Source organism: Miscanthus floridulus, chromosome 14 (genome assembly GCF_019320115.1).
Source record: "Miscanthus floridulus cultivar M001 chromosome 14, ASM1932011v1, whole genome shotgun sequence".
NCBI lineage: Eukaryota > Viridiplantae > Streptophyta > Magnoliopsida > Poales > Poaceae > Miscanthus > Miscanthus floridulus.
In genome coordinates this window covers 86,085,134-86,157,222 of record NC_089593.1, presented here as the reverse complement: position 1 = coordinate 86,157,222, position 72,089 = coordinate 86,085,134, and the positions used below count along the sequence as shown (strand labels likewise).

The 72,089-nt window shown below is 43.5% G+C and overlaps 5 protein-coding genes across 7 annotated transcripts in view; 4 read left to right on the top strand and 1 right to left on the bottom strand.

Annotated features, from left to right (window-relative positions):
* Positions 1–14,543: 14,543 nt before the first annotated feature.
* Positions 14,544–45,252, top strand: LOC136505911 (pentatricopeptide repeat-containing protein At3g29230-like). 2 transcript variants are annotated; one of them, XM_066501039.1, is made up of 3 exons: positions 14,544–16,504; positions 44,440–44,530; positions 44,611–45,252. In XM_066501039.1, the coding sequence occupies exon 1, from the start codon at positions 14,612–14,614 to the stop codon at positions 16,214–16,216; it is 1,605 nt and encodes a 534-aa protein (XP_066357136.1). In that variant the 5' UTR covers positions 14,544–14,611; the 3' UTR covers positions 16,217–16,504; positions 44,440–44,530; positions 44,611–45,252. The 2 variants fall into 2 exon arrangements, with proteins under 2 accessions (XP_066357136.1, XP_066357135.1); XM_066501038.1 differs by lacking the exon at positions 44,440–44,530.
* LOC136503914 (uncharacterized) lies at positions 35,309–38,035 on the bottom strand. The gene is made up of 7 exons (XM_066498835.1): positions 37,805–38,035; positions 37,095–37,624; positions 36,896–36,990; positions 36,237–36,460; positions 35,858–36,050; positions 35,648–35,737; positions 35,309–35,388 (listed from the first exon to the last, which is right to left on the bottom strand). The coding sequence occupies exons 1-7, from the start codon at positions 38,033–38,035 to the stop codon at positions 35,309–35,311; spliced, it is 1,443 nt and encodes a 480-aa protein (XP_066354932.1).
* A 339-nt stretch (positions 45,253–45,591) lies between the features above and the next one.
* On the top strand, positions 45,592–48,090 carry LOC136504544 (small ribosomal subunit protein uS4y-like). Its single transcript, XM_066499482.1, has 3 exons — positions 45,592–45,722; positions 46,620–47,001; positions 47,663–48,090. Exons 1-3 carry the CDS (start codon positions 45,695–45,697, stop codon positions 47,838–47,840), a joined length of 588 nt encoding a protein of 195 aa, XP_066355579.1. The 5' UTR covers positions 45,592–45,694; the 3' UTR covers positions 47,841–48,090.
* Positions 48,091–59,181: 11,091 nt separating this feature from the next.
* LOC136504681 (cell division cycle 5-like protein) lies at positions 59,182–69,243 on the top strand. The gene is given in 5 exon segments (XM_066499650.1): positions 59,182–59,688; positions 62,859–63,977; positions 63,979–64,584; positions 65,479–65,760; positions 68,118–69,243. Coding segments are annotated over 5 exon segments (2,952 nt in total). The 5' UTR covers positions 59,182–59,511; the 3' UTR covers positions 68,886–69,243.
* A 671-nt stretch (positions 69,244–69,914) lies between these two features.
* LOC136505018 (putative pumilio homolog 8, chloroplastic) overlaps positions 69,915–72,089 on the top strand; it is a 3,021-nt gene continuing 846 nt past the window's right edge. The window contains exons 1-4 of one of the 2 annotated variants that reach the window (XM_066500082.1): positions 69,915–70,206; positions 70,426–71,272; positions 71,391–71,553; positions 71,876–72,039. In XM_066500082.1, coding sequence (XP_066356179.1) covers positions 70,179–70,206; positions 70,426–71,272; positions 71,391–71,553; positions 71,876–72,039 — 1,202 coding nt within the window. In that variant the 5' untranslated portion in view covers positions 69,915–70,178. The remainder of the gene's footprint in view (positions 70,207–70,425; positions 71,273–71,390; positions 71,554–71,875; positions 72,040–72,089) is intronic. The other variant, XM_066500083.1, reaches the window with a different exon arrangement.

The window sequence follows — 72,089 nt, the reverse complement described above, 5'->3', positions numbered from 1 at the left end:
GGACCAGGTCAAGGTTCCGCACATGAGGATAGACCAGGCGTACATTGAGTTCACGAACGAGCTAGACACGCTGACGGTGTCTAGTGTAAGTAAATTTTATTTTCCATGCTACTTTTAAAAGGATTAGTATACCATCTAACTTCTTATCTGTACATGTTGCAAGTGGAGTGGGAGCCGTATGGTGGAGAGGACGCACTTCCTTTTCAGCTGAGCAACGTTTGTGGGGTCGACGATGACTTCTATAGGATGAGGTGCCCTCTAATCTGCTTCTATGCTGTCGAGTATCACCTGCCAGATAGGGTTGCACGCCAATTTGGAGTGAGACAGCTTTGGCCTATGGCTCAGTTCTCGACTGGCGTTGACTTACACAAGTAAGTGTTTTGATATTTCAAATGTCTCATGATGATGGTCCATTTCTATTAATATGGTGACATGTACATGCATTCAAGTAACGATGACATATGTGCAGGTTGGATCGTCAGAGGAACAAGAAGATTTTTGACTGGGAGAGGCACCACGAGTCCTTCATTCAGGAATGGGAGGAGATGCATGACAACGTGGACGACAACAACAAGCCGCACACGAACCGTGAGTTCAAACGGTACCAAGCTTGGTAGCAGTGTGCAACACGTTGCAGGCTGAGGGTACGGTGGACCAAAGCTAACTACACCGACATCGAGTCCTCCGATGATGAAGACACGGCGTACGACCAGTCGACTCGTGCAGGCAGACAGGTGGAGGCAGGACTGATCTTGGACAGAGTGATAAGCCAATTGCCTTATTTATGTACGTTAAGTTGCATAACAATACATTAGGCGTTCTTCGACCGACATTAGGAGTTATCTATTTTAGTTAGTGCCACATTCGAGCCGTATCACCCTTATAATTATTACTGAGAACTTTGTTGCAGGGCAATACACTCAAATGCTCAGTTGAAGAGATTGAGCGCATTTGGCCGAGAGTCAGTGACGACTTCATAGTTGGCTTCCTAGACGTAAGATTTAAAATATTCTTTCAAACACAACATTAATACGTTAGATTCTTTCAGTTAACTTAGTTTTGTACAACAGAGGCTATCACGTCATCTACGCCGTTCGGCTAGGCGTTGTGGTTGCAGGACAGCCACAACGCAAGACGTGCACGTTCCTTCCGCAGGCAGAGGAGGCTTGGGTTCCTCTAGCCAAGTTACTACATGGGACGGGGACGAGGACGAGGATGACGACGACGATGATGACGTGGACAAGAGGCACGATGAGCTTGGCCCCTCTCAGCTCCATGACGCTCCCTCGACTCATCCTACACCACCTCTAGGCACTAGGCGACGCTGTCCGCATGACCCTTACACTCCAGGCACCAGCGCTCTGGGTCACAAGGGTAAGGGCAAGAGTAGGAGGCAGTGAGGGATGTGGTAGCTGTTAGTCTGAACTATTATGGATTTTGTATTTACTTTTCTGTAACTATTTGGGACTATATGGACATTCTGGACTATTTGTACTTTGCAGGACATATTATGTTGGTTGTGATGTTCGTTGTGGTTGCATTATGCTCCTTGGATGATTAAATGTTTGGAATATATATTTATGTCTCTGTTTGTAACTGTGGATGTTCCTAAAACAAGGCAAACTTTTGCGAATTTTTCCCGTAAAACATTAATCATACTACACTTCTACAAAGACATAGATGCAGTACACAGATTAACTATAAATTTATTAGAACATGTATAATCCAAATGGATCGTACATACGCTTTGTACTTGAATCTAGGGTTACCAAGCAACAGTGAACGAATCTATGCTTTTCAGACAATAAACATAGAATTTTCAGATACAAGGACAACATCGAATTATCACATCACTGACATAGTACTTGCATGCAAGGAAGCACAACTCCACTCTATCTCCACCATCCATCTTATGACTGTTTGATCCAAGGGCTGAGGTGAAGAGGCACATGGATCGCTGACATGACACATTGAGAGGCCTCCATTCCTCCTCTGAACCTATAAATAACCACTCACTCCCTCTTATTCACACACACAACAAGGAAGAAGAACACTCCTTAGCACTTTCTTTCATTACAGTATCAATGTCTAGAGGGTCGTCCAGAGGGAGAGGAAAGGGAAAGGGAACTACCTGGGGTGGGAGGGTCCTCTTGGTCCTAATTTCTTTGAGGAAGCTCTTTATGAGAGGTTCCCAGTTGAGAGCAAAAGTGATTTCACCAAGGAGGCACCACTGAGAGGATACGATGAAAGGAAAGAAGAGTGGCCAAAATGCATGCATGGTGAGGACTGCCTAGTGCAGATGTTCATCGAGGGAATAGATGGAGGTCGTCGTTTCTTCAAATGCCCACGAGCATGGGTAATTATTATTACTATTTGTCTCTTCAATATATTTCTCTTGTATATAACTTACACGACATACTTATTGTAGTCTTCCTTGTCCGAAGAAAACTGTGGGTTCAGTAGGTGGGTCGATCCTCAACCTATTTATCTGCATGCGGAGTACATCTACTACCTACAGGACCATATCTTCGATCTAGAAAGAGAAGTTAGTAGCGGTTACAAGGACGACGGATAGGACAACAACAACAATGGTGCCGATTCATAGAAGACACTCTGCAATAATCCATATTGCACCTACCCTAACCACAAGAACAAGGGGCCTTCCCCGTCACCCCCGCCACCACCACCATCAACATCGAGAGGCTACTATGGAGAAGGTGCAACACAATTTGCTATGTGGCCACACTACTAGAATGACTTTATGTTATTCACATACCACATCTATGTGTTTGTTGTTTGGTTTAATTACCTGAAAGGGTCGAGATGGCGACTAGAGGGGGGGTGAATAGTCCTTTTTAAAACTTAATCACGTTGGCTAACCAAAACAGGTGCGGAATTAAAACTATCGATCTAGCCAAGACTACACCTCTCTATCTATGTTCACTAGCACCTTGCAAAGATACTAATCAAGCAACAAAGGTGCCGGGCTAGCTAGAGCTCACCTAACCAATTCCAGGAACAAGGTCACACAAACCTATGCCACTAGTACTTTAAGCAACAAGGGAGCTCCTACACATGCTAGTAAGCAAAAGCACAAAGCCAACTAAGCTCACTAGCAATGCTCAATAACAAGGCAACCAATGCCAAATTAGAGAGCGCAATTACTTAGCTACACAAACTAAGCAATGTGACTAACAAGGTTACACAAACCAAATTAGTCACGCAAGGGAGCTACTTCTATGCTACACAAGCAAGAAGGTAACTAGCAAGCTACATAGGCTAACTAATTACAAAAGCAATAACACAAGCTCAATGTATATGAAAGTAATCGCAAGCTTGTGTAACAGGGATGCAAACCAATGGGAAGAACAAGGTTGACACGATAATTTTTCTCCCGAGGTTCACGTGTTTGCCAACACGCTAGTCCCCATTGTGTCGACCGCTCACTTGGTGGTTCAGCGGCTAATTGGCATCACCCGCCAAGCCCGCATGTCGGGCGCCGCAAGAACCTACCCTGGAAGTGAGGGTAGCTCAATGACACGCTTTACTAAAGTTGCTCTTTGCGGCTCCAGCGGGGCGAGCACAATGCCCCTCACAAAGCACTTCTCCGGAGCGCCGCACAAGCTTCTTGCGGGCTTCGACGGAAACCACCACCAAGCCATCTAGGAGGTGGCAACCTCCTAGAGTAACAAGCACCACCGGCTTGCAACTCGATCACCTAGTGCCACTCGATGCAACCTCACGATGCAATCGCACTAGAATCGCTCTCTCACATAATCGAATGATCACTATCAAGTATATGTGAGATGGAGGGCTCCTAAGCACTCTCAAGCATGGACACAAAGTCCCCCAAGGTGCTCAGCACCAGCCATGGCCAAAGGCCACTTCTATTTATAGCCCCAAGGGCTAAACTAGCCGTTACCCCTTCACTGGGCAACTGTCGGGTCGACCGAACGCTCCGGTCGTGTTGACCGGATGCTGGACCTCAGTGTCCGGTCGCCCGATGACAGCCACATGTCACCTACGTTCAACGACATTCTTCCGATCTCAACGGTCATCTTCTGACCGGATGCAGCAGCTTCAACTAACCGGATGCTTGACCTCAGCGTCCGGTCGTTTACAGTAAGGTACCGACCATGACCGGACACGTCCAGTCGCACGTGATCGGACACAGCCCAGCGTCTGGTCATACTCCAGCTCCTGTGTCACCATACGTCACCTTGACCGGACGCACACAGCCAGCGTCCAGTCACTTCCAGCGCCAGCGTCCAGTCGATGACCGACGCCTGCACGCTGTCTGTCACCACTGACTGGACGCAGGACCCTAGCGTCCGGTCACCACATGACCAGCGTCCGATGCACTATGTGAGACCCTGTCTTTTCTGTGTAGGGCGCCTATGGCACCATCGGACTATCCGCACTCTACGGGCGGACACTGCGCCGGTGGAGTTTCTTCACTAAGTTGATCCACATCAACTCCAACTCCATCACCTTTGTAAATGTGTCAACACCACCAAGTGTACACCACCATGTGTATGTGTGTTAGCTTTTCACAATCATTTCCCAAAGGATGTTAGCCACTCAACTTGCCATGCCACTCGATCCTAGCGACGATGCAAAGTTAGATCACTCGAGTGGCACTAGATGACTGATATGCAAACAAGTTTGCCCCTCTTGATAGTACGGCCATCTATCCTAAACCTGATCATAAACTTCTCTACACACCTATGACCGGTGAAATGAAATGCCCTAGGTTATACCTTTGCCTTGCGCATTCCATTCCATCTCCTCCAATGTCGATGCAACACATGCACCAACACGATCAACAATGATATGATCCACTTCATATCATCACGTGATCATATTGGTTCATCAATCTTGACTTTACTTGCTCTTCACCGTTGCCATCGTCCATCGGCGCCAAGTCTTGCTCAAGCTTCACCGCCACGCGGTCCATCACTCCAAAGCCTTCGACTTGCCCTTCACGCTTGCAACCGGTCCATCAAGCCAAGTCTTGTCTTGATCTTCTCCACCTTGATCACATGACTCAATGTCATGTCTCATGTGCATTTAAGCTCCTTCATCATCACATGTGTGAGCTTTGCAACATTTCCAAGCCATTTTCACCTTCATGGCATATGTTGCTCACACACATGTACCTGTGGACTAATCACCTGTGTATCTCACATAAACACAATTAGTCTACCTAGGTTGTCACTCAATTACCAAAACCAAACAAGGACCTTTCAATACCTAAGGCATGTTTTGGTAATTGATGACAACTCTACAAAGATATGGAAATTAAGCTCTTTTGGATTCATGTTGCTTGCCCAAGCAATTTTACCATGTGAAAATGATTTTGGACAAGTACCACAAACCCGAAATGGTAGTATTAGCTCCCCCTACATATGTGCTAGAGTGTTTGACTTTAAGTTTGCACATATGCATAGATTTAAATTGTAGGAGAGTAATTACTACCAAATGATGCTAAGGTGTATAGAATAAACCTTTGAAGCGTGTATCAATCGGAGTTGCACCTTGAAGTTCATCCTTAGCACCATGGTTAGCTAGATATCATTTGGCAATTAAAAACACTAGATACCTTGTGAGATCAACATTAAAAGCAAGGTACTAGCATTACTTGAAAAGTATACCAAGTGTCTAGCTATCATCCTATGCATGCTAGTTATCAAATCATCATTCAAGTTCTACAACTAGCATACACCACACAAGCATGCATATTGAATTTGAAAACTTATGCAATGCAAGCAAGCACATGAATATGCACATATCAAATGCAATCAATCAAAGTTCATGAGCTTGCTCCTCCTACTTGTGTGCTTCTCTTGTCCAAGAATTTTGATCCATCTCTTTTCTCTAATGTTGCTCCCTCTTTGCCCATGTTCATGTCCAACCTCTATTTCTTGTATATCTCATCTCTCCCATTGTACAATCTCTCCCCCATTCAATCAAGCTTTCATATCTTTGTATAATCTCTCCCCTTTGTCATCAATTTCCATAAAAGGTAAGCTTCTTATTGATGCAAAGGTATGCATTTGGGGTAGATGGTTGAGGCTTGAATCTTGCATTTTTTATGGACATCACTTGATTGTTGGAATGACACCACTTGTAGATACCACTTGTAACTTATACCACTTGTATCTTGTGTAGGGTTTCTTGAGATACCACACATAAGATTTTTGATCTTGATATCAATTTGTGGGACACCTCCCCCTATGTGATAGCATGGGTCATCCATTTGATACACTTGAGCTCTTGTAGGTGAGGGATGCATTCTTCATTTGATGATCACTTAAAGTTGAGGATCACTTGTGGAACCATCATCTTGCATGAATGATACTATGTATAGATACCACTTGTAGGAAGTGAATACCATTTGAAAGAATCTTCTAGTATGGAACCACTTATTTGATTTATCAATAAAGACCATTTCTTGAACATTTGCTATCTTTATGAGTACCACTTATAGGATATCACTTGTGAGTTGATCTAGATATCACTTATGAAATCTTGATGAAATACTTGAGTCTAGATACCATTTGAAACAAACAAACTAGATATCCATTTGCATTGTTGTCTTGTGCTTGTACTCTTATCACCATCATGAGCTTTTATGATTGACTTGAACTAAATTGATTTGCCTAAGCTTCCAAGTCTGGTTTGAACCAATGACAAGCTTGTTCACACCTCTTACAAGGGTTATCTTGCCAATGTTATACTTGTCACTTGTTAGCAATCCAAATTGAGTCAAGTACTTGGGTTTACTAGCTCATGAACAAATTCATATACTAACCACTAGATCAAGTAATCATTCAAACAGTAGTGGTATGAATTTAAATATTTCATTTGTTATGCATGATCCTATGAAGCATGTACTATATGCACTAACCGCATACTAGTAAGGGATGAAATGATCATGCACATTACAATGGTACCTTTGCTATGTTAGAGTAGAGGATAGTCACATAGATTCCAATTCATTACTCCAATAGTAATGTGAAGTCCAATTATAAGCTTGGTGAAGACCAATAGATACCATGTTGAATTTCATTCTTCACCCATATAAAATGAATACCACTTATAATCAAGTGCACTTTCTTGTTGTGGTTGACTTGCTTTATCTTTTGATCTTTGCTTGCATGAGAGTATCAATTTGAGAATACCACTTGAAATATCATGATTAGCTCTCTTTTGGGTGTTGCTTGCTTTTCTTGATCAACCCTTTTGATTTGCTTCAACTAAGCATCTCAAATGTTCCTCGGATCACCACTTCCATGTTAGCCTTCCAAGTACCACACTTGGTTTACCTACACATAGGCGGCAAGCCCCTACACTAGGGAGAAGTGACCTTTCTCCAAGAATCATTCTTGATACTCACTTGAAATGACATGATTGATTGATCCAAGTGATGGACTTAACTTGGTGAGTAACCTTGATTCCTTCTTTAAGTCATTTTCTTTCTTCTTGTTTAAGTCCTTTTCTTTCTACCAAATGATTTCCAATAGTCACTAGAACTTAAACTTCAACTTCATCTTGAGTTTGATCTTGATCTTTCAATTTGAGTACCAAATGTGTGCAAAGTGCACTCCACAATCAAATGGCCTTGTACTCATATCTTGTCATGCTTTTAGATCATCCCAAAACCAAACTTAGGTACCTCAAACACTTGTAAACATGTTTCCAACTTGAGGACCTTTCAATCAAAGTGACTCTAGATCAATCCAACATTTGTCACTTTTCTGACAGATTTTGTACCCTTCAAAGACATAAGCATATCTCCCAAAGTACAAATCCAAAAACCACGAAATTTGGTGGAGATGTTCTTTACTAAGTTATCTAGCAGCTGTAAAAATTTGAGCTTCATTTGACTTCTAGATTGCTGCCATATATCAATTCTTCGACCACTGCTACATGCTGAAAACTGCTGCACTATAGCTGACAAGAACCACTCCAAAACCGAAGCATTTCTTATCCAATTTTCATGAAATTTCTAAAGCATCTTATACCATAAGTCTAGAGCATGTATACCAATTTTCATGCCAATCCAATATGTTTTGATCACTCAAACATGGCTAAGATCACAGCTAGCTCAGATTCTTAATTATAGGACATATTTCAACACTTGAGCTATACTTCATTTTGTATGAATCAAACTTGAAACTAACTTGTTTGAATACTTTCATAAGACATATATCCATTCAAACCACTTACTAAAAGTCATCTCATGAATTTATCCAACACAAATCAATCCAAACTTGATTACTAAGCAATTATCCATTCAATCGACTTATAGCAAGCAACTTTGCATATTTATCCAATTTCAATCACCTCATATGCACCCAAATGAAATGATCAACAAGAGATATACCTTGGTTAGCTCATGATCATCCAACTAGCAAGCTTCAACTCAATTATTTGTAAGTCATCAACTATATCCAAGGAATTACCAACAACTTGAATTATAGCACTTGTATGTTGATAGCACTTGGACTTCACTCAATTTTCTCTTGGCATTGGGTTTGGATGTGCACTAAGCTTCATAACTTGATTCAACATATGATGAACAATGTGAGATCAATTGAATCAAGTCTCCAATGCCGATGGTACATACAATCAATCATCTACTTTTTGATGTTACCCAAACAAGTTTGGGTCCTCTCAAGTTAGGAGCAATATACTTAGGCAATGCCTTAGTATGAATAGCGGGATGTTTTGCAATAGCAACCATAGAGGTACCATTACCATCCTTTCTAAGCACATTATTATCAACAATTAAAATAGGCTTAGAAATATCACCTAGGGGACATGAATGTGCCATGTGTCCCCTTTCCCGGCATGAGTAGCACTTTCTCTTTGCTTGAGCCTTCTCTTCTTTGCTCATGTGGTGCTTCTCATTGCCTTGCCTCTCAAGAATTGCTTGAGCCTTCTTCTCAAGCTTGGTAGGACACTCAGAGGCAAAGTGTCCTATATTTCCACACTTGAAGCACTTGATGTGAGCATAATCTTTCTTCTCATCTTCATTCTTGCTCATCATCTTGGCATCTTGAGTTTGCATTGGATGCCTTGCCTTTCCACCCCTTCTTGTTTTCTTCTTCTTCATCATCAAGTCACCACCATCTTCATGATTGATCTTGATTTGCTCTTGGGGTGTCTTCTCTTGCTCAACTTATGGCTTTGGTTGAGGCTTCACTTGTTGCTCCACCAATTGCTTGGTTGGGCACATTGAGGTAAGATGACCTCAAGTGCAGCACTTGAAGCACTTGACATGCTTGAGCCTCTCTTCTTCTTTTATCTTCTTGAGCTTCTCAATGTTAGGGCAACCATTTGCAAGGTGTCCCGCTTCATGACACCGGTAGCACATGGTATGAGAGAGCTTTCTTTGTTGTAGCTTCTTTATCTTCCTTTCTCTCTTTCTTTTGCCCTTTGTCATCTTCTTCTTGAAGCCAAGGCCACACTTGTCACCATAGTTTCTTTGAGTATTCAATATGTGCTCAAATGTGACTTTTGAGCTGTAGCACCTCTCTAGCTTGTTGCTCAATTTCTTCACTTCATTTTTGAGCTCATTGTTCTCCTTCAAAAGGTTAGTCTCACGAGACATAAAAGTAGAACAAGCATCTATATGTGAAGAGCATGTCATATCTAATAAATCATCACAAGAGGTGGATACATGCTTCTTGCCTACATCACAAGGGTTAGTAACAATATGTGATTGATCATGTGACCCATGTGATGAGTTCTCATTATTTTTAAGTTTCTTTGTAAACACTTTAATGAGAGAAGCATGTTGATAGTACGGCCATCTATCCTAAACCCGGTCATAAACTTCTCTACACACCTATGACCGGTGAAATAAAATGCCCTAGGTTATACCTTTGCCTTGCGTATTCCATTCCATCTCCTCCAATGTCGATGCAACACATGCACCAACACGATCAACAATGATATGATCCACTTCATATCACCACGTGATCATATTGGTTCATCGATCTTGACTTTACTTGCTCTTCACCGTTGCCATCGTCCATCGGTGCCAAGTCTTGCTCAAGCTTCACCGCCACGCGGTCCATCACTCCAAAGCCTTTGACTTGCCCTTCACGCTTGCAACCGGTCCATCAAGCCAAGTCTTGTCTTGATCTTCTTCACCTTGATCACATGACTCAATGTCATGTCTCATGTGCATTTAAGCTCCTTCATCATCACATGTGTGAGCTTTGCAACATTTCCAAGCCATTTTCACCTTTATGGCATATGTTGCTCACACACATGTACCTGTGGACTAATCACCTGTGTATCTCACATAAACACAATTAGTCTACCTAGGTTGTCACTCAATTACCAAAACCAAACAAGGACCTTTCATTACCTAAGGCATGTTAGGTTTAGTCGAAGGAAACTCTGCACCTAGGTTTGGTACATGTAGTCACATGCCATTTCATGTGTTTCGTGCGTTCAATTATATAATGTCGTACGTCGGTAGGTTTTTTTGCAGCACGTGTTCACATTTCAATACGTCTGTATCATTAGGCGGAATATTAAGACCATAAATAATGAAAACAACCAAATAATGAAAAGTTCAATACTACCCCAACATATTAATACTAGTAGTACGTGCCGACATTAGACATAAGGGCAAATGCACTTCTAAATCCTCAGTCCGAAACGTACTGAGTAAGCAACTCATCATCCGAGTACCAGTCCTCTACCACAACTCTGTTGCTGTGGCTCGGCTCACCTGCGTTGCTCTTACCTGCCTATCACCTGTAGTAAGCGGCCTCCGCTTCATCTACGGCTGCTGCGGCCTGAGTGAAGAACGCGTCGTCATCCTCCTCCACCTGTAAGCCTGCCTCTGCTAGAGCGATTAGCTCGCTCAGTCTGCCAGTGTCGTCCTCAGCATCCTTTGCCTGCATGCCCGCCTCTGCTAGAGCGATGAGCTCGCTCAGTCTGCCAGTGTCGTCCTTAGCCTCCTGTGCCTACATACCCGCCTCTGCTAGAGCAATGAGCTCACTCAGTCTGCCAGTGTCGTCCTCATCCTCGTTCCCCTCATTAGACAACACAATCGGTGATTGAACAATGCACGATCTATGCTCATCTAAATTCTTCTCCTCATACCTTGCATGAGCCACCTCTGTGGCATGTTCCTTGCTGCAACCAATCCCTTCATATTTAAAATGCAATCAGTTAGCAACGCGATTATATTACATTTAAAATCAGGCAACGAAAAAAAGGATTTGAAGCGCTCACTGGCACATAATGTAGTAACATGCTCGTTCAAGACCTGCATCTGTACTCTTGTCTCCTCCCTTGCCTCATTCCTTGCCCTCTCCTCCTCTAAGTTCATCCGCCTCTCTAATCCCCATTTGTTAAGCCCAACATCGACCGGGTTACAAATACCCCGTTGTCTAGCAAACTCACGCATCTTTTCTTTGTGATGTTTAACGAATAGGTTGACGTAGTCAGGTCCATATCCCTGCTTCCATGCAATTAGTTTCATCTTCTTTAGTTCATCCAATAACTTAGCTTGACCATCATAACATTTCCACCTACATTTCCTAGTGCTCTGTTCAAAAGAAATATTATATCATATATGTCTTAGCAAAAGAAATAAAATATGATTTCATGTTTACCACAAAAATAACGAACCTCATCATACTCAATCATATGGCCGCAATAATGGCCTATTCCAAGCTCCTAAGGGACTAGTCCATAGTTGGATTTAACACCACATTCGCACATGACAGCAGGTGCTTTGTAGATTACCCTTTCTTTCTTCTTTTCCTTAACCCTCCGTGGGTCTTCTGGCCATTGGTTCTTAGGACCATACAACCACTCCTTGAAACGATACTTCACCATTGAAAACACCTAAATAATGAGACATTAGTACAAGAACACATATACCTCAAGATTTCAACACATACACTTTGCACTTACTTCATGTTTGTTTGGACACACAAACTCCAACGTATTCTCAGGGTTTATCACAGCTCGATCCCCACAATCGCACAGAGGAGGTTCCTCGAGTCATCTAACTGTGGCTAGGTGCTTCTCCTTAGCCGTCATTGGCGGAGGGTTAGGGGGTGGAACCCACCTCTTGAAGTGCTCACGTGGATGTCTCCCTCTAAACCAATCGTCAAAACGGAGGTACCTAGGATCAAATTTGTCTACACCGTCGATCCACTGAAAGAAAAAGCACCTCTCATGGTCCTACAGAACGAGATTCCAACAAAATATTAGTACCAAACTTACACAAATAAAGAAAAAGGATATGCAAACAATTTCTTACATTAAAACGACTACATGTGTAGAAGCAACGCGCCGCTGTATCTGGATGTTTCGATTGAAAAACATGGGCCGGGAAACCACAGTCACAGTTAGGGACAGGAAGGTCAGGAGGGACGGGGGCATCTTTGCTAGACGCGTCGGGGTATAATTCTCGAGGACGACCCCGTTTTCGCCAAAACTCCTCCCGAAACATTTCTTGCATCTAAAAACGGATGTAATTTAACAAACATTAATCAAAACATCACAAATAAATGTCAATGAGAACCATAACTACAATACAACCGATTTCGTTCTAAGAACCGCAAGCATTTATCATTAAACCCTAAACCTAGGGTTTCCCATTTGATGCACAACAACGAACCCATAACATAACTACATGCGCCTAGGTTTGCTAGCTTTTCCACGTATTGGGATCATCCTACGGTTGTATAATACAACTATTGAGGGATAGAATGAAACCCTAAGTAATGATGATTCTAATGTTCAAAAATCCGACTAATACATACCGAATCGATGTGAAAAAAATTAGGAGAGGAGCGAGGATACCTTGCTCTCAAAGATCTACGGATCAAAACAAGGTTTCCAAGGTCCAATATGCCGATTCGTGAGGTAGGGTGAAGTGGGGGGAGAGAAAACCCGAGAGGGAGGAGAAAGAAGAGGAAGAACGCTCGGGTAGGGAGGGTGGCCAGGTTAAATGGTAGGAAACTCGGCGCTAGAGTGAATGGCGCCGAGCTCCCTGGCAGGCCACCCCACCGTGCCCGGCAGCTCGGTGCCAGAGACGCTGGCGCCTAGCTCGGCGCTAGTCACTCTGGCGCCGAGCTAAGGGTCCATTTCCTTAATTTTTTCCGCCAGGGGTCTATTTGTGAGAAACTTTCAAAAAAGGGTCAAATTATAAAAAATTCGGGTAGTAGCATCTTCATCGTGCTCGCATTAGAAGCAGCTCCTTTACAGAGTTCATATCGATGACATTGCAAAGTACAGATCATTGACATGGCTCAGTACAAAACTGTATATTCCAGCACAATATAGATGAACTTTGTCAAGTCTGATCACTGCAATTTCCAGAGCTAGCTGCTGATCTCTTCGATTTGTTCTACTGTAGTAGTAGCCTAGTACTCTATTAAAAGAACAGCATTGCTGCTAGTCTGCTACTACTGGAGCCGTGCAGGTGCAGCGCGGTGGCCAGCAGAACCAGCAGCATACGAGTTTGCTACAAGGCGCCAGAGTTCGGCGGCCTCCACAGAGCCCCTAGTGCGGGTGCGGCTGATCTGATGTCTAGTTAAGTTGTGCCTGTTCCCACCGTCACCCGCGCGCCGCCATGACCGGCTCCTCCTGTAGCTCGGCCGGTGTGGGGCACTAGGGCGGCACAGGGACAGGGAGGAGGATGGCGAACGCAGGCATGCAGCTACGTGAATTTGCGTATCCATGACAATGTTGACGAGCACCGACACCTAGAGGGAAGCGACGACGCCGTAGAGCACGACGGTGGCTATGGACGGGAAGGGTCGAAGCCAGACAAAGCAGTGTACCGGTGGGGTGTCGGGAGAATAGAGCCGCGCGAAGCGCTCTCTCGCGGGAAGGACTCCCCGCACCCGGAAAATCACACGGGAGGAGCCATGGCGAGCGTCGTAGGTTTGCTTTATTTACCTAGCGGAATTCATGGGATAGCCGGCTGGGTATTTTAGAAAGCCCGATACAATATTTGTTGGAGTCTATTTTATACCACAAATTATCTAAACTGGATTCAAAATCAAAAATAGCATCTATGTTAGAGTTGCTCTAAGCTTTTGGTCTGAACAGTACTAGAAGCATACTCCCAAATCATGGCCTGTTAAAGAGACTGGAAATATAGTTGAGGAAGGTTATAAAATTACAATAGGAAAACAATACGTACCCTCCGTCCTAAAGTAAGTGACGTTTTTTTACTTTTAAACTTTTTATTTGACTGTTTGTCTTATTCAATTTTTTATAAATAATAAAATAAATAAGTCATTATTAAAGCATCTTTAATGATATAATAAGTCATAACAAAATAAATAATATTTATAAAAAAATTGAATAAGACAAATCGTCGTACCAGAAGTCTGGAAGTAAAAAATATCATTTATTTTGGGACGGACTGAGCAGGCCTTTGTATAAGTTGATCAACTGTAAGATCGTTTAAAGCAATTGAATTTTAGCATTTTGATTATTTGAATCCAGGAGCAGTTCATTAGCAACACCAATGCACCACGGTAGCAGCGCGGTGCCGCCGCCACCTAGCGCCCGTCTGCACGCCGGCGCACTCCTGGCCGGCCTCGCCCTCCGCGCGATGACCCCGGCGGCGGCGAGGCAGCTCCAAGCGCAGCTCCTCGTCCGGGGCCTCCCTCTCCCCGCCCGCGCCGCCGTCGCCCTCATAGCCTCGTCCCATTCTCCGCGCCACGCCCGCGCCGTCTTCGACAGCGCCGTCCCCGCCGCCTCCGAGAACGTCTACCTCTGGACCGCCACCATCGCCGCTTACGCCAGGCACGCCTCGTCCTCGCCGTCGGCGGCCGAGCAGGCGCTCGCGCTGTTCCGGCTCATGCTCCGGCGTGGCGTCCCTCGCCCGAACGCCTTCACGGCGAGCTCCGTGGTCAGGTGCTGCTCGGCGCTGCGGGCCGTTCGAGTGGGGATCCAGGTGCACGGGTTCTTGGTCAATGCCGGACTCGGACGCGCTGCGCACGTGGCTGCCGCGTTGGTTGACATGTACGGCAACCTTGGCCGGGTAGCGGATGCGAGGAGGGTGTTCAACGAAATGCCTACCGCAAGCGTGGTGCTGGGGAATACCATGGTGGCGTGCTACGTCAGGGCAGGGGATGTGGAGGTTGGGCGGGTTGTGTTTGACAGGATGGTGGAAAGGGACCCAATCTCTTGGAACACACTGATGATGGGGTACTTGCGGCAGGGGGAAGCAGGTGTGGCAAGGGAGTTGTTTGAAGAGATGCCGGAGAGGAATGTGAACAGCCGGAACATGGTGATTGTCGCATGCTCGCAGGAGGGGCCCTGGGCTGATGCGCTTGCAGTGTTCAATGGGATGCGCCTCGCAAGGTTCCAACCTGATCCCGCGACGATGGCTGTGCTGATGTCCGCCTGTGCACAGCTTGGTTCTCTGTCAGTTGCAAGTCAGGTGCATGGGATTTTGAGGAAAGGCTGTGTCGAAATGAACTTCCATGTTCTGAATTCGTTGATCGACATGTATGCTAAATGTGGTAGTGTCAGCCAAGCTCATTTGTTGTTTGTTGAGACATGTCTAAAGGACACAGTGTCTTACAATGTGATGATCTGTGCTTTTGCACACCATGGACATGGCAGGGATGCACTTCAGATCTTTAATGAGATGGCTAAGGAAGGGTTGCAGCCAGATGCGGTCACTTTTCTTGGCGTTTTGTCAGCTTGTGCTCATGCTGGACTAGTTCATGATGGAAAGTTCTACTTTGAATCTATGAGAACAAATTATGCAATTGAGCAATCCCCGGATCACTATGCGTGCATGGTGGATCTCTATGGCCGAGCTGGACTCATTGAGGAAGCATACCAATTAGCACGGTCAATGCCAATGAAACCGCATGCAGGTGTCTGGGGAGCCTTGATCAATGCCTGCAGGAAGCATTGCAATGTTAAAGTTGGTAAGGTTGCGGTGAGAGAACTCATTGCTATTGAACCTGGGAATCCTGGAACCTATGTACTCCTTGCCAACACATTGGCTTGTGGTCAGCAATGGGATTTTGTTGAGACTGTGTGGCAATCAATGAGAGGAAAAGGAATTGAGAAAACAGCAGGGTGCAGTTGGCTTGAAGTGGAAAATGTTGTTCATGAATTCTTGATGGGGGAGTCCAGCCACCCTAATTCCGATGAGATTTACAGTATCCTTGAGCATCTATATCTGCAACTGACTTAAGTTTGGTCTTTTGCTGTAAAGGAGTCTAGAGACTAGAGGTGATCATTTCTTATGCTGGATGCCTCCATATGCAGTGTCAGGGTGTACAAAGAAATTTGTATCTGTCAATTTTAACAAGGAGTCTGAGATGTTGAAGGCTGTGACTTGAAATGTAAACTTCTGGGAGCAGCTGCATGAAGGATGGTTTCATTTCATAATGACTGAAGACACAATGCAATGTACTTCAAAATGTGGCAAATCGTGGTATTCTGCAGAATCCATGACACAGAAGAACAAAACCAAGTCAAGGTATGATGCTGTGATATAATTGTATTTATTGTGCCTAATTTATGTCAGAACTGCACATTCTTACTTGTTTGGATCTAAGGAAGTCCCTGTCACATCGGACGTTTGGATACTAATTTGGAGAACTAAACATGAGTTAATTATAAAACTAATTGTACAGATGGAGACTAATTTGCGAGACGAATCTATTAAGCCTAATTAATCCATCATTAGCAAATGTTTACTGTAGCACCACATTGTCAAATCATGGACTAATTAGCCTTAATAGATTCGTCTCGTAAATTAATCTCCATCTGTGCAATTAGTTTTATAATTATTCTATGTTTAATACTCTAAATTAGTGTCAAACATCCGATGTGGCAGGGACTAAAAATTAGTCCCTGGAACCAAACACCCCCTAAGTTTCCAAAATAAAGCTGCATTGCAGAAAATATTTTATCATCTGAGTGAGCAGATCAGCAGAAAGGCTGCTTATTCTTCTACTAAAACATTTGAAAGTGCAAAAGCCTTAATTGTGGGTTTTGGTGATAATGACAACGCAATTAAAGAACTAATGAGATTTATCAAGATGATAAGCAGGGAATTTATATTTGATGATGTTACACGGAACGGAGGAGTCGTCAATTACAAATGTAGATGGCTTCAAACTCAAAGGATATTTAAATTCTTTTATATATTAAATTTGAGTATAGTAAAAGCCATACTATAAAGAGGGGCACAATGTTTAAGCTAATATGTGCTACCAAGTGCTCAAACAACCACAAGCATCCTCAGATTCATAGCCAAGACAGTCTGCACTTCACTATTACCCTTGTTGTCTTGCATGGTGCGAGCTTTGACTCGCCCGACCCCTTGGGCGCGAGCTCTGACTCGCCCGACCCCTTGGGCGCGGGCTCCGACTCGCCCGACCCTTTGGTCGCAGGCTCCGTCTCGCCCGACCCCAAGGTCACGGGCTCCGTCTTGCCCGATCCTTTGTTCGCGGGCTCTGGATCGCCCGACCATTTGGTCGCGGGCTCCGCCTTGCCCGACCCTAAGGTTGTGGGCTCCGGCTTGCTCGACCCTTTGGTCACGTCCTTATCTTGCCCGACCTCTTGGATGCAGTGTCCGTTGAGGGCTGAAGGTATATATATATTTCCTTTTCCTCGCCAACGGCTATCTGCGATTTAAAGTGACCGTTGGGGGCTGGGGGTATATATACATTTTCCCTTCCTTTTCAACGGTAACCAACCGGCTCTCTTCTTCCTCACTTCAGCACGCCAAAACAGAGCAGGAGCTCTCTCTCTCTCACTCCATTGTTGACCTCAAGCCCCCAAGCAAATACATTGATTTTCCCACCAATCCTTAAGGGAAAAGGGTCTAAAACTCTAATAGAGAGAAGCTCCATTGATTTCCTAAACTATAAAGAGCACTTGGTTCATGTCTTAGCCGGCGGTTGTGTTTGTTACTCTTGGAGCTTGACTTCTAGGCGGCCAGAGCGTCGCCCGATGAGCTTGCCAAGTTTATGGCAGCATCGGGAGGTTTATAACCACCTCTTGCATCGATTAAAATCACCCCTCATCTGAAGAGTTCACTCTCTTGACTTGAGAACGAGGTAGTGTTGCAAATCCCTGAGCCTTAGTGGTATACCTCAACAACGTGGACATAGGCAAACCTTGGTGGCGAGTTGAACCACGGGATAAATCCTTGTGTCATCTTGTGTTTGTGTCGCTACACTTGTATTTTTGTTGTTGTTGAGGTGATATCTAGAGTTTGAGGCCGATCTACTTGTGTGTGGTGTTCCCACCACTTTTAGCTGTCGATCTGTGATCTACTACTCTGCAAAAAGTTAAGAAATTTATCAAATCTAAATTTCGTTGGGTAGATTTTGAACTATGAACTAATCTCCTCTACAGGTGTGGCAGTGCCGCACTCACAGAGCGACAGTGCCACAGGTGAATTTGACTTCGGTTTAAGTTAAATTTTTATAGGTCTATTCACCCCCCTTTGGACGTTCCAGTGATCCTACAAGTGGTATTGGAGCTAGGTTACCTCATGTGCGCTTCACCGCGTGAGGTATGGAGCCCGGGAGAGGATCTGGTGTTGTGAAGCCCATCAACATCGATCCGGAGGACGTTGGGCTGCATGACATCGACAGCAATGAGCATAGCGCCTCTACAGCGAGCAACTCACGCTCTCGCAGCTAGAGGCAACCGATGCCGAAAAAACTCAAAATGAAGAAGAAAGAAGAAGAAGAAGAAAGGCAGCTAAAAAAGAGAAAAGAGAAGCAAGAGAGAAGAAGGAGCAGCAACGGTTAGAAGAGAAGAAAGCAAGAAAAGAAGAAAGAAAACTTAAGAGAGAAGCTAGAAGAAAAAGAAGAGAAGCAGGAAAGAAGAAGAGACAAGAAGCAAAAGCCTCCAATTCATCTTCAATTGAGCTATCTAGCAGCGAAGATGGTGATGATGATGAGTCCTACCAAGTGCATAGCAAGAAGAACAAGAAAGGAAAGGGCAAGAAGAATGACGATAACAAATATGCCGCCGTATCCTTTAACTATTTTTCTATGTCTATGACTAACCATAATCGTAAGTCTTTCATCAATGTGCCCGCGGGTAAGTTACCTTATTTCGATGGGACTAACTTTACCAAGTGGAAGCACTTGATGAGAGCCTATCTTATAGGTCTTCATCCTAGCATTTGGAAGGTTGTTTGCAATGAATTTGAGCCATCGGTTGATTCCAAGAATCCAACCATGGAAGAAATAAGAATCATCCACCTCAACGGTCAATCCACTAGTGTGCTACTCAGTGCCTTGGATGATGATGAGTACAATAGAGTGATTGGTGTGGATGTTGCTAAGTAAATTTGGGATACTTTGCATCTTGCAAATGAAGGAGTTGACAAAAGTGAGAAATGCAAGAATTGATTTGTTGATGTCCTAGCTCAATCGATTTGTTATCTTGGACGGAGAAGGGCCATAAGAGATGTTTGATAGGTTGATGACCATGGTGGGCAAGATTAGAGGCTATGGTTGTGATGAACTAGATGATCACAAAGTTGTCAAAATTATGTTGGAAGCTTATTCACCAAGAAATGAGACTGTAGTAACTCTAATTAGAGACAAGAAAAAATTTGAGTACTTTACACCAAATGATGTACTTGGTAGGATCTTGACCTTTGACATGCAAAGAGAAGAAGCAAATGAGAGGAAGAAGCTAGGGAAATTGCAAGCAAAGCTAGAAGGCATCAAGATCAACAAGGATGTAGCTCTCAAGGCCAACAAATCAAGCATACAAGGCTCTACAAGCAAGTCCAAGACCAACAAGCAAGCTTCAATTAGCAAGCCCAAAGCAATCAAGCAAGTTCAAGAAAGAGTAGATACCACCTCATCCTCTAGTGAGAGTGAACATGATGTTGACCAATACGAGAAAGTGGATGATGTTGCTCTCTTTATTAGGAGGTATCACAAGGAGTTAAAGAAGCAAGGCTACAAGGTAGTGAAGAGAAGCTTCCCAAACAAGAAAAAGAGGGCATGCTACAATTGTGGAAGCACCAATCACTTCATTGCCAAGTGTCCATATGAGATCAAAGACAACAAATATAAGAAGGACAAGAAAAAGAAAAAGACCGACCGTAGAAAGAGCAAGAAGTACATGGGAGAGGCTCACATTGGGCAGGAATATGACTCAACTAAAGAAGGCACAAGTGAAGATGATGAGATGGTTACAACTATTGCTATTCATAAGTCATCCCCTACGCCAAGGCTCTTCAACGACATATCTGATGATGACTACTACTCTCACATTTGTCTCATGGCAAAGGGTGAGAAGGTAAAATCCAAATCGAAGGCCAAATCTCCTCCACCTCCTAGTGATATCTCTAGTAGTGATATTAGTGATAACTCTAGTGACGATGAATCTAGTGATGAAGAAATAAACATAATAACAAAAAAATTGGATGGAAAGCACAGAGAACTTGAGCTGCAATATAACATTTTTTGGGATAGCAACTCACATCCCTCTAAGGCAAAGGATGCCTCTACTACCTTCGCTAGTCAAGGTTGTGAAAAATGTTATAATATTGATTTGAATGCCTATTCCACTAACCTTGCAAACATGGAGACAATGAGAAAAGAAATTGCTAGACTCAATGAGATCATTAGCAAGGGCTGCTTGAGTGGTAAGGCTCAAGTAAGTGACAAGAAGGCAAATGATTCAAAAGTGCCTCAATTAAAGTAAGGGAGACACCCCTCAATCAAGCATGGGCTTGGGCGCACTGCAGGAGCCAAGATAAATGGAATAAAGATCATAAATGGCAATGAGTGTGTCAAGTTTGAGAGGAAGAAAAGAGGTATAGATCAGCCTTCACAGACAGCGACAGTGCCGCACTGCGGTAGTGCCGCAGCAAAGGCCGGCTATGCTGCTCCTCGCAAAAATGGGAAGGCTACTAATTCTGCTCCTGATCAAACTAAGCCCAAGAAGGTGTCCTAGCAGAAACATGTTCAGCAGAAGCCAAAGGAATCAGTGTGGGGCATTATGAATAAGTATGCTTACCAACCAAAGTTTCAACCACCTCCACAAAGTCTGACTTCGTGTTTTGTTTTAAGGAACAACATCAGTGAAAAAGTGGTTGCCAAATATGTTGGAAAGGAAGCCAACACATATAGTATACTTCTATTTGGATTTCTAAATTTTTTGTGACTAACATTCAAGGCCCTAAGTTAAATTGGGGACCTAAATCAAGCAACTAAATCTATTTTGCAAGCATACTCCTCCGGTGGGTCAAGTTGGGTGCTTGATAGTAGATGTACAAATCATATGACCGGAGAAATGAGTATGTTCTTATCATATTCCCCGATGCCGCACTCAAATGAAAATATTGTCTTTGGAGACAATTCAAAAGGGGATGTGATTGGTCTCGGTAAAGTTGCTATAACCCTTGAGCATTCAATTACAAATGTATTACATGTTGATTCGTTGAATTACAATTTGTTGTCCGTTTCTCAATTGTGTGAGATGGGATGCAATTGTCTCTTTTCGGATAAGGATGTGGAAGTCTTTAGAAAGAAGGATTCCTCTATTGTCTTTACGGGTCAATTAAAGAACAAGCTTTACTTAGTTGATTTCAACAAAAGTAAAGCTAAGCTTGAGACTTGTTTAGTGGTAAAATCTAGCATGGATTGGCTTTAGTATCGCCGACTAGCCCATGTTGGGATAAGGAACTTGGCCAAACTTATAAAAGATGAACATATTCTTGGGCTAAAAAATATTCACTTTAAGAAAGATAAGATATGTAGCGCTTGTCAAGCCGGAAAGCAAGTTGGCGTACCTCACCCACGAAAGAGCATCACAACCACAACGCAACCATTGGAGCTCATACACATGGATCTCTTTGGACCGGTCGTCTACCTAGTATTGGGGGTAACATGGTCTTATTATTATCGATGATTATTCCCGTTTCACTCGGTTATTTTTCTTGTTTTGTAAGTGTCAAGAGACAAAGTGAAGACTTTTGTTAGAAGAGCTCGAAAGGAGTTCGGTCTCTCCATCAAGAAAATAAGAAGTGACAACGGGACCGAATTCAAGAATACTCTAGTTGAGGAGTTTCTTGATGAAGAGGGCATCAAGCATGAGTTTTCAACTCCATACATCCCTCAACAAAATGGTGCAGTAGAGAGGAAGAACCGTACACTCATTGACATAACAAGGACAATGCTAGATGAGTACAAGACGTCGGACATCTTTTGGTGTGACGCCTTTAACACCGCTTGTCATGCCATCAACCGCCTCTACCTACACAAGAAGTTGAAGAAAACTTTATATGAGCTTCTAGCCGATAACAAGCCTAAGATGTCTTACTTTAGGGTGTTTGGGTGCAAGTGCTTCATACTTAACAAGAAACCCAAAATCTCTAAATTTGCACCTAAAGTTGATGAAGGTTTTCTTCTTAGTTATGGATCAAATGAGCATGCCTATTGTGTTTTCAACAAAACCTCCGGGAGAGTTGAAATAACGGTAGACGTGGCATTTGATGAATCTAATGGCTCTTAAGTGGAGCAAATTGATTCAAGTGTTGTATGAAAGGAGGATCCACCATGTGAAGCAATCAAGTAATTGACTATTGGTGATATAAGACCACAAGAAGATGAAGTCACTGAAGTGGAGGTTTCTCAAGCTGCTGATGGACAAAGTTCCGCTGGCGTACCTGATGCTGAGGGAGAGCCGACCCCTGCTGCAAAGCGGCAGAGCGGCAGTGCCGCACTCCCTCTGGCAGCAACAACAAGTCCAACTCCGATTCAAGGACAGAACCTCCAACCCATATTCGAGAAAGAAGATAATGAAGATCCAGAAGATGGACACGAGGCCTTTGATCATCCAAGGCTAAGGCAAACAATACAACAGGATTATTCCGTTAACAACATCCTTGGGAGTCTTCGAAAGGGGTAACAACTCGTTCACATTTAATAAACTTTTGCTAATATTACTCGTTTGTTTCCTCTTTGGAACCTCTTAATGTTGAGCAAGCACTTGGTGATCTGGATTGGGTGATGGCCATGCAAGATGAGCTCAACAATTTTGAAAGAAATCAAGTGTGGACCTTGGTGGAGAGACCCAACACCAACATTATTGGTACCAATTGGGTCTTCCGCAACAAGCAAGATGAGAATGACGTGGTGACAAGAAACAAGGCAAGATTGGTTGCTCAAAGTTTCACTCAAGTTGAGGGCTTCGACTTTGAGGAAACATATGCACCGGTGGCAAATCTTGAAGCAATCCGAATGCTTCTAGCCTATGCCGCTCATTACAATTTCAAGCTATATCAAATGGATGTGAAGAGTGTATTCCTCAACGGACCCATTCAAGAACTTGTCTATGTTGAGCAACCACCGGGTTTTGAGGATCCCAAGTTCCCAACCATGTCTACAAACTCCAAAAGACGCTCTATAGGCTTAAGCAGGCACCAAGAGCATGGTATGAATGCCTTAAAGAATTCTTACTTAAACAAGGCTTTGAACTAGGCAAAGCCGACCCTACCCTTTTCACTCACAAAATTGGTAAAGATATATTTGTGTGCCAAATATATGTTGATGACATAATATTTGGTAGTACTAATCATACTTTTTGTGAGGAATTTAGTAGGATCATGACAAAGAGGTTTGAGATGTCCATGATGGGTGAGTTAAAGTTCTTCCTCAGATTTCAAATCAAGCAAGTGAAGGGTGAAACTTTTATTAGTCAAATGAAGTACACCCATGATATGATAAGAAGTTTGACATGGTGAATGCCAAGCCTATCAAAACTCCCATACCAACCAATGGACATCTTTATCTCAACATTGAAGGGAAAGCCGTGGATACTAAGGTATATTGTTCCATGATCGGCTCTCTACTTTATTTGTGCACACCTAGGTCCGATATTATGATTAGTGTGTGCATGTGTGCTAGATTTTAAGTTAACCTGAAAAAGTGCCACTTGGTGGCCATTAAGAGAATCTTGAGATATTTAGTACACACTCCTAACCTTGGTTTGTGGTATCCTAAGGGCTCTAAGTTTGATCTACTTGGATATTCAGATTCCGATTACGCCGGTTGCAAAATAGATCGAAAAATCACTTTGGGAATATGTCAATTCCTTGGACGATCCCTAGTGTCTTGGAGGTCTAAAAAGCAAAATTGTGTAGCCCTTTTCAACGTCGAGGCCGAGTATGTTGTAGTCGATGCATGTTGTACTCAACTACTTTAGATGAGGCAAACCATTAAAGATTTCGAATGTCACCTCACTAAAATCCCACTCTTATGTGACAACAATAGTGCCATAAAGCTTACAAATAATCCCGTAAGCCACTCTACAACCAAGCACATAGATATTCGTCATCATTTCTTGAGAGACCATGAAACCAAAGGAGATATCAAAATTTGCCATGTGAGCACCGAAAAGCAACTAGCCGATATCTTCACAAAGTCCCTCGACGAGTCAAGGTTTGTGCTTTGCGTAGTGAGCCAAATATACTTATTCTCGTAACGTGGTTTGGATTTTAGCATGCCTCTGTTTGATAAACTAGTATCTAGGCAAAAGAGTTGAAGATTTTCATGTTATGCATTAAAATGATTTATAAAAGGCAACTTATGTATCATGATCATGGTCTGTATTGATTATTTGTTTCTGGTCATGGTATATATGTGATATGTATCCATGTCTTATACAGAGAGTCATATAGATTATAGCTAACTCCCACTGTTTTGGAAAGTGCGGCAGTGTCGCGCCTGCCGTGTGGCAATGCCGCTCTACGGTAGTGCCGGGCTAGGCATACGGCAGTGCCGCACTTTGAATCTCAGTTGAGATTCGGCCCAAACGGTTTTACTGCAGGGCCCATTTATTCTTCATCATATCCTCAGGTCCATAGTAACTTTTTCCCCTCTCTCTTTCCCTCGACACCGATGCCCGCGCCTCTCTCTGCTCTCGCGCCCACGCCGTCGCCGTCGCTTGGTCGCGCATTGCCGATCTCTGGCAGTACCGCGGCAGCTGACCGCCCTCTCTCAACATCGCTGACGGCTGCTACTGCCCCTGGCCCAAGCCGTTTCTTTCCTCTCCTCTCCATTCCTCGTTTAAGAAGATGGAGCACGGAGATTATGACCGAAGGGAGAGGCATGAGCAATACATTGAAGATGAGGAGAGGCTGGAGATGACAGGTCATACTATTGATGTCATTCCTGACACCCCACAGCATCTCTTAGAGTTTGATGACATATACATGAGATTTTTTGAGAGTGAGATCATCATGAGACCTCTAGATGACTCCTGTTAGCATGTAGTTGTCAACTATTCCAAAAGTTAGAAGCTGGTGGAAGAGGCAAGAGGGATAAATCCCTATGCAGTGCGTAAGAATTTAGGCATTGATTATAGATTCTGGAATGAGTTTCATTCCAACTTTTATGTCACTGCCATTCTTGCATCCAAGAAAACCAAGATCATCAAGATGCAGTACATTGATTGGGATGAGATTCAGGAGAAGGAGGAGCCTGAGTTTGACAAGGTAATCAAGATTTGTGACAGGTTCCAGCTCAGACATTTTGGGTTTCTAGTATAACTGGAATGTGGAGGTCCTTGCCCAGTTTCATGCCACATACTTCTATGATCTGACCTCTGATGAGGTTCACTGGATGACTAATGGTCGGCACTACTGAGTCGACTTTGTCACTTTCAGCCGGATTTTTGGCTTTAAGGAGGAGCACAGAGGTTACACTTACATTCATGATGAGCCTCGAGCTGAGATCCATGACATTAGTTACATGTGGAGAGATAGAAGGATTGCAGATGGCAAGATGAGTGGTCTACACAGCTTCTATTATATCCTCAACAACTTCATTAGGAACACCGTCAACTCAAAGGATGGAGCAGCCTCAGATACTAATGGCTATGTGAGAAATGTGTTGGCTAGATTTGCTTCAGGTGGGGACAGGTTCAATGTCCTAGATTCATGTAGACTGAGTTGAGATTTGCAGTGGAGGATGGGAGGAGGGATCTGCCCTATGCCCCTGACCTCATGTTTATGATTGAGAGGGTCACTGGATTTTATTTTCTAAAGGATGGGATGCACACCATCTACAAAATTGAGAAGACCCAGTCAGCTGCAGCTACTTAGGGAGTGGGGAGCTCTCATGCTCATGTAGATATCCCTGAGTCTTCCCGCTCTAGGTCTCGTAGAGGAGGAAAGATGAAGTTTGACAAGTGGTTGAAGGCAATCTTCGGCAAGTGCACCTATGCAGCTGACAGAGCATATGAGACACATCTTGAGCAGCGTCAGCAGCATGGAAAGGATCTTCCACCACTTTCTCCTATTCCATCTCCTCCACAGTATGACCTTCCGAGTCTCTCCGACACAGATTCAGATGATGAGGATGATGAGGAGGAGGAGGAGGAGCAGGGACGAGCAGCAGATTGGGTTGAGACCTTGGAGAGATACCATCAAAGACAGGAGCCAAGGCATTCCATTCGTTCCACTCGCTACACCGCCACTACTCACCATCAAGGCCATGCACGTATTGACTCCGACGACGATGATGGTGATGGTGGTGTCGGGACTGCTGCAAGAGATGATGATATTGATTGGACGGACATCTAGGGAGATGACGAGTAGGTGTTGATCTTTCTTCTCTTCTCTTTTTGGTGCTTTATGCCAAAGGGAAAGAAAATTAGAGGGGTCAACAACTTTTAACTTTTTGACGCCATGGTCAGCAGCTACGCTTCATTCAATGAGTGTTAGTCTTCGCTAGGTGGAAAATTTAAGAGTCACTCAAAACTCTAAATTGTGAAATAATGCTACTATTTGACTCTTTGTGTATCGGATATGGACATATATCGTTTGTGTGGATTAGAAGTCATCTTATTGTGCTATGTTGCATATTTTTTATCTGAGCTAGCTATGTGGTACTTGACTCTGTCTTGCTCGTACAATCACGTGCGGCAGTGCCGCACTCAGTTGCAGCAGCAAACACATGTGTGTATAAACTATCATACGCATCACGTATGTATTTTATTGACACAGTGTGCAGCACCCCACATGAGCATGGATGTAGGGGGAGCCCCATCACTTTCACTAAAATGTGAATCTTGACTTCTTATGCCAATTTGAGAATTCAATTCTCTATTCACATACTTAGGGGGAGGCTCTACACCCATGGCTCGAAAGTCTCAGTATTTATTTCATATCTTTTGTAAGCTCTAATTAGGTTGTCATCAATCACCAAAAAGGAAGAGATTGAAAGTGCAATCAAGCCTTAATTATGGGTTTTGGTGATAATGACAACGTAATTAGAGAACTAATGAGATTTATCAAGATGACAAGCAGGGAATTTATATTCGAGGACGCTACACGGAACGGAGGAGTCCTCAATTACCAACCTGTTTGTTTGTTGGTTTTAATCAGGGCTTATAAGTCATGGTATAATATTTTTCTCTCACAACAAACCAGCACCAGCCGGGCTTATCAGCCCAGAAACCAACCAGCGAACAGACTGTACAAATGTAGATGGCTTCAAACTCAAACGAGGTTTAAATTCTTTTATATATTGAATTTGAGTATAGGAAAAACCGTACTATAACGGGGAGCACAATGCTTGAGCTAATATTTGCTATCAAGTGCTCAAACAACCACAAGCATCCTTAGATTCACAGCCAAGGCAGTCTGTACTTCACTATTACCCTTGATGTCTTTCATGGTCCGAGCTCCGACTCGCCTGACCCCTTGGGTGTGAGCTCTGACTCGCCCGACTTCCGGCTCGCCCGACCCTTTGGTCGCGGGCTCCGTCTGTAAGGTCGAGATGGCGACTAGAGGGGGTGAATAGTCGTTTCTAATACTTAATCGCGTCGGCTAACCGCAACAACTGCGGAATTAAAACAATCGGTCTAGCCAAGACTACACCCAACTATCTATGTTCTCTAGCACCTTACAAAGATTCTAATTAAGCAACTAAGGTGTCGGGCGAGCTAGAGCTCACCTAACCAATTCTAAAAGCAAGGTCACACAAACCTATGCCACTAGTACTTTAGCAACGGGGAGCTCCTACACATGCTAGTAAGTAAAAGCATGTCACACCCAATTTTAAGTATAAAATTGAATGCAATAAGCTCATGTGTGCCTAGGGATCAGTCACACACACAAGTTGACAAATTATAAAAAGTATCATCACGGTGTATCTTACATCACGTTTAATAACAACACATAGTCTTACACAACACAGCGGAAAATAAAATGATAACTCTCTTGTGGAACTCCATCACAGGGAAGGTCAACTGGTTGACGACAAGCCTAATAATCCTCAGGAAACTCCTCATGCCCGTTGTCATCTGTTACCCATCTGGGATTTTTATCCAAATATAGAAAGTAAACAAGCGTAAGTACTTCCCGTACTTAATAAGATAACATGGGGTTATATAGCTCAAAAATGATGACACTGGTTCACTGCAGTTAGCACTTTTAGTAAGTCCAGATTTTATTAACAAGTATAATCAAGTTTTGCTTAAGCTCCCATTTAAACCCACATAAGCAGATATCAGAATCATTTGCATCATATTATCATCGTACACCATCATAAATGATCCATAATGAGCAACCAATTATTCTGTGAGTTTTCCGGGCCTCTCATGACCGTGAGCACGGCTGTTATAACAGTTTGTAACCCTCTGCAGAGGCGGTGCACATTCACCGCGAGTCGTGATTCCCATATGCCCGGGTTAATTACTCCCATGTCACTGCCAAGGTGAGTAGGCAGGGTACACTATGAAGCCATTTCATCGGTTTCTCTAACAAGTTAGGGCCGCTAGGTTTCCTCGGTAGGCAGATGTAGGAACCCCCCTTTCCTATGGCACATATCCATCGCGGCTATACACATAGGAACAGAGGCATCCCTATACCCAACGTGGCAAGCCCCTTTTGTGTTATAAAGGTAACCTCTAACAAGCTAGAAAATGTCCTATTACTGAGCTAAAGTCAGAGCCATATGACTCTCACGGTTGCACTGTCAGTCCCAGCTTTTGCCGACAGATAAGTCCTTATGGAGGGCCGAGAGCAACATGATCGAAAGTCATTTGCTCCTTCGCCCTATGGATCAGTTGTTATAAAGCATGTTTTACCTTTACTTCCATAGAACCATTAACCCTTGTATAGATCATATTCAGTTAGAGCACTAGCAATCTACCCATATGCAATTAACCCAAAGGAGTCGAGGGAAACATGCCATCAAATGACTAGGATGTCCTTATGGTTATCAAAGTTAGACACATGCACATGAGTAAATGATTAAAGTGAATAGGACATCAAGGTAGGCCCATGCTATACTTGCCTTGGTTAGCAAACTCCTGCTGATCTTGCTGGTCGTCGAAGAACTCTGGGTCTCCAATGTTCTCCTCACCGTCTGAACGCGACCAACACGGCAACATACAACATTCCAAAGGCATTCATGCAAAGCAAACAATCCGACAGTTAGAATAGTACACCAGTAGTATAGAAAACAAGATAAAATGTTTATGAAAAGAATCTACGTCTTGCTACGATCACGTCAACGCGAAGTTCACGAAAATCAGAGCTAAAACACGAAAGTTATGAATTAAACGGGTTTTCCTATAGCACTTTATTTAATTAAACCTAACCATGAAATTTAAAAGTTGCAAACTTGATTAACAGTGGTACTAACACGTAGATTATGAAATTACGAAGCTAACGCAATTTGAACGGGTTAATTCAGAGCTAAAACAAAGTTTTTATGAGCAAAACAAATCTAGTGGCATTTCTGTAAATACTGAAAACGTATTTTGGACTAAAACAGTGTACTTTACGTTTTCAAAACAAGAAAGCGTACTCTGGAAACTGCGCTAGGGATGGCGGGTTCAATTTGTCTGAACCCGAGGGACTCTTTAGCATAATCACCCGCGAAGGGGTATCGGCTTCTGTGAGCCGTTGATCAAACGATGGAGGGCTCGGATTAGAGAGTGGAAGAGAGAGAAAGGGAGACGTCGGCCAAAACAGTAACTCCTGCGGCAAGGCTCCATGGCCGACGGCGAGGTGGTCAGCGGCGCACGGGGAACAAGGCCTATGGGCCATGGTTCGAAGAACCGAGGACACCGGGAGACAGCGGGAGTGAAGGGGAACCCACCAAGGCCGATACAGCGGCTGGAGGGGAGTGCCGAGACGGCGGTCGCCATGGCCGGCGACGAGAGCACGCGGCCACACGCGAAACGGGTTCTAGAAGCCATGAAACGAGAAATAAACTGCATGGGGAGAGAGAGGAGAGAACGGCGAAGCTCACAGCGGGGGAAACAGGGTCGACGGCGGCTCGAAGACGGTGGACCACGCGGAGGCGGACGGCGGATCCCGGCGCGCGCTGTGGCGGTTGTTGTGGCTTCCTCGGCGCCTGGCGAACACGAAGAAGAGAGCGAGGGGCAGCAGGGGTACGCGCGGGGGTTCGGCACCCTTTAAATGAGGCCGGGGAGCGGGACGACGTGCCCAAGACGCCAGGAGCGGACGGCGGTTGCGGCTTGGACTCACGCGGTGGTTTCGGGAGGAGGGAGATGACGCTGACGCGTGGGCTCGGGTTGGCAGCGGCTTAGATGCGGCGGTAGTAGCTGGCGATGCTGGGTTGCGGCTGAGGAAGCAGTTCGGCTCGGCTGGGTCGGCCCAAGAAGGGAAGAGGGGGAGGGCGAGCGGGCCGCGGGAATGAAAAGGACAATTGGGCCGGAAGTGAGGAAGGGATGGAGAGAAAAGAAGAAATCCTTTTTCTTTTTATTTTTAGAGTTTTCAAAAGTATTTTTCAAATGGATTTGAATTCTTGTTTTCAAATTTGGTCAAACCAATCATCCCAAAAATGAATATGCTGCAGCATGTATGCATCAAGAGGTTACTAACCTTATAATTGATTTTAATTCCATAAAAACTATTATTTCCCTTGGTTCAATGCTCACAAAAATTGCTTAAATAAATCAATTTGGCTATTTTAGAAAATACAATTTTTCAGGGTGTAACAATTCTACCCCCCTTAAGCTGAATCTCGTCCTCGAGATTGGTTGATCACTTACTCGAACAGTTGCGAATAAGATTTTCTCAGATCATCTTCTCTTTCCCAAGTAGCCTCATCCTTTGAATATCAATTCCACTGTACCTTACACATCTTTATAGTTCAGCTTCTTGTAACTTTTCCTGTAGTTTCCAAGATCTTTATTGGATACTCTTCATATGTAAGATCTTCCTTAACAGCAAGCTCTTCCAAAGGAATCTGCTCTTCTGGTACCCTCAAACACTTTTTTAATTGAGAAACATGGAACACATCATGCACACCTGACAAACTTTTAGGCAGTTCCAATTGATAGGCTACTTCTCCACATCTCTCTAGGATCTTAAAAGGTCCAATATACCTTGGTGCCAACTTTCCCTTCATATTGAATCTTTTCACACTTCTCATTGGTGACACCTTCAAGTACACATAATCACCAACTTCGAAAGTCAACTCTCTTCTGCGAGTATCAGCGTAACTCTTCTGTCGGGACTGAGCCACTCTTAAGTTGTCTCTAATCATTCTCACTTGTTCTTCCGCGTCTCTAAGGACATCGGGTCCAAACACTTGAGTTCACCAGTCTGATTCCAGAACAAAGGCGTTCTACATTTACGTCCATACAACGCCTCGAAAGGTGCCATCTTGAGACTCTTCTGGTAACTGTTGTTGTACGAGAACTCTGCATATGGTAGACTCTTATCCCAACTATTACCATACTGTAGTGCATAAGCTCGCAACATATCTTCCAAAATGTGGTTGATCCTTTCAGTCTGTCCATCAGTTTGTGGGTGGTAAGCAAAACTGAAATTCAACTTTGTCCCCAAAGATCTATGTACTTTATGCCAGAATTGCGATGTAAACTGAGTGCCTCTATCCGACACAATTTTCTTGGGAATACCATGTAAGCATACTATTCATTCCATGTACAACTCTGCTAACCTTGCACCTGTATAGGTAGTCTTGACTGGTAAAAAATGAGCAATATTGGTGAGTCGATCCACTATTACCCATATTGAATCATAACCTCTTTGAGTGCTGGGCAAACCTACGATAATATCCATACCAACTTCTTCCCATTTTCATTCAGGAATCTTCATTGGTTGTAACAACCCTGCAGGTCTTTGATGCTCAGCTTTCACCCTTTGACAAGTGTCACACAAAGCCACATACTCTGCCACATCTCGCTTCAAACCATACCACCAATACTTCTCTTTGAGATCCAAATACATCTTGGTACTTCCGGGATGTATGGAATAGGCAGACTCATGGCAGAATTACATCATGGATAGCCTTCACTTCAGGTACACATATCCTTTTTCCAAACCAAAGAGTACCATTCTCATCCATCCTGAATCCTGCTGCCTTTCCAAGCACTACATTCTCTGCTATCTCTTTTAGTTTTTCATCCTCCAATTGACCCTTGCGTATCTCTTGCTCCAATGTAGGCTCTATCACCAATTCCATTGCATTAGTGACAAAACTCAAGTTGAGATGCTCCATTTCAGCACACAACTCTGCTAACATAAATGTCATCCTAAGTCCATTAGCATAACTCTTCCTGCTAAGTGCGTCAGCTACGACATTTGCTTTTCCCGGATGATAATGCACTTCCAAATCATAGTGTTTGATCAATTCTAACCAACGACATTGTCTCAGATTCAGATCTGACTGGGTAAAGATATACTTCAAACTCTTGTGATCTGTATAGATATCACTCTTATGCCTAATTAGATAATATCTCCAGATTTTCAAAGCATGAACCACAGCTGCCAATTCCAAGTCATGAGTAGGGTAATTCAACTCATGTTTCCTCAATTGTCTAGATGCATATGCCACCACTCTTCCTTCTTGCATAAGCACACATCCAAGACCCAAATGGGATGCATCACAATATATAGAGAAGTTCTTGCTTAAATCGGGCAAAATCAATACTGGAGCTGTAGTCAATCTCTTCTTTAGCTCATCAAAGTTTGTCTGGCATTTATCCGACCATACATATTTAGCATTCTTTTCCAACAGAGCTGTCATAGGCTTAGCAAGCTTGGAAAAACCTTCAATGAACCTCCTGTAGTATCCAGCCAATCCCAAAAAGCTACGAATCTCACTTACATTGGTTGGTGGTTTCCAATTCAACACATCTTGCACTTTGCCTAGATCCACTGCTATTCCACCATTGGAGACAACATGACCCAGAAAAGAGACTTCCTTCAACCAAAACTCACACTTGCTCCGCTTAGCGTACAACTTATATTCTCTAAGCTTTTGCAAGACCAACCTTATATGTCCAGCGTGTTCTTCTTCAGTCTTGGAGAATATCAGTATGTCATCTATGAATACCACCACAAATTTATCCAGAAACTCTATGAACACCTTATTCATCAGATACATAAAGTATGTAGGTGCATTGGTCAATCCAAAAGACATAACGGTATACTCATACAAGCCATATCATGTAGTGAATGCTGTCTTGGGTATGTCCGAGTTTCGAATCTTAAGCTGATGGTATCCTGAGCGGAGATCAATCTTGGAGAACATATAGGCTCCTCTCAACTGATCAAACAAATCATCAATCCTAGGCAAAGGGTATTTATTCTTGATTGTAACCTCATTAAGCGAACGGTAATCCACACACATCTGTTGACTACCATCCTTCTTATCCACAAAGATCACAGGTGCCCCCCACAGGGAAGAACTGGGGCATATGAAACTTTTTTTTTGCAACTCTTTTAGTTGTTTCTTAAGCTCTTCTAATTCATTAACCCCCATTCTATATGGACGTTTAGCTATTGGTGCAGTTCCAGGTAATAATTCAATAATGAATTCAATGTCACGGTCAGCTGGCATACCTGGCAAGTCATCGGGGAAGACATCCGGGAATTCCTCCACAACACGATCTTGTTCATTGGCATCACCATCCCACTGGTTCACTATGGCTATAGGCTGAGCTTGCACTACCACTTCTACACATATTCTATCTCCATTGAGTGATGTCACAACCACAGATTTCTCCTAACACTGAATCACTGCTCGGTGTTGTTTCATCCAATCCATTCCCAGAATAAGATCAATTCCCGCTGTTCTCAACACAATAGGTTTCACTTTGAAGTCTACCCCCCTTAAGGAAATGCTAGTTGAGGGACTCCAATAAGAAGCGGGTATACTATCTCCCGACGAATTTACTAGTATGGAGTTTTTCATGGCACACAAAGGTATGTTTTGCATTCTAACAAAAGCTTGGGATATAAATGAATGCGAAGCACCGGAATTAAAAAGTACTATAGCAGAGATAGAGTTAACGCTGAACGTACCCAACATGACCTTGGGAGTCTCCTGAGCTGCATCAGATGACACATAGTTCACCTTCGCAGTGTGAGGTGGTCGGGCGTTGAGCTTCTGATTGCCAGTCTAGTTTTGAGGAGCCTGCTGGTTCTGCTTCTTTGGACACTGATGATTGATGAGCATAGTGACCTACTTCTCCACAATGGTAGCATGCATTGGGGTTATTGGGTGCACCACTCTTCACTAGAGCATTGTTGGTCATTCACTGGCATGTTGCCGGATTGCCGGTCTGTTGCGGGGGACGTTGATTACCATACTATTGTTGGTACTGAGGGTGTTGCTAGAACTGGTTACGCTGAGGATACTGACCACGGTTTCCCTGGTTAGATGGTCCTTGATTCCTCTGCTGAAAACCCTGTTGGGGATAGGCACGCGGGCGGGTGTTGCTTCCAGAAGCTTGCCCTTGAAGCCTCCTCTTCTTGGCTTTCATCTCTTTGTGCTTATCGTCAATCACAATAGCGCGGTTCACCAAAGACTAAAAGTTAGGGTAGGTGTTGGACATCAGCTGAAGCTGCAGTCCATCATAGAGTCCCTTGAGGAAGCGGCGTTGCTTATCCTTATCCTCAGCTACATCATTTGGAGCATAACGTGACAGTTGAGCAAACTTGTCACGATACTCCGCCACAGTCATGGATCCTTGCTTAAGGGATCTGAATTCCTCTTGCTTCAATTCCACCAGTCCATCGGGGATATGATATGACCGAAAGTTGTCCTTGAATTCCTGCTAGTGGCGGAGCTCGCCAATTTTGACGCGTAGGGCCACTCTCGATTGACGAGCTCCGCCAATGCAGTATCAAAGCATATACATACCACTCGCACCGGGACTAATACCGATAAATAACAAAGCATAGCTCATAGATGTATAAGTTTAAATGATATCTCGACTTCATATTTAAATCCATGATATCATTGATGCCAGTAACATAAAAGTGGTTAAAAACACCTAACTAATTATGGTTTGGTTCACCATCACCTCTCATATCTTCGTCAAGAGCTTCATATGGACCTGAACCCAGCCTGCCTGAACCTACACATAACACATAGGTTTGGTGTTTAAGAACATTAGCAATGCAGCCAATAAATATAATTGATCACTTGAGTAAAATGATAGTAATATAATATATGAAAGCAAAGCGACATGCCACTTTCTCTAGTTTGAGACAATGGAGGTAACTTGTTCATCCGAGACTTTAGTTCTTGAAAATGATATAAAATGTCATCATCCTTGATGTCTGCAAAGATATCTCGCTCAATATAACAAATCATCCTGTGATTCAACCATTCACCTCCCATCTTATTCCTCAACTCATTCTTCACAAATTTCATAACTGAGAAGGCTCTCTCAACAGTGGCGGTAACAACTGGCAAAGTCAAGGCTAACACAACCAGACAATAAACCAATTTAAAAACTATGTGTCTCTCAGTTTGAACCATCTTAATAGCAAGATCTCCAAGGTCATGACAACCAACAAAGATAGGATCATTTCTCACTTCACCAATGAAGTGATCAATTTGATCTCCAAGGCGTAAAAGTTCATATGAGGAGAAGTCATCTTTATAAATCTCAAATAGCTCTAGTATTTTGGATCTGTCATAGTTGGCAAAAGAATTCCTTGGATCTAGACAAGCAATGCATCTCAATAGTTGAGTAGACCTTTCAGCAAAGCGATTGTTCATTTCCACAATAATCTGATCATACACCACATTAAATATGTCATATTTAAAATGGTGATAGTAAGTCACTAATTGCCCTCCTCGTCCCCTTGCACGACCCCTAACAGTTATGGTTTCATCCATATTTGGTATACTGATATGATGTAAAAGACAAAAGGCCTTCACCTCCTCAAATAGTTCTTCCCAACCATTCTCCCGTACCTCACTAACTAGTTGTAGTGTTGTCCCAATCAATCCTACAGCACGGATAATGTTCTGATCTTTCTTTTGCAAGCATTGTGACAAATCATTTGTTTTTCCCAATAATCGGATCATGAGAAACATAACAAGCACAAATTCAAAGGTCTCCATTTGTTTCAACAAACCTGAAGCCACATACCTCTTGTCCCCATTAGTGGTATCCTCGGCAATATTCTCTAGTACCTCTAGAATAGCATTCCACATAAGATAAATACGACTCAAGGTTTTATGATGTGAACCCCATCGAGTATCCCCTGGTCGTGCAAGGTTGGTTTCTTGGTTTTTTCCTCTCCCTGGAAAAATCTCACCCGTCTCCAATTGATTCACAAGGTCCTCATGGTGTCGTTGGGATAATTGATCCCTTCTCTTACAGGAAGCATTGACATTATTAACAATCGAAGTGGAGGTACCAAAGAAATCAAAGACGGAAGAACAACACTTGGCAACTGAGACAACCACTAATTGCAATTGGTGTGCAAAACAGTGTATGTAAAAAGCATATGGATTTTCATCTAATATCCTTCTTTGCAACCCATGAAACTCTCCCCTCATGTTTGAGGCCCCATCATACCCTTGCCCACGCAATCTAGAAATTGACAATCCATGAGATGCAAACATACCATCCAAAGTATTTTTTAGAGACGATGATGAGGTGTTAGGAACTTCATGAATACCAAGAAATCTCTCAATCACTTGACCTCGTGCATTGACATACCTACAACAGTCATGAAAAACAAAAGAATGACATTAGAATTTAGAAACAACTAGAATGACATTACAAATTAAATAAAAACAGCAAGCTGGACAGTACACACTAACCTCAAAACAACGACCATTTGCTCCTTGATAGATGCATCTCGAGCCTCGTCAACTAGAATGGCAAAGGGTCTATCCCCAAGATCTGTAAGAATGGCTTTGGTGGTCAGATCTGCACAAGCTCTACACATGTCTTTCTGAATTTCTGGAGAAGTCATTTGATTGTGACGCAGCAAAGTTGCTGCGTTTTTATCCTTAGCTTTGTACCATTCTACCATCTCTAAGAAATTCCCCTTATTGCTTGAGCTGGAGGATTCATCATGTCCACGAAAAGCATGTGCTTGCAATAAAAGGAACCTTATAACTCCCAATATAATAAGCAGTCGACCTCTATATTCCTCCTCCGACTTCTTACCACCACGGTTAATCACATGTGCCACACTTTGTCTTTGGTTTTTTAAATCCTCATAAGCCCTCCTAGACTTATTGTGATCTATACCATTAGAGTGGGCATCAATCAATTCCCGCCCATCCTTCCATCCACGAAACCCATTGACCGTGAAAGCATCAACACCAAAATTTTTAGCTCTAGGCTGTTTGAAGAGATAACAATAAAAACAAAATGCGGCATCTTTCGCAATACTGTATTCCAACCATGCATGATTATTGAACCACACATCATGAAATGACCTATTGCGGTTGTATATCTTCCTTTTTGGATAACTATGACCTCTTGGTTGGCATGGACCCTTAGAAATATAAGCTCTTCTAACTGCATCCCTAATGTTTGGATCCATTTGCTCAATTGGAATCCGAAGCCCAGGATCAGCAACAATGTCTTCTTCACTAGCAGCAACAGGGGGATTATTTTGCAAATCATTTGCATTGCTAGGTACTTCTTCTGTTGTTTCTGGTTCTTGGACAACTTGTGCTTCTACTACTTCTGATTGTGGTTGTGAAGATGATTGTATTTGTGGCGCTGGCGCTGGTTGTATAATTGGCATAGGAGCCGGAGTAAAAAATGATCTTATTGACTTGCTGCTTCTCCCAGTCCCCTGCCCCTGCCTGCTCCTCTTCATTATGCAACTCTAAGTCTCTACTCTCTAATTTCATTCATTCAATTCCTAATAGATCAGGAAGATTTAACATGAAATTAGAAATTAGAACATTGGAAACGATGGGGAAAAGGTGGATTAGCTACTCACCAGTGATCAGGAGCCAGGAGGCAGGAGCTGCGCTCGTGCTGGCGTGCACCGAGCGGCCCTCGGCTTCAGCCGTCGGTGCCTTGCGGCCTCGGCGGATGGCAGACGTACGGGCAGTGGCGACGCGGCGCCTAGGGTTGGCCGACAACGTGTAGCGGCGCGAGAACAGGAAGTCGAAGAGGGAGTCGCGCGCCTCACGATTGGGAGAAGACGCGTGGAGCGGCGCCTGCGTAGCTGCGCTGCCTCCTTTTTTCCTCCGTGGCTCTCTTCCTCTCTGCTGGGCTAGCAAATTTGGCCCAATGCCTAGCCCCAGACCTAAAAACTACTTATATCCTAAAGAATTTTTTGGGCTGCGACTAGGGCCGTGGCCCTAGTGGCCCTAGGCCCAAATCCGCCCTGCCAAGTGATAGCAGGAGCATTGTTGGGGCGTCTATACTGGAAAGAATCCCATCAATCCTGAGCTGCTCCCTGGAGTTGACCAAAAGCATACAACACCTTCTCAAGATCGTTGCATTGTGCTATGTTAAGTTGCTTCTCCACAGCACGCAACCAATCATCTGCCTCCATAGGGTCTGAGACATGGGTGAACACCGGTGGGCGACCCTTAATAAACTCTCCACGCTTATCTTTGACCTGAACAGGCGGTGGTATTCTTGCAGGTTCGTTATCCAAGTGTTGCATCATGGCTTGCATTAACTGCGCTCGCATTCCCATCAATTGTTCCATGGTCACAGGTGGCGGTGGTGGTGGATTTATGAGAGCATCACGTCCACGACCATGGCCTCTGCCTCTTCCTCCTCTTGCGGCCATCTACTTTTCAACAAATACGCAAAATTTTAGAGATTTCTAATTTATAGAGAGCTTATAAAGATAAAGAACAATGCTGAAAATTTTCTGGACAAGATTCAAATACAGCAGTTCAGTAAATCTGTTATAACTCGAGTTTCAGAGATCCAACAGAGGTGTACCAAGAATGATTGGAAAGCTTAGGAGATCAGCTACCACTTCTATTTACATCACTTTTACAGATTCTGGAATACACATGGTCATAAATAGAGCTAAACCGAATCTGTTCTGGGTTCCAGTCTACGTAGGAACATCAACTTCTGACAGCTAGATCTTACAAACCTGAACAGCTATTGACGTGATTCCAGAGACATTTGAAAGATACAGAAGTCTAGTTATCACCACAAAAATTTCAGAATTTTTGGCAGCTCAGATTTCGAGATACAAGATAAAGAACACAGGCTGCTCTAGAAAACAGCACAGCAGAGATAAGATAAAGCAAACCATCTGCATTAAGATTTCATCTAAACTTAAGGTTCCAATCTATGGAATTTGTAGACATGCCCACAAACTTCCAGCAAACAACCAAACTCCAAATCAACCAAGTTCACAAATTAAAACATCTAATCATCAATGTTCACAAGGCCAGACAAGACTAAACATGAAACACGAACTAACAACGTCATAGCTTTAAAACAAGGCACCTAACATCTATGGGGCGGTGTCAATCATGGTGAATGACCGGCGCTTCTTCTTGTAGATCGGTGGCTGTCCAAGTTGAGCACGTAGTTCATCAACTTGCTTTTGGAGATGTCTCTCGACCCTCTGTGATGCACGCAGCTCTCCCTTGACCTCTTCATCTACCCCCTGCATGGCATGGACATGTTGTACTGTTGCTTCTAGAGTTGGGTCACTCTCTGTTGGTGCCAGGACCTGCCAGTTACCCTCATGATCATTGCGAGGAAGGAACCTGAAATGATCCTCCTTCATAGCCTCAAAACGACGGCCATGGTAGTAGATGTAAGCGTCCTGCGCGCGGGGAACAAGGCCTATGGGCCACGGTTCGAAGAACCGAGGACACCGGGAAACGGCAGGAGTGAAGGGGAACCCGCCAAGGCTGATACGGCGGCCGGAGGGGAGTGCCGAGACGGCGGTCGCCATGGCCGGCGACGAGAGCACGCGGCCGCTCGCGAAACGGGTTCTAGAAGCCATGAAACGAGAAATAAACTGCACGGGGAGAGAGAGGGGAGAACGGCGAAGCTCACAGCGAGGAAAATGGGGTCGACGACGGCTCGGAGATGGCGGACCACGCGGAGGCGGGCGGTGGGTCCCGGCACGCGCTGTGGCGGTTGTTGTGGCTTCCTCGGCGCCTGGCGAACGCGAAGAAGAGAGCGAGGGGCAGCAGGGGTGCGCGCGGGGGTTCGACACCCTTTAAATGAGGCCGGGGAGCGGGACGATGCGCCCACGATGCCAGGAGCGGACGGCGGTTGTGGCTTGGACTCACGCGGCGGTTGCGGGAGGAGGGAGATGGCGCTGACGCATGGGCCCGGGCTGGCAGCGGCTTAGACGCGGCGGCAGTTGCTAGCGATGCTAGGCTGCGGCTGAGGAAGCAGTTCGGCTCAGCTGGGCCGGCCCAAGAAGGGAAGAGGGGGAGGGCGAGCGGGCCGCGGGAATGAAAAGGCCAATTGGGCCGGAAGTGAGGAAGGGATGGAGAGAAAATAAGAAATCCTTTTTCTTTTTATTTTTAGTGTTTTTTGAAAGTATTTTTCAAATAGATTTGAATTCTTGTTTTCAAATTTGGTCAAACCAATCATCCCAAAAATGAATATGCAGCAGCATGTATGCATCAAGAGGTTACTAACCTTATAATTGATTTTAATTCCATGAAAACTATTATTTCCCTAGGTTCAATGCTCACAAAAATTGCTTAAATAAATCAATTTGGCTATTTTAGAAAATGCAATTTTTTAGGGTGTAACAAAGCACAAAGTCAACTAAGTTCACTAGCAATGCTCAATAACAAGACAACTAATGCTAAATTAGAGAGCGTAAATACTTAGCTACGCAAATTAAGCAATGTGACTAACAAGTTTACACAAACCAAATTAGTCACGCAAGGGAGCTACTTCTATGCTACACATGCAAGAAGGTAACTAGTGAGCTTATACAAGCAAACTAATTACAAGAGCAACTACACAAGCACAATGTATATGAAAGTAATTATAAGCTTGTGTAACGAGGATGTAAACCAACGGTAATAACAAAGTTGACACGGTGATTTTTCTCCTGAGGTTCACGTGCTTACCACCACGCTAGTCCCCGTTGTGTCGATCGCTCACTTGGTGGTTCGGTAGATAATTGGCATCACCCGCCAAGCCCGCACATCGGGCACCGTAAGAACCTACCCCGAAAATGATGGTAGCTCAATGACATGCTTTACTAGAGTTGCTCTTCGCTGCTCCCGCGGGGCGAGCATAATACCCTCACAAAGCACTTCTCCGGAGCACCGCACAAGCCATCTAGGAGGTGGCAACCTCCAAGAGTAACAAGCACCACCGGTTTGCACTCGATCACCTAGTGCCACTCGATTCAACCACACGATGCAATCGCACTAGAATCACTCTCTCACACAATCGGATGATCACTATCAAGCATATGTGAGATGGAGGGCTCCTAAGCACTCATAAGCATGGACACAAAGTCCCCCGAGGTGCTCAGCAACGGCCATGGCCGAAACCACCTTCTAGTTATAACCCCCACGAAAATAGAGCCGTTGTACCCCTTCACTGGGCACAGCTCGGGGCGACTGGACGCTCCGGTCATATTGACCGGACATAGGACCCCAATGTCCGGTCGCGCGATGCACGCCACGTGGCATCCGCTTCAAATACTGAGCGCCCGATCTCAATGGTTAAGTTGCGACCGGACGCAGCATAGTGAATGACCGGACGCTGCTATGCCTGAGTCCGGTCGTTTCCAGAGAGCTCCCTGAGCCTTTGTTTTACGACCGAACGCATCCGGTCCACCATGACCGGACGCAGACCAGCGTCCGATCAGTTCTATGCCCGCACGCCTAACTCCAGCGCCGCCTGCGTCAGCATACGTCAGCACTGACCGGACGCAGACTCTGAGTGTCCATTCACTCTTCACGCCAGCGTCCAGTCACAAGATCGAGACCGCGCGTTCGCTGCTGTCACTGACCAAACGCAGGACCTAGCGTCTGGTGCACTCTGAGAAACACTATCTTTTCTATACAGGGCGCCGGTGAAGTTTCAAACCCTTCTTGCCTCCGTTTCATCGCCGAGTTGATCCACATCAACTCCAACTTCATCTCCTTTATAAATGTACCAACACCACCAAGTGTACACCACCATGTGTATGTGTGTTAGCATTTTCACAACCATTTTCCAAAGAATTAGCCACTCAACTTGCCACGCCACTCGATCCTAGCGACGATGCAAAGTTAGATCACTCGAGTGGCACTAGATGACCGATATGCAAACAAGTTTGCCCCTCTTGATAGTACGACCATCTATCATAAACCTGGCCATAAACTTCTCTACATACCTTTAACCGGTGAAATGAAATGCCCTAGGTTATATCTTTGTCTTGTGCATTCCATTCCTTCTCCTCTAATGTTGATGCAACACATGCACCAACCAATCACCAAATGATATGATCCACTTCCTATCATCACGTGACCATATTGGTTCATCGATCTTGACTTCACTTGCTTTTCACCGTTGCCTTCGTCCATCGACGTCAAGTCTTGCTTAAGCTTCACCGCTATGCAGTCCATCACTGCAAAGCCTCCGACTTGCCCTTCACGCTTGCAACCGGTCCATCAAGCCAAGTTTTGTATTGATCTTCTCCACCTTGATCACATGACTCAATGTCATGTCTCATGTGCAATGAACTCCTTCATCATCACATGTGTGAGCTTTGCAACATCTCCGAGCCATTTCCACCTTCATGGCATATGTTGCTCACACACATGTACCTGTGGACTAATCACCTGTGTATCTCACATAAACACAATTAATCCACCTAGGTTGTCACTCAATTATCAAAACCACACAGGAACCTTTCACTGTCTCGTTTGACCCTTTGGTCGCGGGCTCCGTCTCGCCCGACCCCAAGGTCGCGAGCTCCGTCTCGCCCGACGCTTTGGTCGCGGGCTCCGTCTCACCCGACCCCAAGGTCACGGGCTCCGAATCGACCGACCCTAAGGTCGCGGGCTCCGGCTCGCCCGACCCTTTGGTCACGTCCTCGTCTCGCCCGACCTCTTGGGTGCAGTGTCCGTTGAGGGCTGGAGGTATATATACATTTTCCTTTCCTCGCCAACGGCTATCTGTGATTTAAAGTGACCGTTGGGGCCTGGGGGGGTATATATATCTTTCCCCTTCCTTTCCAACGGTAACCAACCGACTCTCTTCTTCTTCACTTCAGCACGCCAAAACAGAGCAGGAGCTCTCTCTCTCTCTCTTTCTCTCACTCCATTGTTGACCTAAAGCCCCCAAGCAAATCCATTAATTTCCCCATCAATCCTTGAGGAAAAAGGGTCCAAAACTCGAATAGAGAGCGCAGCTCCATTGATTCCTAAACTCTTAAGAGCACTTGGTTCACGTCTTAACCGGCGGTTGTGTTTGTTACTCTTGGAGCTTGGCTCCTAGCTGGCTTGAGCGTCGCCTGGTGAGCTTGCCAAGTTTGTGGCAGCACCGGGAGGTTTGTAACCACCTCTTGCAGCGATTAAAATCACCCATCATTTCAAGAGTTCACTCTCTTGACTTGAGAACGAGGTAGGGTTACAAATCCCTAAGACTTAGTAGTATACCTCAACAACGTGGACATATGCAAGCCTTGGTGGAGAGCTGAACCACGGGATAAATCCTTGTGTCATCTTGTGTTTGTATTGCTACACTTGTGTTCCTGTTGTTGTTGAGGTGATCTCTAGAGTTTGAGGCCAATCTACTTGTGTGTGTTGTTCCCACCACTTTTAGCTGTCGATCTGTGATCTACTACTCTACAGGAAGTTAAGAAATTTACCCAATCTAAATTTCGTTAAGTAGATTTTGAACTGTGAACTAATATCTCCTGTAGGTGCGGCAGTGCCGCGCTCACAGAACAGTAGTGCTGCGGATGAATTTGACTTCGGTTTAAGTTGAATTTTTACAGCCCTATTCAACCCTCCCCCTTCCATCTAGGCGTTCCAGTGATCCTACAACATTGTAGAGAGATTGATAAATACGGACTAGCACTCAGTGCTTCGGATTTCTTGATTTTATCTTGGCACAACTATAGAGGTCTAAATAGAAGAAATCTTGGCACAACAAACATGATTATTTCTTGAGTTCAGTCTCTGATAGATGCATTCAAACTTCTGGTAACTTTACTTTTTTTCCTCTATCTTTTGTTTGCAGCATTACATTTGTGACATCGAACTAGTGGAATATTGTTTTCTGTTGCTGTAAGCAGATGCTCTGCAACAGAACTTTACATAGCAAGAGCATGGTCAGGACATCATGGTTCTCTCTAAAATGTTCAGACATTTTAAACATGTGGAAATTACATAGCGATGTCTCTCTTTCCAGGTACTCCATTGCTAGTCAAGACCTTCTTTTCGGTTGCAAGATGGAGCACACCATATCCAAGTTTGGTATCAGATCTACCTCCTCTGAGAGATGATCCGCGTCAATGGCATGGGCTGGCAATCGAACAAGTTTGGCAATATGCTGAGCAACCAATGTGCGGGATTTTCCATGGCCTGAAGCCTGATGCCGTGCAAGAGCAGGGTTTCCCATGAGTCCATGCAGAGCAGAGCTGAACATCCTGGAGCGGCGAAGCTTCCCCTATCCACTGAAACTCCAGACGATAACATAATGGCCGCAGTCGATTAGTCTTGTTGCCGCAGAAAACTTGGCGTGGACGCAACTTGACGGCATCAAGGAGGCAGTGGTGACCGGTGGACGGTGGTGCTTGGATCTTTGGTGTCAGTGGCCGCTGGGCTTCAGCGAGCCATGCTTTGCACGCCGATCCAATGATCTCAGCACTGTTGTCATCTACACGAAGAGAACTGGGACGATGCCCCTGAGCTCAGTCTTGGACACAATTAAGCTGAGCCCAACGACAAGCATGCCGCCGCCATGGGTGCTGCTGGGAGACTCGCAAGGAAGAACAAGCTGCTAGCAACATTTTGCACTGGACACTTAGCTTTTCGTTTTTGCAATCTTATTATTTCGAAGGACACTTAGCTTTGTACAACTCTATGTATTTTGTGCTCACACCTATTCAAGTCTCTTACACAGCTTGGACAACTTCGAGCTGTTCGCGTTTTGTTTCCTTTTTCATCTGAGAACTGCTGGCGATTATAGCGACACTAATGTGATTAGCAAATAGCAACATGGAACCATCTGACTCCGAGGCTTGCCTCGAGATTCGCGTGCGACAAGGACAGGGACCATCTGGGCTGTTAAATCAGGCTTGCGCTGTCGATTGGGCCCGGCCCATGGAGCCCGTAGTGCAATATAACTTGTTCGGCCCACTAGGGTTTTGGGTGGTATATAAACGCTGCCCTCGCGACCTAGCACCACTCCCAGCAACCCCTCACAGAAGCGGCGGCGGCGGAGCAAGAGGAGGCGAAGGCGAGGGCGCGAGGGAGGGAGAGGAGCACCAGCCATGGTGCACGTGAACTTCTATCGCAACTGTAAGCCCGCGCCGATGATCTCCTCCCCTACTCCTCTTTGTTCGTTGCGCTTCGTTCCCGTTTCATTTTCGTTGCTGGGGCGCCGTGATCTGGTGCCCAACTGGGGGCGCATAGGCCTAGTTCGTCGAGTTCTTGGCTAGTTGGCTCTACCTGACCTTGGTAGAGCTTGCTGGAGGTTGCCGTTTGGAGCACCTATGGTTTTGTCTCGGTTTGAGTTCCTACCTGCGCCGTGGTTTGCGAGGCGAGGCGGAACTCGGTGGATATAGCGTGTCCACTGCTCTTGGTGTCAGTCGATCTGATCTGAGGTTTGTGGAGCGCAAGGCGTTGCTCTGGATCTGATTCATGGAAAGTGATTATAAGTGGTGGCTAGCTTTGTCTGAGATGAGGGAGTCCAATTCTCTTGTTTTCCTATGTGCAGTAAATTTGAATGAGATGAGTGAGTCCAATTTTCTTGTTTGCCCATGTACATCACCAGGGTTCCTGCTAGGCTTGTGTAAACCCTTCAGAAATTTCTATCACTATTGTCTATAGGTTTTTGGCTCCCGGTGGTGTTTGTTCAACAAATAAATTATGGGGGTTGTGTCACCTGATTCTTTAGTATGGTCCATGCTGCTGTCATATGTAACTGCCAAAATTAAGCATTCTATGTTAGTTCACCATGGAACTTGATATTTGTTCAATATCATGTTCCATTTTGTAATTAAAATTGCTTATTTGTACATTTTTCTAGCTTGTTTCTCAAATGGTTACTTAGTGCTCTTTAATCTGTTCATTGTGGTTGAAAAGGATATCTGGCAACTAGCTGCCCATTTATTTCTAGTTTTTTTCCCTTAAGCTTTTTCATATGTTTCATGAATATCCCTAGTTATGTTTATGGTGAACGGCTTCTTTATGCAGATGGTAAAACATTCAAGAAACCAAGGCGTCCTTATGAGAAGGAGCGTCTTGACGCTGAACTGAAGCTGGTCGGTGAGTATGGGCTGAGGTGTAAGCGTGAGCTCTGGAGGGTCCAGTATGCCCTGAGCAGGATCCGTAATGCTGCAAGGCACTTGCTCACCCTTGATGAGAAGAACCCCCGCCGTATCTTTGAGGGTGAGGCGCTTCTCCGCCGCATGAACCGCTATGGGCTGCTCGCTGAGGGTCAGAACAAGCTTGATTATGTCCTTGCCCTTACTGCTGAGAACTTCCTTGCAAGGCGCCTTCAAACACTTGTCTTCAAGGCTGGCATGGCCAAGTCCATTCACCATGCTCGTGTCTTGATCAAGCAGCGTCACATCAGGTATGCTTACATGTCTGCTTGTAATAAAATTCTTTTTGGTAGTGTTTATCTGAAAACCAGGTTTTCAGTGGAAGGGCCTGATGTTAGAATATGCAAGTTATCTCAACAGTACTCTTTTGATGCAAAAAAAGTTCTCTGAAACCTGTTTTGCCCTTTTAATATATATATGAGTAGGAAGTAGCAATGATACTGGGTTATGTCTAATAAATGGTTGTCACTGATTACTCACATATCTTGCTTGCCATTTCATGATTTCTTTGTTCCCTGCTTGCCTCTGTAAATGCTTGTGCCAATTCAGTACTGGATTATATTGCCTATGGATTATCTTTCTCAAAACAGCGCATAGTTTTAGCTTATCTTTTAAGTTCATTGCATCATTGGCTGTCCCCTGAATGTTTTCTTTGGTTTATAATGATTTTGTACTCTCATTTCACGCAATGATTAGAACAATAGTTTTGAAGCCTATATCTGTGTTTCTCTTAAGCTGTTTCTGAAACTTCGAAGTACTAGTGATATAACTTTTTTGAATGTATTATCTTGTATAGATTAGATTAGCATGGCTAGCTGTCCTGAATATTTCTAAACTGTGATGTTAAAGCGGATGTCAATGTTTCCTTCAAACTGTTCCTTCAATGAAATTTCTGTTTGTGGAACCTTACAGGGTTGGCAGGCAAATTGTCAATGTCCCATCATTCATGGTGAGGGTGGAGTCTGAGAAGCACATTGACTTTTCACTGTCAAGCCCGTTCGGTGGAGGCCCCGCAGGCAGGGTGAAGAGAAAGAACCAGAAGAAGGCAAGTGGTGGTGGCGGCGATGGTGGTGATGAGGATGAGGAGTGAGGATGCACAAGTAGCATTACCCAATATGATATTATCTAGTTTTCATAAACATGTTCTTATCATGAGTACTTAGCTGCGTGACCTGATGCTCAGTCTCCTGCGCTGACTCTGCGTCATGGATGGTTATCATTTTATCTTGTGGTGTTATTAGCCTATACTTAGCTGCTATGTTTGGAGATGTTAAAACCTGTGGTTGGTTTTTGACTTAAGCTCTGTTGCTATTAAGCTGTTCCTGTTTTATTTCGGCCAATGATTTGCAGAAACATGGTTCATAATCTGCCTCAGTTGCCTTTGCTTGTATTGATCGGGGTATATAGGGAGAGTATTAACGACTGGTTTGTGAACATTTGATGTCACCATACTTATGCGTCGGGGTTTTTTTTGACATGGAAGTAGAACTTCATTACTCAGAAACAGCTGCCAAATCATTGTCGTTACCATGCTGGCTAAGGTTTTTTTTTAACATGGAAGTAGAACTTCATTACTCAGGAACAGCGGCCAAATCATTGTCCAACAAAGTCAGTCTAGAACTGACAGCCAGCTAGAACAGTATTTTTCTCTTACATCAAATCAGCCAGCAGTAATAATCCACGATCGTATACGATCGTTTCAGCCCCAGCTGAACAGGCTGTGAGTCTGCACACGGACCAAGGCCCTGCTTCAACAGCAGCTAGCGAATACGCTGATAAGCCGGCTAATGTTATTTTGTTGTGAGAGAAATATTATAAGCCAGGCTGATAAGTTTCGCTGTGCTTGGATCAACACCAATTGAATTGACTGCATGAACCATTACAGTGGCGTCAGTCTCCAAAACAATTCTCTGAATACCCAATTCAGCTGCTCGCTGGACGGCTTGCAGGCATGCAACGACCTCAGCATGCATCGGCTCAAGGACCTTCCCCAATCTGCCATGTCCAGAACTGATCAGCACACCATTATCATTCCGGATTACAAACCCCCAGCCACCAGATCGGTCAAGCTCCCTGAAAGCCCCATCACAATTGAGTTCTCCATATTGCTCACAGGTTTTGTTCTGCATCTTTCCAGAGAAGTGCATTCTTCCGGATACGTTCTAATGATCTGCGCTATCTGTAAAGTACTCCTCGGCCTCTCTCCTCCTCGCACAGCACACCTTTCACCCCACCACCAGAGATATAACAATGAGCCTGTTCGCTGGTTGGTTTCTGAACTGATAATGGTTTGTTGTGAGAGGAAAACACTGTTGGCTGGCTGATAAGCCCTGGCTGAAATCAACGAGCGAATAGGCTAAATATATGATCACTGATCTCTGAATTTCAGTTTTAAGCTTCAAAATTTTCTCCTCCACCTCCTTAACTGATTCCGCAGACATCATATCAGCTCTAGTGGATTCCATCTGCAGTTCGCCCCATAGCCAAAGTACCTGCTTGCACTTTGGAAAACAAGTGTCCGCCATCCTCGTCCAATCGATTGCACCTAACGCATTTTGTGTCTAGTTTCATGCCCTGTCATGCCCTGTCAGCATCTCCAGCCGTATCCCCCAAATCAGGACCCCATTTAGATTTGGGTGCCCAACCTCATTTTTGTTAGCCCAACAAATTTTTTCCACTCGAGCAGTATCCCCCAAACAAAGCCCCCCCCCCCCCCCAAAATCCATATAAGGAGACAATGACATGGGGGGCCCATGCGTCATTGAGTCAAACCTTTCTTCCTCTCCACACACAGGGCAGGGCCAAGCAGAGTGAGCTGGGTGGCGAGCAGGACGGCGTTGTTCCCACACGACGGAGGGAGGGGAGGGGAGGGCGGGCTGCTCCAACATGGCGGAGGGAGGTGGAGGGAGTCATGAGCAGATGTTGCCGCGTTCGCGAGCCACCGGGAAGGGAGGAGCCGCCGCATCCATGCAGGCCCTGCACCGCCGGCCACCGGAAAGGAATGACGCCTCATCCGCGGGGGCCTTGCGCCATCGGCCATCGGGATGGGACGAGCCGCGGTCCCTACGCCGCCGGCCATTAGGAAGGGACGAGCTGCCGCATCCACGCAGGCCCCTGTGCCTCCGGCCATCGGGAAGGGGTCCGCGCGGGATCTGCGTCGCCGGGCATCGAGAAGGGAGGTCATCGAGCTCTAGCCGAGAAGTTCCGTACGACCGTGGGAGAGGCAACGTAGCAAGGGGGTGAGCCCCCATTCGGTCTGGAGGGTGGATTTGGGTGCCCGTCCTAAATTGGGGCTCGTCAGGGCATTCATATTTAGCGCTGAAGTAGGCCCTGCTGGAGTTGCTCTTAATTTCATTCTCAAAGTCAAGCTATTATGCCCCAAACACCAAAGGAAATGTAACATCTTCCGTGGACATTTCATTTGCCACAATTTTTTCCAACATTGCTTGCTGCTCATCCTCGGCACCGATGAAGATGATCCCCCACCATTCACCATGCTCTTTTTCTTCTCCTCAATATAAACCTTGTAAACCGATCTCACTGTGAACAGACCGCTTTTTATTATAGTACCAAGCTTGGATATCATCCATTCCTTCATGTACTAGTATGCTCAAAACAATCTCCGCGTCTTCCTCCAAAAAAAATTCCCCGGACCAGGTCCTCATCCCACGAGCCCGTGCTAGGATCAAGAAGCTCATCAGCCCTGGTCAGTAGGCTGGCTCCCCTCGGCGTGAAGGTTTTTTCGCAGATGTTCTCTAGGTAGCCAAGCATCCTCCCAAATCTTTTTATTTGAGCCATCACCAACTCTCCAAATTATTCCCTTCTTCAGCAAGTCTATCCCCGAAAGAATACTCCACCAAGTATAAGACGTACCTTCTTTAGGCTTTGCTCTCAACACATCACCATCCGGGAAATATTTGGCCGCAAGAACCTGGGCACAAAGAGAATCTAGGTTCATCAGCAAGTCAGCAACCTCCACCCTTGCTTGGCCAACATGGCCATATTGAAACCATGAATATCCTTAAGCCCAGCCCTCCTTCCTTTGGTCTTGTCAACTTCTCCCAACTCAACCTGTTCATCTTGTGCTCGATCATTATCTTGTTGACTCCACCAAAATCTGCAGATAATTGAGCTTATTTGATCGCACAAACTTTTGATGAGATCAAAGCACCCCATAGCGAAAGTTGGTATAGCTTGTGCTACAACTTTAATCAAAATCTCCTTTCCCGCTCTAGACAACATTTTCTCCTTCCAACCCTGGATCCTTTGCCAAATTCTGTCCTTCAAATACTTGAAAGTTGCAGCCTTGGACTGTCCCACATGAACTGGCAAACCGTCGTTCATTGTTTCCTTCGAAATTTGGAGTATCGCCTTCACCTCCCCACGCTGCACCTCCCTCGTATTTCTGCTGAATAAAACCGTCGATTTCTCCTTATTTATAGTTTGTCCATACATCATCTCATATAAATGCAAATATGCTCTGCAGCTACAATGCATTCTCCCGATTTGCTTTAACAGGTATAAGAGAATCATCAGAAAAAAGGAGATGTGATATACTTGGCGCCCTTGGGCAGACCTTCACTCCTGCGATCAGACCTGCCGTTTCTGCATTATTTAGCAAGGCATCAAATCGAAACCTTCCGCACACAGGAGAAACAGATACGGGGAGAGAGGATCTCCTTGATGAAGCCCTCTCTCTGGAACGAAAGAGCTTGACAGATTTCCATTAACTTTCACCGGTACAAAACAGTTGTCACAAAAAAGCATCATCAACTGAACCCACTCCTCACAGAAACCCATTCTAAGCATCATCTCTTTCAAAAAGGACCACTCAAGACTCTATCATAGACCTTGCCCATGTCCAACTTTATAGCAGCCCACCCCTCCTTCCCTCTCTTCTTCATATAACGAGTGAGTTCATAGGCTATCAAAATATGAGCAGATATCAGAAGCCCTGGCACGAAAGCACTCTAGAGTCTCTGATTCGGTGATACAATTTCTGGCAAAACCCTCTTCAGACGGTTTGCTAGCACCTTGGATATGATTTTGTACAAAACATTACACAAGCTTATTGGCCTTAGATCAGTGGCACGCTAAGGATGTTTTTGTGTTGATCGAAGTTAGCCTTTTTGCAAGGTCTTCCATCAACTTTCTAAAGTTTCAAGTGGTGGGCAAGGGCAATGTAGAAATGGATATACGAGTGCTTTTTTTAAAAGAAAAAAATAGATAAAGGAGTACTAGAAACCTACTATGATACGACTACATATCAATGCGTTGACGGTGTACTCGTCAGTGACTCAGTGTTATGGCGAATAAACTCATTCTTGAACTGCGCGACAAACGCGTGCTCTGGATCCTCGATAAGCACTAGGGATGGGCTCTGGATCCTCAATAAGCACTGGGGATGAAAACGGATCGGATACGAACGGATATCACTCATATTATATTTGTTTTCATATTTCTGTTCGGATTCGGATTCGGACACGGATAGCGTTCGGATACATATACGAATACGGATTGACTCGGTTACGGATATGAATAATGAGTATCGAATACGGTATGAATCGGATTCGGAGAAGGTCGGATACAAATATCTATTCGGATATTGAGTAAAAACAGCATATATATATATATATCATACGTGCGCAAACCATTACACCACTCTATGAGTCCATAATCCATCTAGATTAAGCCGAAAGACTAAAGAGTAAAGCAACAAATAAGATAAAGATACAGATACATCATACATCAAACATCATACAAGCACCAATCTTCGCGGCATGAGTAGAAATAGCCAAGCTCATGGCTTCATGGGTCTCATGGAGTCATGGTCATGGATTCAAGATCTACAATCCTTATATAGGCCATTTTTTCATTTGAGAAAGTTTGAACAAAATGTAGTTCAAATTTCACAAGTGTGTGACATAGTTTTAGAAAGTCTGTATGAGATTCAAGAATTTGTGACTAGTGTTTGATAAAACTTTCTCAAATGGGAAAATGAGCTATGTAACAATTGTAGATCTTGCTGAGATGATCAAGCTTGGTATTCAGAGTTTTTTCATCTGAGGTCATTTAGTGTCTCATTTGAGCAAGTTTGACCGAGTCAAATTTGGTCAAATGAAAAAACAATACTTTGACTCTAGTATTATGAACTCTAAATGACTTCAAATTGAAAAGTTTTGAATACCAAGTTTGTTCAACTCATCAAGATCTACAATTCTTGTTTTGGTCAACTTTCCATTTGAGATAGTTTGGACGGTTCAAATTTGTGATTTTTAAATTTTGATGCTTACAAACTAGTTTTCGGAACCCTAGATTGTCTCAAATTGAAAAGTTTTGAATACCAAGTTTGTTCAGCTCATCAAGATCTACAATCCTTATATAGGCTATTTTTTCATTTGAGAAAGTTTGAACAAAATGTAGTTCAAATTTTACAAGTGTGTGACATAGTTTCAGAAAGTCTATATGAGATTCAAGAATTTGTGACTAGTGTTTGATAAAACTTTCTCAAATGGGAAAATGAGCTATGTAACAATTGTATATCTTGCTGAGACGATCAAACTTGGTATTCAGAGTTTTTTCATCTGAGGTCATTTAGTGTCTCATTTGAGCAAGTTTGACCAAGTCAAATTTGGTCAAATGAAAAAACAACACTTTGACTCTAGTATTATGAACTCTAAATGACTTCAAATTGAAAAGTTTTGAATACCAAGTTTGTTCAACTCATCAAGATCTACAATTGTTGTTTTGGTCAACTTTCCATTTGAGATAGTTTGGACGGTTCAAATTTGTGATTTTTAAATTTCGACGTTTACAAACTAGTTTTCGGAACCCTAGATTGTCTCAAATTGAAAAGTTTTGAATACCAAGTTTGTTCAGCTCATCAAGATCTACAATCCTTATATAGGCTATTTTTTCATTTGAGAAAGTTTGAACAAAATGTAGTTCAAATTTCACAAGTGTGTGACATAGTTTCAGAAAGTCTATATGAGATTCAAGAATTTGTGACTAGTGTTTGATAAAACTTTCTCAAATGGGAAAATGAGCTATGTAACAATTGTATATCTTGCTGAGACGATCAAACTTGGTATGCAGAGTTTTTTCATCTGAGGTCATTTAGTGTCTCATTTGAGCAAGTTTGACCAAGTCAAATTTGGTCAAATGAAAAAACAACACTTTGACTCTAGTATTATGAACTCTAAATGACTTCAAATTGAAAAGTTTTGAATACCAAGTTTGTTCAACTCATCAAGATCTACAATTGTTGTTTTGGTCAACTTTCCATTTGAGATAGTTTGGATGGTTCAAATTTGTGATTTTTAAATTTCGACGTTTACAAACTAGTTTTCGGAACCCTAAACTAGTTTTCGGAACCCTAGATTGTCTCAAAGTGAAAAGTTTTGAATACCAAATTTGTTCATCTCATCAAGATCTACAATCCTTATATAGGCCATTTTTTCATTTGAGAAAGTTTGAACAAAATATAGTTCAAATTTCACAAGTGTGTGACATAGTTTCAGAAAGTCTATATGAGATTCAAGAATTTGTGACTAGTGTTTGATAAAACTTTCTTAAATGGGAAAATGAGCTATGTAACAATTGTAGATCTTGCTAAGATGATCAAACTTGGTATTCAGAGTTTTTTCATCTGAGGTCATTTAGTGTCTCATTTGAGCAAGTTTGACCAAGTCAAATTTGGTCAAATGAAAAAACAACACTTTGACTCTAGTATTATGAACTCTAAATGACTTCAAATTGAAAAGTTTTGAATACCAAGTTTGTTCAACTCATCAAGATCTACAATTGTTGTTTTGGTCAACTTTCCATTTGAGATAGTTTGGATGGTTCAAATTTATGATTTTTAAATTTTGACGCCTATAAACTAGTTTTCCATTTGAGAAAGTTTGGACGGTTTAAATTTTGAAGCACTAAATGATTTCAAACGAAAAAGTTGTAAACAACAAAGTTTCATAACTTTTTGAGATCTACAATTTTTATTTTGATCATTTCTCCATCCAAGGTCGTTTGAATAATATCCGGATAATATCCGTTTTTAAATATCCGGATATATCCGATACTTAACCGGATTATCCGATATCCGCCGGATATCGATGATATTACATCCGTATTTGATATCCGCCTAAGATATCCGTTTTAGTATCCGTATCCGAAAAAAATTACGGATATCCGAGTAACTATCCAGATAAGTGTTCATATTTGTTCGGTCGAACAGACGGTCGAATAAATATCCGTACCGTTTTCATCCATAATAAGCACAGAGCTACACACAACCTATCATGACACGGTTTCTAAAATTATATTTTGATCATATGTTTATTTATTTTATATTTTATATTATTTATTATACTTATAAACATATGTAATTGGACAGTAGATTTAACTACAAATCTAATCATAACAGGTTTGAGCAATAGCTTCGTGAGCTGTTTTATTTACCAAACACTCATTTTCAAAATAGCTTTATGGATGAAACTATTTTTCTCCTCATCTCATAAAGACATGAATTGGGATGAAACTGAAAAAAGTAGTTTATCCCAGCTCTCTCCCTCATTTCTCTCTTTCATCCATGCATAAAGTTGTTGGTGAAGATGTTTTACCAAATAGTTTTTCCAAAACAGCTCAACTTCACCTATAAAGTTGCTCATGAAACTATTTTTTTAAAAAAAACCCAGCTTTAATAGTGAAACTTAGCTGTGCCAATCGGGGCCATAATAATTAAAATTTGTTAGTCAAGTTATTGGTCAAATATTTTGAAGTTTGAATCTTGATATGTTGTGCGCCTTATAAAGAGAATGAAAGTAGTAGATTTGTTTTAAATTAATCTGGGCTTGTTTGGTTTGGGGTAAGTAAAATTTAGTCACAACCTTTTAGTCACTTTTAGTCCCTAAACTACTAAACATGGTAATTAAAAGGTGACTAAAGTAGAGTACTTGACATGTAATAAAAATTATGTTGTAGTCATAGGGCCTGATAGAGATTATTGGCCGATTCACAAAAGAACTGACACATAAAAAATATCACTTTCACTAACCGACAAAAAGCACTTAGCGCCAAAAACATCATTTATGCTTTTTTTTTTACACGGACACGGTAAAAACCAAAACTCGAAACAAATGACCGCAGACGCTATTTTTTGTAATGCATGTGCCATAAAGGCTACTAACCAGTAACGTCCAGAGAAGGGAGGAGAGGAGTTGCTTGATATCAAGTTCTCAACAAACGTTCTGAACATGAAGAAGAAGAAGAAGATGTAAATTGCAGATACAAATGACATGCTTCCAACATGTTTAAAAATAAAAATGTTCTAATTCTGAATATAACAATCAATTTAGCATAGCCAAAAATAAATGTCACATACAGGCCCAAAAAAATTTAAAAATCTTGTATATAAGGAATACATCTACTCGAGAACATTTCAGCATTTATCATGACAAGTAACATGAAAAAGGTATATTTAAAACATAAACATCGTTGTTATATATATATATATATATATATATATATATATATATATATATATATATATATATATATATATATATATATATATATATATATATATATATATATATTCTAAAATCAGTGGGTTGCTACTCCCTATATGAGCAAAGTTTTTTTTTTTGAGATGCACATACGGCTTATGAGGGAATTTGAGATAAAATATGTAGTGCAAAAACCTATGTATAGGTGGAAACATATACTCATTTCAAAAATGTAGTGTCGTCGCTTGAAAATTTTTAAGACGATGCACATCCAAAGTGTATCCATGTATGTACTTTGGTGCAAAACTTGAAATTCAAATTGAATCTAGAAAATAATGCAAAAATGAAAAAAAATAGGAACGCATGTACACTAGAAGCCGGAAACCCTAGAAATTTGTGTCAAGGAACATGCAATTGAATTTTATAATTTGTATGAATTTTAATAAATGAGTTTGAATCCAACTTTTACAACAAAACACATATTTTGAAACTACAACAAAACACATATGAATACACTATAGATGTACACCATTTAAAAAAATGCTAATGCTAGGAAGCGGGCATCTGGGCGGCCGGCTGCATAGTTGGTGGGCTGCGCGACGGTAGTCCAAGACCCCCCCACTCCTCCGTTTCTAAATAAAAAATCAGCTCATCCACGTATCCGTTCCTATCCGGTCACTCGATCCTATTCACTCGCCTACCGCCTCCAGTGCTCAGCCGCTAGCCCAGCCATGCGCGGCGCACGACTGTCTCCGTGGCGTAGCGCTCGGGCGTCGACCCTGCCAGGCCACTACTGCTCGCCACCGCCGCCATTCCCTGTGCCGCCACCATCCCTCATTGCGGCAAGCTCGTCCTCGGGCGCACCCAAGGTGCACTAGCCCAGGCCGCAGAGCAGGTGCTCACCCAGGTTGCCGAGCAGGTCCTCGTCCAAAGGCGCACTGACGAGCTCCATGCGCTGTGCGCGTCGTTGAGCTCCGTGATTTGTCCAAGCAGCAAGGTGACATTGTCCACTAAAAACACATGTTGCAAGAGTATGTTTCAAGTGTTTTAGATGTTTCATCTGGATGTTGTAAGCGTTTCACATAGATGTTGCAAAAGTAGATCGAGATGTTGTAATGGTTGTACACGAATATTTGCAAGCTTTTGTTCCTAATATTTCAGTTGTTTTTTCAGACGTATGTTACAAGTGTGTTTATCTTAATGTTGCATGTGTTTTTACACGTGTTTTATCTAGGTGTTGTATATATTTTGCAATAATTTTTTCAAGCGTTTTAGGTGCTTTTTATAAGTGTTTCGAACGTATGTTGTAAGTGTTTCAACTGTTTTTGAACGTACGTTGCAAATGTTTCATTTGGATGTTTCACAAGTAGATCGTGTGTTGGCATCTCCATCCTCACGTTCTGCTGCCTCGTCTCGGTGTCTCCTCTTCTTGATGCTGGTGATGTTCGGATGACGTGGGCCTGTATGGGGATGAGCAGCATGGGTGGGATGAGTCATTCAAGCGGCGCAGAATCCGAGTGGGTGAGGCGTGCGAAACGGAGCAGGCAAAGGGCGTGGGGAACGATGTCCGGCGCGAGACGCAGGCCTCATGTTGGACGTTCCGGCGCTATTCGTTCCATTAAAAAAAACTAAGGGATGGAAATATACCTTTAAAGTAAATGTACAAGTTACCACCTTTGCACTACATATTGAGGTTTTTACCTATGTGTCATTATAAAAGTTGGTAATTACATATAAAACCACTAAAAAAGTTGAATTTTCATAGGTGCCACTGCTCTGAACTCTTTTGGCCTTCATGCCACTTCCGTCAGATTTAGCCCTAACAGTGTCAAATCGTGGGTGCGAAAAGTCAAAAATACCCTTAGGTCTGAATACGTAATTAATTTTTTTGAGCATGTTAATGACCTCCAATGAAAAAACTCAAAACTAGAAAGTTGTAGATCTCGACAATATCTATATTTTTTTGTAAAAAATATCTTTCATTTAATTCTGCACAAAAAAATAATTTGATATGATTAATATGTCTTAGAAAAATCATATTTTTTATACATAATTAAATGTAAATATTTTTTATATAAATATTGTAGATCTCGATGAGACTATAACTTTCTAGTTTTGAGTTTTTCATTTAAGATCGTTAAGATGCTCAATAAAAATTAATTACATATTCAAATCTAAGGGTATTTTTGACTTTTGACGTCCGCAATTTGACACCGTTAGTGCTAAATCTGACAGAAGTGGTGTGTAGGGCAAAATAGTTCAGAGCAGTGGCACCTGTGATAATTCAATTTTTTTAATGACTTATGAATAATTATCAACTTTTATAATGGCACCTAGGTAATGCTAGATAACGAGCCGACTCGGCTTGGCTCGTTCTGGCTCGTTAAGATAACGAGCTAGCTCGGCTCGGCTCGTTATCCTAACGAGACAGAAAGCCAGCTCGGCTCGGCTCGTTAAAAGCTCGAGCTGGCTCGTTAAGCTCGCGAGTCAGGTATAAAAAATACACAAAATATAATATTTGTATTTATCTAAAGTTTGAGAATAATAATAGTATAAAAGAAATACATCTAGACCAGTTACTAGTCAATTTATAGGGTCTAGACCAGTTACCAGTCAATTGTAAAGTACAAGACATGAAGTAATACAAAAACTAATATAAGTTTTGATACTTTTTTTCCTAGAAGCTTGACTCGTTTAGCTCACGAGCGGCTCGCGAGTTGGCTCAAATTGACTCGTTATAGCTAACGAGCTAAAATCTTAACTCGACTCAGCTCGTTACTATAATGTGCCGAACCGAGTCAGCGGAACGAGCTAACGAGCTTAAAGTTTTTCGTCGAACCTTACACATAGGTAAAAGCCTCCCGCATATTCTGTCCAAATTTGACGACGCTTGAGCGTCAGAAGTCACAAGCTTTGCTGTTCACTGTTCAGAGTCACAAGCGTAGCGAACGGACGACTCTCGAACCCGAACTCAGACTCCGTCAATTCGCTCCCTATCTTTGCATACCCGCATTGTGTCTACCCTGTTCCTCTCCTCACCGCGCGCGTACGCCGCCGCCGCTCACCTCACCGAACCCTAAACCCTAGCCACCGTGCCCCCCGAGGTCCGCCGCTCCGGGAGAGACCCTAGGCGTCGCCGGAGGCCCCCGCGGCCGGGGCGCGCGGCGGAGGAACCCGGAAAGCGACTCCCCCTCCCCTCCCCTCACCGGGGGAGGGAGAAACTAGCAGAGGAGTCGAATCAGGTCAGAGGGGGGCAAGATGAGGATCATGATCAAGGGAGGCGTGTGGAAGAACACGGAGGATGAGATCCTCAAGGCGGCCGTGATGAAGTACGGCAAGAACCAGTGGGCGCGCATCTCGTCGCTGCTCGTCCGCAAGTCCGCCAAGCAGTGCAAGGCCCGCTGGTACGAGTGGCTCGACCCCTCCATCAAGAAGGTAACTGATTACTCGCCTGTCTCACGGATCTGTCTCTCCTCTCTCGGTAGACTAGCCTCTCCGCCGGTCGCCGTTCTATTACTGATTTTTGCCGGTGTTTGGAGTGTCATTCTGCTAAAGGATCTAGTGGTACAATTTCCTCTGTGAGATGTGAACTACTCATTTGTGTGAAGTGAGATGCCAATCTAACGATTTTGTGCTATCTGAAACCTTATCTTCTCTACTATATGCACTTATGCAGTGTTCTAAAAATCATTAGCTGGGATTTGTTGGGATTGGCTGGGTTACCCTTCTGACAGCAATTATGTGCGGTAATTAGGTAGCACACTTTCCTTTAAAATGGGTCTAGCAGCCACATTTAGAACACTGTCTTTATGTTTTTCTGAATCCTGCTGCATTGGCAAGGCCGCAATTCACAATGAGAGGGCAACTGTCACTGGATGGTGCCTGGTTCACCCAAATCAGTAGAGATGCGATTATTAAGTATACTGGAGTGGTGTTGTGATGACACAGTTTAGTTGTTTTAAATTAAACTTTTCAGCAGCCCAGCATGTTGTCTGCCGAGAAAGTAGAAAGCACCGAAGTGAATAAGTGATTTCCTTTCCTCTGAAATCTTGCATGCTTAATACTTGACTTAGTTCTTCGCAATTTAGTGTCATGATGATCCAAAGTAGCCAGTGGACTCTTCCTTTTATCTTGCTTTTCCCATATGGCTGACCAGGTCCCTCCCAGCCATTGTAACAATGATTCCTGCATGCTAAAAGAAAAAAGAGATGATTTTTGTATGCATTTATGCAATGGAACAACAACATGATTTATGTTCTATGAACCTTGATTAGTATGCTGGTTATGGATTGTGACAATCTCTATGATTGGATGACTAAGTGTTATCCTTTCGCAAGCATCTGAACTGGCGAACTTTAGAATAAGATAAAAGAACATCTGCTTTCATCTTGAACATCTTGAGCTTCAAGTTGGCGGTAATACAAAACATTGGCACCCTTACTTTAGTAGGTTATTGATTCTAATGCCTTTTGGAGCCAGATAGCAAATTGTGATCTTTTGGTTTTGTCTTGGTAAGCATCCATGTTTACATGCTGTGGATTCAGCATCAGCTTATAACATCTATTATTTCTACCAGCTAGACAACATACATTTCAACATAGATATTAACTAAATGAAAAGTTTTAGTCAATTAGTCTAGTGGCCACTATATGTAACTGGACTAAGCACCTGGATCATTTTTTTTCTTGCCAAAAGAGAAATTTTGCACTGTTTTATGTAAAATTTGATATTTTGGTTGTGAGAAATGTCTATAGCAGATGTAAACTACTAAAAGAAGGTTTGGTCCACTGGGTAGATACTTTATTTTATCTGAAATTATGCTGAAGGACTAGCTTCTTTGAATTGGATTTCGTTATTCAAAGTGGTCCACTGTGTTGCGATCAGTGGCATACCACTTCTACAGTTAGGTTCTCAGTGACCAAATAGCTTTATCAGCAGCAGTGGTTCCATGCTGACTACCTATTGTAATCTGTCTAAAATTTGTCATACTGTGAAAATGCACCTATATAGTTTATTAAGTTTGAATTAATAAGCTAAATGGGCTGATTCAATGCTTAATTGGTAAAGTGAGTTCTAATTTACTTTCTCTAATCTTAATGTATTTAATTGCAAGAACAGGGTGAAATATGAATATTAATTAATGGACCATTGACATACTGTAGTTAATAAAGAGTCTACTTATCTTGTTTTGGAACTGGTTAGCTTCTGGAAATTTTTAGTGTTCATATATTTCTAGTTGTTGCTGTGCAAATGATTGGTTATTACTGGCTGCTGGCTTGCAGCTATTTTGCAAATGTCAGTTTTTAATTGACAAGTGTTCCTTGGTAACATAGAGCTATTAAACCTTTTCATGCTTTAATATTTATAAGATGAATGTCTGTAAGTTTATCAGTCAATATTTTTTTCTGGTATATGAAATCAATACAACCTATGTTAGCATTTTCATAATCATTAGCGGAAGCCAGAAGCTTTTAGGAGCCCGGGCAATTCTTATTATGCAAAAATATTTAGCTAGAAAATTATAGGGTTGAAGGGCGGGCCTAGTGCAAGCGGTAGAGTCTTACCGCCTGTGATCGGAAGGTCCCGGGTTCGAGTCGCGGTCTCCTCGCATTGCACAGGCGAGGGTAAGGCTTGCCACTGACACCCTTCCCCAGACCCCTGCACAGAGCGGGAGCTCTCTGCACTGGGTACGCCCTTTTTAGAAAATTACAGGGTTCTACTTTGATATAATTTGTTTTCTTTTGAACGTCGGCGACGAGCCCAGCCGGCCACCTGGGGTGGCCGGGCGGTGGCTCTGCCACTGTTCATCATTGTATTGATAATTTGATATAACTTGGAATACTACTAGCAACTATGCTTCATATTTATAAGCAGTGCATTAATGACGTTTATAAGAAGTACTGTCTCTATATTTTTATCTCTTCCTGTGACTATTCATGTTTTGCTGCTAAAAATAGAAGACAAAGCCTTTCAGTTTTCTCTTAGGATATTCTGTTATGTGTCCAGAAGATTGCTATATTTGATGCAGCTTTTGTTTTCTTGCTGTGTTGAGTGTTAATACTTAATACCTTTTCCATGTAACATGCTTTTACACTGTTTAGCATCTTTTTTAATAAAGAAAACACATATTTGGGTCCACATGTGAAAGAACTTCATGAATGTTGAAGACTGCTATAGAGTTGAAACCATTCCAATATTTGAATTCTGCAGACCAGGACCTATATCATTACCAAGATAAACGCCTTTTCTTCATTTATTGAAATGTGGACCCATGTTGCTAAAAGTATAATACACCCATTAATGTCTTTTTCTTAATAATAGGCTCTAAATCTAAATGAATGCGTGGTACACTAGTATTTGTAATTTGTAAATACGGTGTTGGATTACAGTAATCTAATTTTTAACTTTACTGAAGTTCTTGGAGTTCACATTGTCTGCAATCGTATTGAAGTGAATGATTTCAATAACCCATAACCTTCAGAATAGTTCTTTCATTGGTCATGTGCTGTATTATGGCATAGGTCTGTCTTGTTTACTGATGTCTGTCATGAAGATGATTCTTTTATCATTCGCTCACTGTGCTAACTCATCTATGTTAATTTCAGACTGAGTGGACAAGGGAAGAGGATGAGAAGCTACTTCATCTTGCTAAACTCATGCCTACTCAGTGGAGGACAATTGCACCTATTGTAGGTCGAACACCATCTCAGTGTCTTGAACGTTATGAAAAATTGCTTGATGCTGCATGTGCAAAGGATGAAAACTATGAGGCCAATGATGACCCTAGGAAGCTGCGGCCTGGTGAGATTGACCCAAACCCTGAGTCAAAGCCTGCACGTCCTGATCCTGTTGATATGGATGAAGATGAAAAAGAAATGCTTTCTGAGGCTAGGGCTCGTTTAGCTAACACTAGGGGTAAAAAGGCAAAACGGAAGGCAAGAGAGAAACAACTTGAAGAGGCAAGACGGCTTGCATCACTACAGAAAAGGAGAGAATTGAAGGCGGCTGGTATTGATACACGCCACAGAAAAAGAAAGAGAAAGGGAATTGACTACAATGCTGAGATCCCATTTGAAAAGAGACCACCTCCAGGTTTTTATGACACTGTTGGTGAAGACAGGCCACTTGAACATGTACAGTTTCCAACAACCATTGAGGAGCTAGAAGGGAAGAGAAGAGCAGATATAGAGGCACAGTTAAGAAAACAAGATATCGCCAGGAACAAGATCCTGCAGCGACAGGATGCCCCTGCTGCTATAATGCAAGCGAATAAACTAAATGACCCAGAAGCTGTCACAAAGAGGTCAAAGCTAATGCTGCCGCCTCCCCAAATTTCTGACCATGAGTTAGAGGAGATAGCAAAGATGGGCAATGCTGGTGATCCTGCTTTAGCTGATGAGCTTGGTGAAGGAAGTACTGCCACAAGAACTTTGCTTGCCAGCTATTCTCAGACTCCAAGGCTTGGTATGACACCATTGCGAACTCCGCAACGAACTCCAGCTGGGAAGGGTGATGCAATTATGATGGAGGCAGAAAATCTTGCACGTCTTAGAGAATCACAAACACCTCTATTAGGAGGTGACAACCCAGAGCTTCATCCATCAGATTTCTCTGGTGTTACACCACGTAAGAAGGAGATACAGACACCGAATCCAATGGCAACACCTTTGGCAAGCCCTGGACCTGGTATTACTCCAAGGATTGGTATGACACCATCTAGAGAGGGGACACAGCTTTGGTTTAACACCAAGAGGAACTCCTTTTCGTGATGAACTGCGCATAAATGAAGAGGTGGAAATGCAGGACAGCACTAAACTTGAGCTTCGTAGGCAAGCTGAACTGAAAAAAAGCCTGCGATCTGGTTTTGCTTCTATTCCACAGCCAAGGAATGAGTACCAGATAGTCATGCCACCTATTACAGAGGATGAGACAGAAGAAGCTGAAGAGAAAATTGAAGAGGACATGTCAGACAGACTGGCACGAGAAAGGGCTGAGGAACAGGCTAGGCAGGACGCATTGCTCAGAAAGAGATCCAAAGTGTTGCAGAGGAGTCTGCCTAGGCCACCTGCTGCTTCAGTAGAAATTATCCGGCAATCTCTTATTAGAATTGGAGAAAGCAGAAGCAGAAGCACCTTTGTGCCTCCTACATCACTTGAACAAGCTGATGAACTAATAAATGAGGAGCTCCTTAGGCTTCTTGAGCATGATAATGCAAAATATCCTCTTGATGAAAAAACTCAAAAAGAGAAAAAGAAAGGGAGCAAGCGTCAGCAAAATGGGGGAGCTCTTGTCCCTGAAATTGATGATTTTGATGAAGATGAACTAAAAGAGGTGCTATTCTTTTTCTCTGCCCTCCTATATTGGCATTTGACTATTCATGATGAACTCTTATCTCCTCTTTCCTTATAATTTTGCCATTATTTTTTAGACCCACAACATGTACAGTTTCACGGTGCTATCATATTAGGTGGACAAACAGTAACTTGAGAACCTATGTACATGTATCTCATTGACACCATAATGTTCGTTATTTGCATTACTTAATTACCAATCACATTGAGTTACTTGAACCGAGGTCAAGTAGCATGCACAATGAATTATGAAAACATGCTTTTCAAGTTCTCATTTTGATTTAATAGCAAATGCATAGATTTATGTGAGTAATATCCTGTAAGGCAGAGGACGTACTTAACATAAATTATAAGAAATTTCAGGTACACAAAATTTTAGCATATTCTTTAAGAGTTAAGATAAATTATAAGAAATTTCAGGTACACAATATTTGAGCATATTCTTTAAGAGTTACGACATTTATTTTACAATTAGAATCTTCTCTTCGAGTGCAGATGATTAGAATTGTCATATGCAAGTGATGTGTGAATTAGAGCTGTCATTTTTATGGCATTCAACTTTGGACACTAGAGTACTCTATATGCGCTGCAATATTGTCAGCTATAGCTTGAGCTTTGCATTCTAGTTTTCATGAAATTGATACAACATACATACATGTATTTGTGTTGAAATTCATGCCAATAACACTAAATTGGACATTTCAATGGATAAAAGAATACAGAGATCGCAATACTTAATCTACAAGCATGGTAGTTATCAAACCATTTATAGTGCATAAGTTTGTATGCTCCTTCATTTTGATTGTTCTTTTATTCTATGGGATGATGGAATAAGTTGTTTAAATGGGCTTAGTTTTATTTTTTAAATTGACAGGCTAGTTCTATGGTTGAAGAGGAGATTCAATATCTTCGAGTGGCCATGGGTCATGAAAATGAATCTTTTGAGGACTTTGTGAAAGCACATGATGCATGCCAAGAGGACCTTATGTTTTTTCCTACCAACAATAGCTATGGTTTAGCTAGTGTTGCTGGAAATGCTGATAAGATTTCTTCTTTGCAAAATGAGTTTGAAACTGTGAAGAAGCGAATGGATGATGAAGCTAAGAAGGCTTCTCGGCTTGAGCAGAAGATTAAGCTTCTGACACAAGGATATCAGGTAAACTTGGCATGTACATCTGCAATCAAGATCATCTATATTTAAGTAATATGTCATATAGCATGGCTTCTTTTGAGTTCTCTTTATTTGGTTTACTGGAAATTTTTAAGTGTGCTTTGTGTGCCGTACCATCCCAGACTGTGGAGCATATTTTAAGCAAGTGGTGCCACAAAATATTCAAATGATAACGAGTCTCAGACCATCAATATGTACAGCTTATAGAAAGCTCAATACGACAGTACACAATACACTGAAATTTGCCATTTCTAGCAACTGTGTTGGATCCCTAATATTCGCTATTGCTTCCATAGACCCTAGGACATCACTTAAAACAATGAAATGACTGGATGCGGGCAGAGTGTAGTGCTTTGTTGCCCACTGGATTGGCGCCGTAGATAAGTGATACATGGCAGCTGTTGTGGGGGAGGACATGTGATAGACCTGTATTCTAGTAGTACATAAATACACAAACTTCTACAGAGATAGGCTCCAATAGGCAACAGTAGGTTTGTGCCACCATGATGCCTTCCAAACAGTGCGAAAATAATCTTTTGCCTTAGACGTACCATAGCTAGAACATCGCAAATGATGTAGTGCAAGTTAGAATCAAGAGATATTAAATTTTAACCCCTGTTCACATCATAAGCATTTATCTCTTTAAAAAAACCACTCAATCAGTCAAATCCACTATTGTTGGACATTAGCCATTTACCAAGGCAACATCAGGTGGCATTGCTGAAAGCACACTTTGTCCTTATACTGAAACAAAGAACAATGCTTGCCTTCAAATACTGAACTAAGAACTTAGAAGCCTTAGATTTCTAGGATCAACAGATATAACTGCAGGTACATAGTCGTCGAACCCAACATAACATTTGGTGACTGTTTCTTACGAGTACGAATAGTGCATAATTCATAACACATATCAGCAGCTGCAGTAAATGAATAATCAAAATTTTTATGGTCAATGTATTTTTTTAGCTAGGTAGAGAAGGTGAGATGCAACCAGTTAATGCTTCCACCACCAGTAAACACGAATCATTTAAAATACATATACCAGAATCAACCATCACAATGGATTTCTTTGGCACTTCCTCACATCAGCTTCCCCATACATGCTTCGGCGGATGTTTTCCACCTTCAACGGCCTCTTGAGCACAAGAATCTTCATATGGCTTTCCTTGAGCCTTCTCAGGCGACAAACGGACCTCTGCCACGCTCCTGTCTGAATCGGCCTAGTCAACTCCTGATGTGGAGAAAGGGAAGGGAAATTGGGAAGGAGTGTGAGAGAGATGGACAAGGTAAAAGGAAGCAAGATCAGTGGGCTCACCAAATCTTGCTTCTACCGCTGTGCTCGAGAAACCCAGCCCCGCTCGCCACCACCTGCGGAGAGCACGTATGGAGGCCAGATGCCCAGATCCAACAGCACAGACACCAGACTTGCCAGTGGCAGTCTCTCGGTGAACCAAGATCTCGGTGGCATGATGAAGAGCGCTGCCCCACTTCAAGTTGCTCGTGCTACTGGTCACTTGCATAGTTGCGGTGCTCAAAGGGCTTGCGTCTTCAGCAAGCGGTGACATAGCTGCAGCGTACTGCACTGGTGACGGTATCAGGGCTGCAGCGGCGCGGCTGTGTGAGCGGATGGCTGAGCCTCCCCTGAGCTTCGCGCGACCTGCGAACCGTAGATCTGGAATGACGCCCGCGCTCGAGCGAAGGCAGCACCGGGAGACGCGTGAAGCAAGGGGCGGCGGCGGGGAGAACCGGAGAAGAGAAGGATTGCTGGATTGGAGAGATGAACAGCAAATGTGGGGAGCGAGGGTTGCCTAGGGGGTCCTCTACAAAATGGCCAGCAGGGATTTTATGCAAAATTAATGGAGATCATGAATTTTCTCTTCTTCATGTAGAAATAAAATTTAGTTCAAGGGGTTAACTGAAAAACATATGAACATGTACACTATGGGTTGGCTGGATAGGACCGTCGGTTGAATTAATAAAATATGGAGGGCTTTTGTGCAAAACAGCTGAAGCCATGCGTCTGTACGCGAAGCCCGTGAAACGCTCTCGTGGAGGCAAACCAGAGTAGGTTTTAAGGAACCTGATGTATTCTTCTCTTTCATCTGCCCCATTTTTTTGAATTGTAATCAAATACTGGACCCTGTTGAAGCCAGCCTGAATAATTGAATATGATAGATACTGGACTGCTACAAACTAGTATTATTAGGTCTTGCTTTTTGCCTGACTAAATTTACTCCCTTATTCATTGAAACAAAATTGTTGACCATACAGATTACATCTTGTCTCACTGCATATCCTATTCCAGTGCATGTTTCGCTAACATGCTGTTTGCTTTTTATTAGGTACGGGCTGGAAAACTGTGGTCACAGGTCCAAGATACATTCAAGCAGATGGACACTGCTGCAACAGAACTCGAATGCTTCCAAGAACTGCAGAAACAGGAACATCTTGCTGCTTCGTATCGAATCCTAAATCTTACTGAAGAAGTGAATAAACAGAAAGCACTAGAAAGGACCCTCCAGAACCGCTATGGTGAGCTGGTTTCTGGTTTCCAGAGGATCCAAGAACAGGTCGAGGAGCACAAGAAGCAACTCAAGGTACAGGAGGCAATAGAAGCCGAAAATCGTGCTCAGGAAGAGGAAGTTGCGGCACCGAATCATGCTGCTGAGGAAGAGGATGAAAGTAAGCCTCTCAGCTCTGAAGAGAAGTCACAGCAGACAAATAGAGCTACTGATGACGAGGCTGCAGGAAGCAAGGGAACCACCGAGAATCAGATGGATGTGGACAGCGGGAATGTAGACGGTGGATTCGTAGGGCCTCCTATCCCACCAGCACCAGACACTGAAGGGGATAATGATGAAGTATCAGTTCAAGAGAACACTTCTAACACCCAGAGTAGTGAGTGTGCCTCCACGAATGATGGGGCTGACAAGATCGATCAAGCCAAGTTAGGTCAGGATAAAGCAGATGACATTATGGCTGCTGATGCTGGCCCTCAGGAAGAGGGCAAGGATGAACTTGCACCTGTTGGCGCCAGCATAAGTGAAGAAAACACCACTGTATCTTTGGATCAAGCTGTCTCAAAGGAGGATGAAGGGCAGGGCTCCTGAATGAAATATTGTTTGAATACTAATTGACTATACCTCCAGCAGCAGCAGCAGCAGCAGTCTACTTAACAGTGTCAAATTCATATAGTATGCCTCTCGAAAAGGGGACACCAAATTTGTTTTCTTTAGCCGCTTGATGCACCCCCCTTATTCTCCAACGTGTTTTCAGTCCTAGCTCAAGCTGTGTTTCCTTTGGAGATTCGAATTTTATCTTGATGTTGATTTTCAATTCTGGCTGTTACAAACCTGCTATGTTAAATTTTCTGTCAACATTTCCACCTCGACGAGAGAAGAAAAACATGCAAATATCTAAAGTAACATTGCACGTGTCATGAGGCCATCCTTACAAGATCTGATTTCAACTGATAACTTGATGTGATGCTCACGACCACACTGCCTAGTGTACACAACTTGTGTACGAAAAAGTGCAGGAGGCCTGGTCCATGCCCAAGCATGAGGTTCAGGCATACTAGCGTCCGGATAAGGTCAGGTTCTTGGTCGCGTCGCGTCCAAATGCCTGCCCATCCTTTGGACCCAACCTGCATCCCAAGCACAACAAATATCACCTCGAAACCTGAGTAGGCAGGCACCCGGCCAAGAAATATCCTATACAAGAGATATTTTTAGCTGCTGCAAAAGGTGCAGACATGTGTCGCTGACAGCAGGGCCAAAAGCGCACCGGGTGGATCCAAGTCATGTCTTCTTCTCAAAGTATCAGCAGGGCACATTTGGGCAACACTGGACCACAGGAATGGTCAGTGTGAAGGAGTGGGCCACATCGTTGTGCAACCGTTACCCTCAAAATAGATTGGTCTGAATGGGTAAACTGGCAGATAGATATTCAGTGTCTTAGGTCTTTACAATATATGTATGTATGTATGTATGTATAAAAGGAGTGGCCTCCTTGACAGGTTTAATTTTTGAGAGTGAACATATATCAGGGCACACTAGCTTCGGTTACAAATCCCCTGTTTTGCTTGAGACTGATTTTGTTCAGTTCAAACGCATGGTGGTCCTATCTTCATCTGAATATCTCAGAAGATGGACAAATATATCATGGAAAGGACTTGAGAACTATAAAAGGGATCCGATTATAAACACGACACACACTGACATTTTTCTCAAGTATATTTCACACATATTTTTCTTTCACGGAAAGCTCAACCGGAACATGGTTTTCTCCTATTACGTTAGGATGGTTAAATTGTAAATTTTAGCATCCGAAACAAGCAAAAATAAGCGAGGAAGCTAAGGTGAAAAAAAAAGTCAGGGCAGAGCAATGCCCAAATAAAGAAAATGAGACTCGGTAAGAAGACCCTGAACAGTAGGCACTCTCCTCACCTCAGTCACTACTTTCCCGCGCTATCCATATATAAACCCCTCCTTCCTCCTCTGCATGCCTCAACAACCCGTCTCCAAGAAACCACCTCCCCTCGCTCCAATCCCAATCCAAATCCAACGAATAGAACCCAATCCGATCAGTCCCCACGCAATTTCATTCCCATCTGAGTTTTATCTCTCTCTTTTTTTTCCGATAATAAAGATCCGACCGGAGTCCGGCAGCTAATTCACCCGGCGGAATTGGAGATGAAGGTCGACAGGGAAATGGAGATTCTGCTCAACGAGATCCCCCTCCTCCACCACGGTGGCCTCCTCGGCGGCAGCGAGGCCGCCGACGCGGACGACGACGCCGACCTCTCTTTCCTCATCCACGAACTCGCCGCGATGGGCGTCGTCGACGGCGATGACGAGCCGCCGCCGCCGGGCGCTGCCAACGGCGGCTTCGGCTTCGGCTTCTCCGGCATGATTTACCCCAAGAAAGGCGGCGAGAATCTGGTCGCCCTGCACCCGTTCTCCATGGCCAGCCACTGCGCGCACATGCCCTCTCTGTTTGATCCCGTCACCTTCGACGCCGCCGCTGCCGCTGCCATCGACGGCTGGGACATCCAGTGCTCCCCGCCTCCTTCTGTTTCTGTGCCGCCGCCGCCCGCCACGCCGAGGGCCCGGTGCAAGAACGTGAGGAGGACGAACGGCGGCTACGGCGCGGTGACGACGACGAGCCCCAAGAAGTGCGGAGCCGCGGCGGCGGCGGCCAACAACAAGTCGCACAGCGAGAGCCTGGCCGGCCTGCGCGGGGTCATGTCCCACATCGCGCGCGACCAGCACGGGTGCCGGCTGCTGCAGCAGAGGCTCGACGACGGCAAGCGCGAGGTCGACCATATCTTCGCCGGCGTGTCGCGTCACGCCGCGCAGCTGATGGTGGACCCGTTCGGGAACTACCTCATGCAGAAGCTGCTCGCCGTCTGCGACGCCGGGCAGAGGATGGCGCTCGTGCTCACCCTCACCGCTGACGCCTTCGTACTCGTCAGGATATCCCTCAACGTCCATGGGTATAACTTTCAATTCACTCCCTGATTTTTTTATTGTTAATAATGTACTCTTTTTTTTTTTTTTTTTTTGCTCTTGTTGATCTGTGGTTTTGGTTGAATCCGGCGATGGGCGTTTTAGGACACGGGCAGTGCAGAAGCTGATTGAGAGCCTCAGGACAAGGGAAGAGATTAGTCTTGTCATCGATGCTCTGTGTCCCGGGTTCTTGGAGCTCATCAAGGATCCCAATGGCAATCATGTCGTGCAAAAGTGTTTGCAGTCGTTTGAAGCCGACGATAACAAGGTATGTATGTGTGTGCATCTGGAATTTCTTATGCCGCCATTTGCTCTGAAGTTTAGAGATACTTTCTGTTCCAGTGGTTACATCTTCTGTAGATGAGTTCTTTGTTACAAGATTTAGACGAAACATTTCGATTCAGAAAAGCGATGATGGGTAATGAAGGCAGATATAAGTAATTCTGTAACTGTATTATGCCATTGACAGACATTCTTTTGATACTGATTGATGACAGATTTGTCTTGGACCGCTTTCACATGTCTGAATTTTGTGGCTTCACTTTTTGTTTATTAAGATCAGATATTAACTGACAAATTACAATCTTCAGGCGATCTTTGATGCTGCTGCACTCCACTGTCTCGATATTGGGATGCAGTGCCACGGTTGCTGTGTCCTACAGCGGTGCATTGCACGATCGCGTGGTGAGCACAGGGACAAGCTGGTTGCTGCCATTGCTTGCAATGGATTTAAACTTGCCCAAGATGCATATGGGTAATAGTCTGTCCAAAAGTCTTCAAGATCCGTCATTGCATTTTCATACT

Coding starts and splice junctions, on each gene's coding strand:
- LOC136505911 (XM_066501038.1), top strand. CDS start 14,612: ATGACCCCGGCGGCGGCGAGGCAGCTCCAAGCGCAGCTCCTCGTCCGG.
- LOC136503914 (XM_066498835.1), bottom strand. CDS start 38,035: ATGCCAATTATACAACCAGCGCCAGCGCCACAAATACAATCATCTTCA. Junction 37,625..37,804: donor ATCCAAACATTAGGGATGCA/GTTAGAAGAGCT, acceptor CTCTTCAAACAG/CCTAGAGCTAAAAATTTTGG. Junction 36,051..36,236: donor CACTACAACTAGTTAGTGAG/GTACGGGAGAAT, acceptor GTGTATGATCAG/ATTATTGTGGAAATGAACAA.
- LOC136504544 (XM_066499482.1), top strand. CDS start 45,695: ATGGTGCACGTGAACTTCTATCGCAACT. Junction 45,723..46,619: donor CGTGAACTTCTATCGCAACT/GTAAGCCCGCGC, acceptor TTCTTTATGCAG/ATGGTAAAACATTCAAGAAA. Junction 47,002..47,662: donor ATCAAGCAGCGTCACATCAG/GTATGCTTACAT, acceptor GGAACCTTACAG/GGTTGGCAGGCAAATTGTCA.